Consider the following 72,089-nt stretch of genomic DNA (forward strand, 5'->3'; position numbering starts at 1 on the left):
AACGTCTCCATTGGAGACTTTGTTGTTACTGTGTTTGGCATATCGAATACTCTCGGTAGCTTGCCGGGCTCTCCGAGAGGGGCAGAGGAATCGAACTCGGGTTGGCCATGTTGGCCGCTTGTAAGGCGAACACCCTACCACTGTGCTATCGCTCCAGCCCTAAGAGTTTTTTAAAAATTAAAATAGAACTGTGACCAGGGATGCCACTCTTTTACATCCATCTAAAGTACACAAAGATATTTACTCAAAAAACTACTTGCACATCTATTTTTATTTCAGTGTTATTTTCAACAATGGAAACGTGCTCAATCACAGATGAATGAATAAATAGCCCCAAACTGTGTTTTATACGGATTTGTACACATCTATGAGAAAAAAAAGGAAATCTTACTGTTTGCTGCAATATAGATGGAGTTGGATGAAGTCATATTAAGAGGGTCAGGAGGTAAAAGATAAGCACTGACTGACCTTGCACATATGTGTAATACAAAAATATAAAGCAAAGAATAGTTCCCAGTGGAAACTTATCCTGCATATAGCCAACAGTTCACTAAACTCAAGCTGTAATGGGAGGGAGAAGAGGAAACCTTGGGAGGTTGTGGGAGGTAATTGACATGCAGATGGTAGGGGTGCTGTCTAATCATTACAAGAATAGAGTCAAGAAAATCGAGGAATTTCACCCATGTTGAATAGGTTGTTACTTTGTGCTCAGGAGTTGTATTTTCCCCCTCAAGTCAGGATTACACCCCACCACATACAAAGCAGATCAGTTAAAGGCAGGAGAAGGTTCTTAGCTGTTATTCTGGTTTGGATATTTTAACTATTTTGCCGGTCTCTCATTGAGTGCATACTGTTTAGGAGTGTCATTTCTTCCTGATGTACATACATATCCCTTGGTTATTATGAAATAAATTTTTCTGTCTCTTCTAACCGTTCAACCTGAAATAAATGTCATCAGATACTAGTATGGCTACGCTGGCCTTTATGAAGGAGTTATTTACTTGAAGACTTGTTTTCCAGCATTTGACTTTGAGTCTGTGTTTACTGTGATTACTCAAATGTATTTCTTCTGAGGTCAGGAGTTGCCGCTCATGAGCGGCTCTCCAGCACGGCCATGGCTCCAGAAGCACAAGGACTTAATGCAGAGCCCGGCAGCTTGTGGCAGAAAAGTGAATAGACTATGCATTAATCCAAGCCACTATGCCTACCCGGAGGAAAAAGGGTGTTGGTCCCTTCCACCTTCTTCCCTCTGGAAAGAAAGATGGCAGCTTCCTCGGAGCTTTTTGTAAAGCCAGGTATGAGCCGGTTGTGACGGGGTGACTGAAACCTCATGGGAAGGGGGGCATAACTGGCTCATCCTTCACGCCCTACCGAGGTCAGGAGTTGCCCCCCACGAGTGACTTTCCGGCACGGCCATGGCTCAGAGCACAGAAACGAATCTCACAATTATCTGACTCTCAGCAGAAGTACTTCCAGGCTAATAAGTAAAATACCAGAAATCCGGCCGCACATCATTTGATTCTTGTAACAAGCTGTAGAAAACAAATTATTTCACAATGCCTTTTCAGCATGTTGGATTTGGAGGTGTAAACTCTAAATAGTAATGGTGCATCTTTTGTTGAAACAATTAATCTAATCAAAGTAGATAGAGTGTTAACTAGAGTTCATCTGCCTCACAGGCATTGGGAGGGTAGGGGGGAATCTATTGGGGTTCTTGGTGGTGAAAAATAAGTATTGGTGAAGGGAAATATGTTTGATAATTGCATGACCGAGACTTAAACCTGAAAGCTTTGTAACTTTTCCCACAGTGATTCAATAAATAAATTTAAAAAATGTATTTCTTATAGGCAGCAGAACGTTGGATTTAATTAATTTGTAAATTCATTTTGCCATACTATGTCTCTTAATTGGTTTGTTTAGATCATTGACTTTGAAAGATATGACTGTGAGGAGGGTGCCATCTTTCTTTAGAAGTTTGATGTGTTTATGAGGTTTGTCTTGCCTTACAGTAGCCCCTTAAGCAACTGCTAATATACTTAAAGGAGGACATTTGTAGCAACACTATAGTAGATGGAGATTTCAACATCACTTTGTTACCTCTTGATAGATCAATGAAACTAAAACTCAGCAAGGAAATACTGGCTTTGAAGGAAAAAATGAAAGAGAGGGGGCTAATAGTTATACAGGGCTTTTCAACCCCCAAAATCCAAATACACATTCTTCTCCAATCCACATGGGGTATTTGCTCCAAGATAGATTACATAATGCAAAACATGCCTCCATAAAATCAAAAAGTTGTATCAACTATCTTTTCAGATCATGAGGCACTGAAAATAGAAGTTGATCACACAGAAATTGAGAGTCAAATCAAACACTGGCAATTACAGCTCATTCAGTGGCTCTCTAAACTCATCAGTGGCTTATAGAGGAAGGAAGGAAGGAAGGAAGGAAGGAAGGAAGGAAGGAAGGAAGGAAGGGAGGGAGGGAGGGAGGGAGGGAGGGAGGGAGGGAGGGAGGGAGGGAGGGAGGGAGGGAGGGAGGGAGGGAGGAAGGGAGGAAAGGAGGGAGGAAGGAAGGAATGGAGGGAGGGAGGAGGGAAGGGAGGAAAGGAGGGAGGAATCTTAATAACCTTTCTCTTGCCCTCTTGATTGCAGCTTAAAGAATTTGATCAAAACCAGAGCTGCTTTAGCATCATATGAGTGAACATTTTTCCTAAGAATAAAATGTGCTCCTCTATAATGGAATAAGAGCTACATTCTAAAATAAGAAGACGATGTCACTTGGGGTATATTTTACTGCAAAGCACTTACCAGGAGTCAATGCTCCAACGAGAGAACAGAACTGAGCAGACCGTGATATGTCATCACCGGATTCTCTTCAAGGATTAATGACTCCAAAGAACAAGCTGCCTCTCTGAGTCTTCCTGTAATGTTACACCCAAGACACACTCCTTCCACCATTCCAATCCCTGTTGTACCCTGAGAAACATAGAGTGATTTTTCACAAGTCTCAGAGGAGCAGGGCACTTGATAATCCAGTACGTGTTTGAAACCTTTTCTCTTGGTTCAGGCCAAGTCAGAGCATAAATGCTCTGACTTGCCAAAACAGAAGCTTAATGACCCAGGTCGGATAAGGCTGCTAGGTTTGGGATTTGTTTAGCAACATCTCCTATCACAAGGGAAAGCGACAGTGTCCGGAGAAAGATATTGTCTGATTCTGATACCAATTTGGCTTAGATGACTGAAACGCTGAAGGATTTTGTAACTCCTCCACTCTGTATAAAAGGGAATATCATCATGAGAATTCAGGATGGTGCCTCTGTCCTTCACATATCAGAGCTGAGGAGTCAGGAGAAGCACGGTGAAACTTGCCTTCCTTTGCACCCAGCAGGTATCAAGTGCGCCAGCAAATTCATCTTTAAGGTACAATATGTTGAGTTTGTGTTGTCAGTATTGAAATCAACTCACATCTAGGGCTGGACATTGATATACACAATTTATGTGTTTCCTTATCTGTCCACTTAAATACACTTTGAGAACCCTACCCCACAGTTAGTAGGGGAAAATGTACAGAGGTTTATATTTATTTTTTCTTTTTTGATTTCTCTGACATGTCAATTTTTAAATCATGAAAGTGTGAAAATTTGAGAAACCACACCGACCCAATGAGCAAGTCTTTTTATTTATTTATTTATTTATTTATTTATTTTTAATTTTTTCTGTTTTCATGTATAGCCACAGAGTGGTGCAGCACTCAGGAATTAGTTCTGGCTGGCTCAAGGACCATATAGGATGCCAGGAATTGAACTTGGGTGGGTAGCATATAAGAAAAATAACCTATCTTCTGAATAATATCTCTAACCCTATCTTTTAAAAAATTAAATAACATAAATAAATATCTTCATGTGAATTGGTCGTCAAGAAAATACTTATTTTTTATTTTTTTTAATTGAATCACCAGAAATACAGTTACAGAGTTATTTGTGGTTAAGAAAATACTTATTATAGGTGCCAAAACAGTGGAGTATTCCTAAAAAAAAAAAAAAGAAAGAAAAAAACAAAAACAAGATTAGTCTGTACTTCGATTTTTGTTTATTTGTTTTTCTCAAGACTTAGGAAATAATATCGTACTTTTTTTTTCTTTTTTGCTTAGTTGGTTATTATCTATTTTATAAGATAGATTTTTTGTTGTTGTTGTTGATCTTTGTGAGTACTCTATACATTTTGGATATATTTATCTAATGTATTTACCAAAATTATTTTCTTCCACTCAGTTAGCTGTCTTTTATTTTTAGCCCGTCTTTTATTTTAAAGAAGCTCTTTAATTTTTAATTATTCTTTATGTATTTTATTGAACCACTGTGACATAGAGCATTAAAAAACTATTTATGATTGAGTTTCAGTCATACAATGTTCCAACACGCATTCCTCCACCAGTGTAACTTCCCAAAACCAATGTCCCAGTTTCTCTCTCCCCCACAACTCCCACTCAGGCCTGCCTCTATGCTCTATGGCAGGTACCTTCTCTCTCTCTCTCTCTCTCTCTCTCTCTCTCTCTCTCTCTCTCTCTGCCCTCTCCCTCTCTCCCTCTCTCTCTCCTATCAAATGCAAGAGGAATTGAAAGTCTGAAGTTTTGCCTCTGCTTCAACAATTCTTCCCCAAATTCAGAGAAGAATCTCTTGTTTTGTTTTCTTTTGACATTCAATGTTTGAATAAATATTACACACTCATATTTACACACTCAAATACACACACAGACATACACACCCCACAAAAAGTTTGTGGGGGGTGCGAAGAAATAGACTCATTTATCAAAGATAAATTTATGGTGCTTTAATAAAATTTAAAAATTTAATAATAATTTTTCTTCATCAAAAAAATTACACTTTTGTTTAAGGAATGTTTAATGATTTTTTTTCCCATCACATGTGTAAAAAGCCACCAAATGCTCTTATTTATTTGTCCAGAAGCTGAGGAGGAGAAAGCTAGAATATATTAGGTTTGGAAACCATGTGTAGAGGTGTTCGTGGCTCCTGGCTATGTCAGAAAGATTAAACCCAGGACTCCAGTGTCCAATTATGCACTCAAACCCTTTGAGCTGTCTCCCTGACCCGCTACCCCGTAATAAATTTACAGACATGAATTTGATGTTGATAGAGTTCCTTATTAGTCAGGAGGCACCTGAATACCACCAATGAATGTGCCAACTGTATCGGTCAGGAGGAGCTTCAATAGCACCAGTTAATGTGCTAACTGCGTTTTCTCTCCTTGACACCCTGCCTCTCACTCCAAGTCTTTAATTATTTGTGTTTTTAGACACACAGATAACACAGCAACTGCTTGAGCTCGCCCTCTCTCTCTATCTATATACCAATCTCTCTCTCTGTCTCCTCTCTCTCCCTCTCTCTCTCTGTTTCTGAAGAACTATAGAACTATGTTCCATTAATTACCACAATGAATCAGCTTGTTTAGAAAGCACATCCTGTAGGATAACAATCCCATTGTTTTATTTTCACTCAACAGAGAAATAGATATAACTAAGAAATTTAGGTGCAGATTTTTTATTTTCTAAAAGAAAAAAGTTTCTTATGTGACATAAGCTATAATAAAATTTAAAATAATTAAATTTTGGAAATGCAATATTAAAGCTTACTATATAAATAAAATAAGTAAAATTTTAAAGCCAAATTTATATAATTTGCTAAGGAGGGTAGGGAGGAAACCTTTGATTATTGGTAAATGGATGCTGATACTGGTGGTGGATTTGGAGTAAAGTACTGAATGCCCAAAATTCTCTTATTAAAAGCCTTTTTTTTAAAAAAAAAAAAAGCTTTTTTAAAAAATCATGGTGCCGAAATCTTAAAAAAAAAAAGAGTTTCTGTAAACACAGCTGTTTTGGGAACTCATATCCTGGCCACTCTTTATTTTTAAAAAGTTTATTTTCTAATAATGGTGCATCCTTTGTTGAAACAATGAATCTAATCAAAGTAGATAGAGTGTTGACTAGAATTCATCTGCCTCACAGGCATTGGGAGGATTGGGAGGGGGGTTTATTGGGGTTCTTCGTGGTGAAAAATAAGTATTGGTAAAGGGAAATGTGTTTGATATTTGCATGACTGAGACTTAAACCTGAAAGCTTTATAACTTTTCCCACAGTGATTCAATAAATTAATTAATTAATTAATTAATTAAAAAGTTTATTTTTGGGGCTGGATAGATAGCACAGCAGGTAGGGCGTTTGCCTTGCACGCAGCTGACCGGGGTTCGATTCCCAGCATCCCATATGGTCCCCTGAGCACTGTCAAGAGTAATTCCTGAGTGCAGAGCCAGGAGTAAACCCTGTGCATTGCCGGGTGTGACCCAAAAAGAAAAAAAAAGTTTATTTTCTATTGATATTGAGGTAACATAGAGGATTAAAATAGTGATTGTTTATGCTTTTGGTATACAAAGATACTTCACTTATACCATAACAAAAATGCCAAAGATCCTTCCCATGGTCCTTATGTTCAAGGTTTGTTTAATCCAATACTGTTCATTCTGTTGTAAAAGGCAAGATTTCATTTTTTCTTTTCTCTTCTTCTCTTATACCTGAGTAGTGTACACAAGCAATAAATTCTTTATCAATTTTATATATTCCATTGTATATGTAAGCTAAAGATTTTTTTTTTTTTGCTTTTTGGGTCACACCCAGCGATGCACAGGGGTTACTCCTGGCTCTGCACTCAGGAGTTACTCCTGGTGCTCAGGAGACCATATGGGATGCTGGGAATCGAACCCTGGTCGGCCACGTGCAAGGCAAACACTCTACCCGCTGTGCTATCTATCTCTCTAGCCCTTTTACAGATTCTTTATGCATTCATGTTACTGGAAATTTGGAATGTTTCTACATCTTGACTATTATCAATTATGATGCAAGGAAGATAGATGTGCATATATTTTTTGAAGTTAATTTTTTGTTCCTTGGATAGATGATAAAGAGTGGAACTGCTGGTTCATATGAGTGGTTTATTTTTAACTTTTTATTTTAATATTTTTATGTAGATGGTACAATTTACAATTTTGATCATGCTAGATTTTCAGTTATACGATGTTCCAACACCAATCTTATCAAGAGTGTCAACTTCTTTTCAGAAGTGTCAATCAATTCCTCCCAAGATCCCTCCCCCCACCCAGACAGCCTCCTTAACAGTCACATTTTTTTGGTCAGTCAATAGTATTTATTTTTAAGATTAATAACTGTATCTTGCCTACAATTTCTTCCATGTACCTTATGGATTCAGGTCTGATATTGAGATCTTTAATCCACTTTGATCTGACTTTTGTGCCTGGCAATAGACAGAGGTCAGAGTTCATTTTTATTTTTTCAGGTAGCTAGCTGTCCAGTTTTCCCAGCACCAATTTTTGTAGAGGCTTTCCTTGTTCCATTTCACATTTCTTGCTCCTTTATCAAAGATTAAATGATCATATATTTGAGAGTCTATGACAGAATATTCTACTTTGTTCCATTGGTCGGCAGGTCTGTTTTGAGAGCAATACCATGCTGTTTTAATCACTACTGCTTTGTAGTACAGTTTGAAATTGGGGAAAGTGATGACACCCATCTTCTTTTTTTCCCAAGGATTGCTTTAGCTATTAGTGGGGATTTTTTTTCCATATAAATTTCAGGAGTGTTTTGTCTATTTCTTAGAAAAATGTCATGAGTATCCTGATAATGACCACATTAAATCTGTAGAACCATCCATGACATTGAAGCTAAAATCATCTTTACGGATAAAACATCACTGACCAAGCAAGTGGAAACAAATATAAACAAATGGGACTATAATATATATAATATACATATATAATATATATATAAATAAGAAGCTTCTGCACCTCAAAAAAAACAGTGACCAAAATACAAAGAGATCCCATGGAATGGGAAAGAAAATTTACTCAATACCCATCTGATAAGGGGTTAATATCCAGGATATACAAGACACTAGCAGAATTGTATAAGAAAAAACTCCAACCCAATCAAAAAATGGGAAGAAAAAATGAACAGAAGCTTCCTCAAAAAAAGAAATACAATAGCCAGAAGGCACATGATTTTTTCATCTCTAATCATCAGGGAGATGCAAATCAGAACAACAATGAGATATCATCTCACACCACAGAGACTGGCACACATCAAAAAGTATAAGAACAAGTGCTGGTGCTGATGTGGGGAGAAAGGGACTCTCTTTCATTGTTGGAGAAATGCTGGCTATTCCAGCCTTTTTGGAAAACAACATGGGCATTCCTTAAAAAACTAGAAATTGATCTTCCATATGACCCAGAAATACCACTTCTGACAATATATACTGAAATTCCATTGTGCATAAAAGCACAGTAAAAATGACATCTGCACCCGTATGTTCATTACAGCACTGTTCACAACAGCCAGTATCTGGAAACAACCTGAGTGCCTGAGAACAGAAGACTGGTTAAATAAAGTTTGGTACATCTACACAATGGAGTACTATGCAGCTGTTTGGAAAGATGAAGTCATGAAATTTGCTTATAAGTGTATGGTCATGAAGAGTATCATGCTAAGTGAAATGAGTCAGAAAATGAGGAACAGACATAGAATGACTGCACTCATTTACAGAATATAAAATAATATGAGACTGACACCCAAGGACAGTAGATACAAGTGCCAGGAATATTGCTCCATATTTGGAAGCCTGCCTTGTGAGCTGGGTAGAAGGCAGCTGGAATAGGGAAGGGATCATTCAGTCAATGATGGTTGGAGGGCTTGTTTGGGATGGGAGATGTGTCTGAAAACAGATAAAGGACCAAACATGATAGCCTCTCAGTATCTGTATTGCAAACCATAATGCCCAAAAGTAGAGAGAGAGAGCATGGGGGAAATTTTCTGCCATAGAGGCAAGAGGAGGATTGGGAAAGGAGGAGTACTGGGGACATTGGTGGTGGAAAGTGTGCACTGGTGGAGGGATGGGTGTTCGATCATTGTATGACTGAAATTCAAACAAAAAAGCTTTGTAACTGTATCTCACAGTGATTCAATAAAAAAATAATAATTGTATCTTGGTAAGAGTGTTAATTGTACTATGGTTTAGATATATGTATATAAACCACCTGACTATGCCATCCATATGTTCCAAGTCCCTGACCCTTACCCCTACTGCCTTGTTTCTGTTTCTTCTTATCCCCTGCATTTACAGCTTTCCTTCACTGTAATCTTTCCTCAATGTGATCTAAGGTACCTTTTTCTTACCATGTTACTTGGTACATCACAGATAAGTGTTCTCATTTAGTATTCAACCTACTTCTGACTTCCTTCACTTAACATGATATTCTCCAGTCTCATCCATGTTGCAGGGAACTATGTGAGGTTATCATTCATTGCAGTTTCAAGGTACTTCATTGGGTATATGTACCACACTTGCATTATCCACTCATCTGTCATTGGAAATCTTGGTTGATTTCATATCTTAGCTTTTATAGGAACAAAATGCTGCAGTGAACAATGGTTTGCATATGTCCTTTGGAATGAATGCTTTGTGTCCTGAGGTAGATACTGAAAAGTGGAATTGCTATATCCTTACTATTTTGAGAAATCTCCATATTTTTCCATTGGGGTTAAACCAGACAACATTCCTACCAGAAGTGTACGAGAGCTCCTTTTCACCACATCCCCAGCCATACAGATTGTTTCCAGTCTTTTTATATGTTCTATTCTCACTGTTATTTGATATCTCTTTGTCTTAATCTGGATTTCCTAATTGCAGTTTACACCTGTTTTCTACAGAAAATAATCAGACAGCAGTTCCAATAGCACTGAATGAGAGTTCCTTTTTCACTGCATTCCTGCCAACACTTGTTTCTGTTCTTTTAGGTAGAGGTCCTTCTTACCTGTGTCAGATGATATATCATTGTCATTTTTACTTACATTTCCATGGTAATGATGCCCTATTTCTGTTAACTGTCATTTTGTCTCTTTAAAAGTAGATAGTTCCTCTTCCATATGTTCAAAGGGCAATTTCATTTGTTGTTTTTGTTTTTGTAATTGAGTTGTGAATGTTTTATATGCCTTTGATTCTAGCCCCTTTTCATACGCATGGTGTGCAAAAATTCGATTCTATTAAGTACTGTGACATTTCATTTTAGCTTTAGATTCTTGTGCAGGGGCAGAAAAACTTTTAATTAGATGTAGTCCCATGTGCTTATTTTTGTTTTCTTTGGCAATGGAGTTTGAGATACATCTAGAAGTTAATATCATGGAAAGATATGCCTATATTTTCCTTAGTGTATTTTATTAGTACTAAAATAAAAACTGAAATATTTGATCCACTTTGAATTAACTCTTGTTTATGGTGTGAGATACAGATTCAATTTATTTTTTTCCATATAGCTAACCAATATTTTCTAGCACCCATTTGTTAAAGATTTTCTTGCACAATTTAATGATCTTCACTATTATGTCACAAATTATCTTTCCATATATCTGGAAGTTTTCTTCTGGGCTTTCAGTTCTCTCCCATTGCTATGAAAGCTTATTTTTATTCCAGTAGCATACTGTTTGATTATAATAGCTTTATAGTAAAGTCGGGAATGCACTGTATTCTAGCTTCTTTTTTCTTAAGCCAGAATTATATTGGCTATTCAAGGATATTCCATACAAAGTTTGGTGGCATTTGTTCCATTTTCTTGAAAAAGAGGCACTGAAATTTTGATAAGTATTGCATTGTTTCTGTACATGGCCTATTTTTTTTGTTCTGGTTTGGGTTTTTATGGGAAATACACCAGAAGAGCTTGGACCAGTAACACTCAAGCTCCTGGGTCACTTCTGGCAGTGGTCTGGGGATCACGGCTATGCTAGAGATGGAAACCGCGCCTTCTGTATGCAAAGCATACATTAAATTTACTCTTCAACCCGTTCAAAAGAGTTATAGGGCCCATCTTATGTTCAGGATGTTCATCTTATGTTGTTCATTATGTTCATCTTATGTTCATTGTCATCACTTACTAATGTCTATTTCCTTGTGTGATATGAATGAGATCTTCCATTATTTGTCTTTTTTCTGATTTTTCATTTAACATTATCACTTTCAGTTGCATCCAAGTTTCACAAAACTGAAAATTTCATCTTTTCTTCAACTGAAGAGTATTTCATTACATGTTTGTGCTTATGTATAATCTTGCAACTTTATGCATTCATCTGTCATTGTACATTTGTGTTATTTCTACATCTTGGCTATTATACTTATCACTTGCACGTATCTTTTTGAATTAATGCTTTTGTATTCTTGGGATAGATGCTGAGAAGTGGAATCACAGGGTCATAAGTAAGTTTTATTTTTACTTTTGGGCAAATCTTAATACTGTTTTCCATAGAAGCTTCATCAGCTAACACTTCTATCATCAGTGAATGTGGGTTTTGTTTCATCAAATCCGTCACTGTTTTCCTATCAGCTTATTTCACTGTCACTTTTGGCTTGCATTTCCATGAGGGTAAATAACAATCAGTGCTTTTCCACATGCTTTTTGACTGTGTTTATTCTCCAAGAAAGACAGACACATCTTTTTTAATGGGAGTAGGATTTAAAACTTGTCAGGTAAATTAACACCTTTATTTCATCATTTAAGGTTGAGGGGGAAATTTCAATGTATCAGATGAGTGGGTATTGTCAGCATGAGGGACTTTGTCCAGGGCAAGGAAATCTATGGTGATTTGTGTGAAGCACTCAACATTAAGCAGTGTCTCTGTTCTTCAGTAGTATCTAACTGATTAAAGTATCTGACTAATAAGTTAGTAGTATCTAATCACTAATCAGTTAGTAGTATCTAACTGATTAGTAAGTAACTAATAAGCAATACTAACTGATTAGTTACTATCAAGCAGTTAAGTAGTATCTAACTGATTAGATTAGTATGGGTTGAAGTACTGAGAGAACAGAGACTATGGTCATAACTATGATTATGGTCATAACTTTGAGGTTAAGACATGGGATTCCACTGTGCTTCACTGGAGTCAGGAGAAGCCAAGAACTGACCTTCTCTGTTCATGAGAGCATATATTTAATGGCCTAAATACCTACAGCTCAGGTAACAAGACACCAACTGAATAACCTGAAAGAAATATACAACTATTAGCTGTCATCTGAATCATCTGAATCATCAGAGGAAGTAAGAACCTGTTTGCTTTGTTTTTGTGCTGCTTCATTTTAACTGAACACTTTTTCAGCACATGTTTTTCTTGAATTCATGACTCAGAGTATGCTCCATGGGTAACTCACAGGCTTTTTTCAAAAACTCAAAAACTGGAAACCAAAAAGCCAAATCCAACCAATAGATATGTTCTGATGGCCATTAGAAAGATGTCTTAATTATCAATATTTTGATAATAGAAAATATTTTACACATTTTGAACTCTGTGATTCAGCTTCTCTTGTAAAACCCAAATACCTGGCAACACTGAGATGACATCTCTCTGGCAACAGCTGAAGCTGAAAGAAGCTGAGAGAAAATTTCTTCTTTAAGTAGGTCATACTTAAAGAATTTGTCATGGAACTTCTTACACAAATGCCTTAAATAACCAGATACCTTTATCAAGATCATGAAACTAACATTGATAAAATAAAATCAGCTGAATATTTGATTTACATCCTTAATTTTTCCACAAAAATTCAATTTCCTGTTCCATCATCCAAACTGAGATACCGTAACTGGTATGAGACTAGACAGAAGATAGATTATGAAAGAGAGGGATAGAGATAGGAAGGGAGGGAGATTCTTAGTCTCCAGCAATCCATGACATTTTAACAATCTTTTCTTGGTTTCTGTGACTTTGACACTTTTTTTTTGCTTTTTTTTTTTGTTTTTTTTTGTTTTTTTTTTTTGCTTTTTGGGTCACACCCGGCGATGCTCAGAGGTTACTCCTGGCTCATGCACTCAGGAATTGCTCCTGGCGGTGCTCAGGGGACCATATGGGGTGCTGGGAATCGAACCTGTGTCGGCCATGTTGGCTGCGTGCAAGGCAAACGCCCTACCCGCTGTGCTATCGCTCCAGCCCCAGACTTTGACACTTTTAATTAAAGCTATCAAGTGCTTGTAGAATGCGCTTCTAAATAAACTTAAACTTCTGGTGTTAGTAGAAGTATACTACAGAGAAATGTGCCCCCTTTCGTCAGTTATCATATAAAAGAAAGCAGGAGGGGGCCAGATAGTACAACAGGTACAGCGCTTGCCTTACTATTACCCAGGTTTCATCCCTGACCTCCATATGATCAGCTAAGCCCTATCAGGAGTGATCCCAGAGTGCAGAACCAGGATTAAGCCCTGAGCACAGATGAATGTGGCCCCCAAAGGAACAAGTAAATAAGCAAAAGATGAAGCATATCAACGTGCCTTATTATTGGGGCTGTAGAGATAGTATAAAGAGTAAGGTACTTATCTTGCACATGACTGATCCAGGTTTCAACCTCAGGACCACACTGTGCCAAGAATGATGTACTTGTAGGCGTGACCTGAAAGTCACAAAGCCTTAGTACTTGTAGGTGTGACCTCAAAAACAGCAGGAAAAATACATGACTAGTTATTAAGTAACTTTACACAACTGATAAGAACCTTGATTACAACATTTATATGTTGATTTCTCAAGATCAGAACAATATTAGAGATGGTAGGGTGTTTGCCTTGCATAGCCAACTCAGGCCTGATGGCCTGCAACCCATATGGTACCCCATGCAGAGCTAGGAGTAAACCTTGAGCACAGTTAGGCTTGTCTGCCTCCGGCCCCCCCCCATAAAAATTAAAGTTGCAGTCATTAATGTAATCAATTACTAGTGAATTCTGCCTGCATTAATCATTGCTATAGGATTAGCAACAATTAAAGTTATCACATACCTTGTAAACTGGTCTCCTAAATAAATAACTTCTAGTGTTAGTAGAAATGACTAGTCATGGTGATTTGTCAAATTTTGACTCAAAGTAATAACTACTCATTTCAGAAGAATTCAGGGTCCTAACAAAAATTTACTCTGCTGTTCAAATTGCTGCCAGTTTTATCTGGAGCTCTTCCAGGTTGATTCCTTTGACTTTTTGCAGCAATCCCTCTCATTTTTAAGTTCTTTATTAATTTTAGTTTTATAAAATGCATATTACAGGTAGAAATTATCATTTTGGACAGAAGAGAGAGACACAGAGAGAGAGAGAAAGAGAGAGAGAGAGAGAGAGAGAGAGAGAGAGAAGAAAAGCTCCTGCCATAGGAGAGGAAGATGGGGTGGGGGGAACCGGAGAGAAACTAGGAACATTAATGGTGGGAAACCTACATTGGGAAAAGGACAAGGGACAGATGTTGGAACATTATATAACTGAAATGAAATCATGAACAACCTTGTAACTAAGTAGCTCATTGTGATTCAATTTTTAGAAAATTTTAAATTTTAAAAAATGCATAGGGAAAGAAAGATGGCGGCCGCACGGGAGCCTTGTGGAAAGCGGGTTTGAGCCGGGCTCGGGGGAGCGGCGGGGACCTCATGGGAAGGGGGGCTCTGTGGGCCGTCCCCCACGCCCCACCGAGGTCGCCGGCTGCCCCCCCACGAGCGGCTCTCCGGCACGGCCACGGCCCCGGAGGCACAAGGACTTAGCACAGAGAACCAGCCGCTTGGAGCAGAAAAGCAAATGGACTTGTGTTGATCCGCGCCACCAAGCCTGCCCGGAGGGGGAAGGGCGTTGACCAGCCCGCCCGCTCCTCTCTGGAAAGAAAGATGGCGGCCGCACGGGAGCCTTGTGGAAAGCGGGTTTGAGCCGGGCTCGGGGGAGCGGCGGGGACCTCATGGGAAGGGGGGCTCTGTGGGCCGTCCCCCACGCCCCACCGAGGTCGCCAGCTGCCCCCCACGAGCGGCTCTCCGGCACGGCCACGGCCCCGGAGGCACAAGGACTTAGCACAGAGAACCAGCCGCTTGGAGCAGAAAAGCAAATGGACTTGTGTTGATCCGCGCCACCAAGCCTGCCCGGAGGGGGAAGGGCGTTGACCGGCCCGCCCGCTCCTCTCTGGAAAGAAAGATGGCGGCCGCACGGGAGCCTTGTGGAAAGCGGGTTTGAGCCGGGCTCTGGGGAGCGGCGGGGACCTCATGGGAAGGGGGGCTTTGTGGGCCGTCCCCCACGCCCCACCGAGGTCGCCAGCTGCCCCCCACGAGCGGCTCTCCGGCACGGCCACGGCCCCGGAGGCACAAGGACTTAGCACAGAGAACCAGCCGCTTGGAGCAGAAAAGCAAATGGACTTGTGTTGATCCGCGCCACCAAGCCTGCCCGGAGGGGGACGGGCGTTGACCAGCCCGCCCGCTCCTCTCTGGAAAGAAAGATGGCGGCCGCACGGGAGCCTTGTGGAAAGCGGGTTTGAGCCGGGCTCGGGGGAGCGGCGGGGACCTCATGGGAAGGGGGGCTCTGTGGGCCGTCCCCCACGCCCCACCGAGGTCGCCAGCTGCCCCCCACGAGCGGCTCTCCGGCACGGCCACGGCCCCGGAGGCACAAGGACTTAGCACAGAGAACCAGCCGCTTGGAGCAGAAAAGCAAATGGACTTGTGTTGATCCGCGCCACCAAGCCTGCCCGGAGGGGGAAGGGCGTTGACCAGCCCGCCCGCTCCTCTCTGGAAAGAAAGATGGCGGCCGCACGGGAGCCTTGTGGAAAGCGGGTTTGAGCCGGGCTCGGGGGAGCGGCGGGGACCTCATGGGAAGGGGGGCTCTGTGGGCCGTCCCCCACGCCCCACCGAGGTCGCCAGCTGCCCCCCACGAGCGGCTCTCCGGCACGGCCACGGCCCCAGAGGCACAAGGACTTAGCACAGAGAACCAGCCGCTTGGAGCAGAAAAGCAAACGGACTTGTGTTGATCCGCGCCACCAAGCCTGCCCGGAGGGGGAAGGGCGTTGACCAGCCCGCCCGCTCCTCTCTGGAAAGAAAGATGGCGGCCGCACGGGAGCCTTGTGGAAAGCGGGTTTGAGCCGGGCTCGGGGGAGCGGCGGGGACCTCATGGGAAGGGGGGCTTTGTGGGCTGTCCCCCACGCCCCACCGAGGTCGCCAGCTGCCCCCCACGAGCGGCTCTCCGGCACGGCCACGACTCCAGGGCACAGAAACCAATCTCTTAACTAGCTAACTTTTAATAGAAATTCTTCCAGGGTCAATAAGTAAAATAGCAGAAATTCAAAACCGCACGGCCGCTATTGCGGCCGCGCGACATCATTTTATTCTTAAACCAAGTTGTAGAAAGCAAATCATTTCACAACGCTGTTTCAGCATGTCTGATTGGGGGGGGGGGTCGTAAACTCTAAACAATAATTGTGCATCTTCTATCGAAATAATCTATGTAGTCAAAGTAGATAGAGTATTAACTAGAACTCATCTGCCTCACAAAGAATTGGGAGGGGTGGGAGGTGGGGGTCTATTGGGGTTCGGGGTTAAAAATGAGTATTGGTAAAGGGAAATGTGTTTGGTATCTACATGACTGAGACCTAAACCCGAAAGCTCTGTAACTTTTCCCACAGTGATTCAATAAATAAATAAATTATTAAAAAAATGCATATTACAAAGTATTTTGAAAAGGAAAATTTTTCTAGCATTTATTCAGAGTACAGTGTTCTGCATAACAAGTTAAGGGTGAATGTGAGAAGCAAATAAAAATATATTCTCTTGAAAAGGATACTTTTTATTATTCTTTTCTTGTTTCATTATTTTTTTCATTCATTTTATTTTATTTTTATTAGTGAAACACCATGAGGTACAGTTGTAGACTTACAAATTTTTGTGCTTATGTTTCAGTTATACAATGATTGAGTACCCATCCCTCCACCAGTGCCCATTCCCCACCTCCAATGCTCCCAGCATCCCTCCCACCCCTGTGCCAGGTCATCCCCTTTTGTTCTCTCTCTCCTTTTGGGTGCTGTGGTTTGCAAAAGAGGCATTGAGTTGCTATCATGTTGGGTCTATTGTCTATTTTTAGCATGCATCTCTCATCCTGGGAGGGTCCTCTCAACACCCTTTACTTGGTGCTCCCCTCTCCATCTGAGCTGCCTTCTCCCTCAACATGTGCGGCTGGCCTCCAAGCCATGGAGTGAACCTCCTGGAACTTATCTCGGCTATTCTTGGGTGTTAGCCTCCCAATTTGTTACTTTATATTCCCTAGATGAATGCGATCTTTCTATCCCTCTCTTTCTGACTCATTTCACTTAGCATGATACTTTCCAGGTAGTACCACTTGTATGTAAATTTCATGACTTCAAAATGATACTTTTTTAAATTTAGAAACAGTTTGAGATAGTGAAATGTTGCAAGAACAGAGAATTACAGTTTATCATTAACCCATACACAATTGCTTGCTTTATTATTCACTTTGCATATTTTTTCTGAGCTATTTGAGAATAAAGTGACAAGGCATATGTTTTATCTCTAAAATATTCATTGGGTATTACCAAAGGACACAATATTTCTCTCTATAACTTTAACATAATCATCAACTTCAATAAATCTTATTACTGATATAATTTATGTTAGTGCCCATATGCCAAAAATGGCCATTAATTAAATATTGATAATTTCCAATTTTAATTTTAGAAGAGTAGACTAGATTGGTTTTTATGATATAACTAGTCCTTATACGCATCCTGAGTTTGAACACTGAATTGCCAGACACACTTACTTGTTTGATAAGTATTGGTCACCCCTTTCCTCACTTAGGAATGCCAATTACTTTAAATTATTTCCAAAAGAAATAACAGCAAATAATTATCACAGATATGCTCAATAAAAGAATCTCTTTTCTTTGTTAAATTTTTCCATTTAATTTTCAGCTAAGAAAACTGCCTAGGTATTGTTACATTTCACTCATACCAGCTAGGGTTTTCTTTTGCCTGTTCCTTTTATAACATGAGCAAAATAAGAAGATTTTGAAGAATATTAATATGAGCAGAAACTGTGCAGAGGGGTCCAAAAGTTAAATTCAAGTAGCCTGACTTAATTTTGACTTAAAAATAAAATTTTCTGGAAAGGTGCTAAACTTAAGGAAAATCACTTTAACATAGTGTTCCAGTTTCCATCTGCGAAGAAGATAAGGAGAAAAGTCATTTTACTACATTCAGTGAGACCCACAATTCTAGAAGGGAACAGAAATTCATGGAAGATATCTCAAGCTCACCATCAGTTGTAGTGATCTGAGCAACTAGTCCTAGTAATAACTTTCAGGTAATACTGTAGAAGCAGAATCTCTGAATGATGGGGAAGGATGGGTGATGGAACATTGTATGACCAAAACCCAACCATGAACAGCTTTGTAACTGTGTATCTCATGGTAATTCAATTCTTTTTAAAAAGTTCTCTATGTTCGGGGATCACTCCTGGCCGGCTCAGGGGACCACATGAGCTACCAGGAATTGAATCTTGGTCAGCCATGTGCACAGGGTCAAGGGAAAGTAAAAAGTATACTTTTGGTATACTTTTTATACCGAAAGTATAAAACATTTACCTGAAAAGTCTACTCCCCTCCAGTCTTCATGTGTCATAAAATAAGATAGCTGATATAAATTTAAAAGAGTTTAGTGTGCAGATAAAGCAATAAAGGAAGACCTCAAAGAGAGAAGAGCAGCAGTGCTAGCAGATGCGGCAGAAGCCGGGAAAAGCATTCTCAACAACCCGCATGTCCTTCGCCAATTACAAGACCAAGATGACTGCACTTCAACATCCTGATGGATCTATCACATCTTCCATAACGGCAGTGGAGAAGATTATCTAGGACTTCTACTCAGATCTCTTCGAGAGCCATGTCCACGTGCCCACATACCAAATTCTGCAGGATGGATATGTCGTTCCCAACGTTCTCCCTTCAGAAATCCAACACGCCATTTTGTCAGTAAAGAAGTAAATAACACCCAACCCAGACAAGGTCAGACGAGAACACCTGAGGAATCTGCCATCAGTACTCATCAATACATTAGTAGCTTCACATGCTACCTCTCTGAATGCAAGATTCTGTCCCAATGGAAAACCAGCAGGACTGTTCTACTATACAAGAAGGGAGACATCCATGTCATTGGCAACTATCATCTGATCTGCCTGTTGTCTGTCGTCTACAAGCTGTTCACTTGAGTCATCCTGAATAGGATTGGCAGAACACTAGATGTAGAACAACCATGTGAGCAAGCCAGGTTCCAAAAGAATTCAGCACGATCGACCATATCCACACAGTAACCAAGCTCATTGAGGTTTCTCGGGAGTTCAAGATGCTGCTCTGTCTAACGTTCATTGATTGAAAGAAGGCCTCTAATTCTGTTGAGACTGAAGCAGTCATCGAAGCCCTCGCCAAACAAGGTGTTCAAACTCAATATATCAGTATCCTCTGTGAACTGTATTACGGATTCACCACCAGGACGTCACCATTCTACAAGGAAATGATCATCGACGTCAAGAGAGGGGTTCAGCAGGGTGATACCAATTCACTGAAACTCTTCAGTGCCACCCTTGAGAACATCATGCAATAACTGGATTGTGAAGAAATGGGAGTCAAGATGTAGTGGGGAGTGAAGGTGTAGTGGGGTCGGCCACTACACCACTCCACTTCGCTGATATCATTGTTCTAATAACACCAAACATTAGTCAAGTGGCACAAATGCTGGCTAACTCCAACAATGAGTGTGGAAAGGTCGGACTACAGCTGAATCTCACGAAGACAATGTTCATGAGAAACAGACTCATTCTGATCTTCCATTCTTTTTCAATGGAACAAACATCTCCAAATGCAGCAGTTATGTGTACCTAGGTCAAGAACTCAACATGACGAATGACCTGGAACCTGAGTTGCACAGGAGAAAGAGAGCAGCTTGAAATGCCTTCAAGAGCGTCGAAGAAATAGCTAAGAGGACAAAGAACCTCCGGCTCCGGGCACAACTCTTTGATTCCACCATTCTTCCTGCATTAACATATGCCTCAGAGACCTGGGTCCTACCAAAGCAGGACAAGAACGCTATTCAGGTCTCCCAAAGAGGAATCAAAAGAGCTATGCTTGGAATATCATGCTTCACTCAACTGAGAGAAAGAATCCAGAGTTCCAACCTCCATCGACGATCAAGAATCAGGGACACTGTCTCATTTGCCAAGGCATCGAAAATCAGATGGGCTGGACATGGAATGCAATTTGGAGATGACCACTGGACTAGAGCTGTTACCAACTGGATTCCACAGCACATCAAGAGATCACATGGCCGCCCACCTACGAGATGGTCAGACTTCTTCATCAAGACCATGAACGATCGGTCTGAGGCTCTTCATTTCCCTGGAGTGAGCAGACGCCGTTGGGCTACACTAGCACGCAACAAAAACAAATGGAGCTGTTACTGGTGCCCACTCAAGCAAATCCATGAGTAATGGGATGTCAAGTGATCAAGTGTGAAGATATAAATGGGTTTTATGAGGGAAAAAATGATCACAAAAGAACAAAAAAGAATACACTTGAATTTGAAAAGTTCTTCAAGGGGCTGGAGCGATAGTATAGCAGGTAGGACATTTGCCTTGCATGTTATGACCTAGATCCCCTGGGCACCACCACGAGTAATTTCTGAGTGCAGAGCCAGGAGTGACCACTGAACATTGCCAGGTGTGACCCAAAAAGACATACACACACACAGTTCTTCAAATGAAAATATAGAAGTTTGTGCTCAAAGATCTTTTTTTATTAAATTTTTTTATGTAGGAGTACTGCTATTTATTCAGCCACTGATTAGCTGATTAAACTGGGCATGAACTCCACCTTACTTTTTTTTTCATAATTTTATTTATTTATTTTTCTTCTTATATTTATTTATTGAATCACTGTGTTTTTTATTAAATTTTTATTTTTTTAATGGATCACTGTGAGGTATAGTTACAGACTTACAAACTTTCATGCTTATGTTTCAGGCATACAATGATCAAGTACCCATCCCTCCACTAGTGCCCATTCTCCACCACCAATGTTCCCAATTTTCCTGCCATTCCCCCTCCATCCCATTTCTTTTTGTTGTTTTTGTTGCTGTTGTTTTGTTTTTCTTCTTTGGGTCTTGCTGGGAATCATGCTTGGTCGACTGTGTGCAAAGCAAATGCCCTACCCGCTGTGCTATTGCTCCAGCCCCCTCAAAGTTCTTTGAAATTAATGTAGGAAGGCTCATCATTAAGAACATTTCAAGCAGAACTGATAGGTTTATATGTCATTGTGTTCCTTCCCGTTTCTTACTTTTGTGACTAAAAGTACCTTTAATCTGTTCCATAGGAGGGAGATCACAGCTATTTTCCCATTTTTTTCTATCCCCACTGATAAAACTGATACAACCTGTGCAGCCAAATCGAACTTTGGCCAGAGAGAGGGAATGAGAGCTGAAGACGGGGTAGGGAGAACTGTATGAAACACACAGTGAGTTTATTATAATCCAAGCTGGTTCATATAGTCTTATTTTAGCAATGGTCAGCAGGTTTAAAAATCTGTGTAAACAACATTAATTAGGCTGTGCAAGCAACTTTATTTTTGCAAGAATTACTTAATTTCTGTTCCTCGTCTCAGTTCTGAGAAGAACCGTCTCAGCTAACAGCAAAGCCTGGCAAGCTATCTGTGACATTTCAATATGCCAAACACAGTAACAACAAAGTCTCACAATGGAGACGTTACTGGGCCTGCTCGAGCAAATTGATGAAGAACAGGAGGACAGTGCTATAGTACTACAGTCTCAGGTCTGAGAAACAGAACTGGAGATGTGGCCTTGGGCCCAGCCGAGGCGAATATGGGTCGGCCTTCCCTCCAGCCTCCTCAAGGCCAGCCGCCAGAGCACAGTGGCCCTTCGACCTCTTTCCCAGGTTGGCCGCCAGTGCATGGTGGCCTTCAGCCACCTGTCCAGGTCGGTGTCAGGGCGTGGCTCACCCCCAGGCCAAGTTTCTCCACACCCAGTCCCCGTTTCCAGGGACAGAGGCAGGGAGTGCCTGAGCCCCTCCCCAACATAAAACAATTTGGAAAAGAAAGTCGTTAGTGCCTTTTGCTAGAACCCCAGCCCTCAGAGCAACGCTATAAACATAGGGTACCTAGCAGATTTTCTGCCTAACTCTACTGTCAAAACACAGATTACCTGTCAGTAACCTAAGGGAAAACTGGACACCTCTTTATGTCTATAGTTTCAAAAATATTTTTTTCAAAAGTACTTTCAATTCTGTTTCTATTGTTTTATTTTATTTTATTTTATTTATTTATTTATTGGAGAGGACATATCCGTTGTTTCTCAGGTCTTACTACTGCCTCTTACTACTCAGGGATGACATCTAATGGGGATTGGAGGACCAGATGGAGTGCCAGGGAGAAAATCTGGGTACCTCCCCTCAAATTGCCCCTCCCCTGCCGTGTTTACTGTCATAGTGAGCTCAGTTCTGCAGACCAGTTCTCAGATTCTGTTGCTTTGGTCATTTGTTATTTCCCTATTGTAGAATAACGTTGGTTTGCCCTTCCTCCCTGGCTGCTGGGAGCTTGTGTTTGCTGATTGCCCCTCAACCTGTCCATTACCTTGTCTCCTGATGAGACTTGTAAATATTGTCTTTGTCTTGTCCTTAATGTCCTTTGCATGGTTAACTATTTCATAGCAATTGCTTTTTGTATGGATACAGGAAGACAATTGAAAAGACAAGTCTGTGGCTTGGGAGTTGATTGACTCCAGATAATATACCTCCTGGACATCTGCTCTCTCAGCTTAAACCTCAGTCACCCTTACTTCTTAGATCCCCAAAAGCAGGGTCCCAATAAGGGACTAGATGGAGACCCTGGCATCAAAATAGACCTGTCCAAAGTGCCCTAATTCTTAACTATAAATTAAGAGTTCAGTCATGGACAAATTCTGTCATACTCCAAAAGTAATAACTAGATTTGGACCCTGCTGGAGTTAGGAATGATTGATCTGGCCTGAGCACTATAGTCTGAGTCTGTGGTAAGATGTCCCCAGGAGAGTCAACCTACAAGTCTAAAAGTGTCTATTAAAATCATACAGAATGGTAAATATTAGGAGAATTAAAGATGCTAATTAAGTTGCAGGTCTAAGGAAAGGAGGAATACACCTAAAAGCTGTTTTGCCCTTGTGGGCTGCAGGTGGCTGAGAAGTCTGAAAAAAAACATTTTTGATCACCTTCTTGTGGGAAGGTGTGGTTGAGGAGGCATGAAGGGAGAATAAAAAGAGTGTCTGTAGTGAGAAAGCATTGGAGAAATGAATTGTTGGATCATTGGATGGATGGATTGATTGAAAGAGAGGGGATTGAAGGAGAGATGGTTATAGTGACAGCACAGAGACAGCAGAGAGAGAGAGACTTCTTGTCACTGTGTTTGCTATATTGAATACGCTAGGATAGCTTGCCAGGCTTTGCCCTGCGGGAGAGATACTCTCAGTAGCTTGCTGGGCTCTCTGAGAAGGGTGGAGGACTCGAACCTGGCTCAGCCGGGCCAGCTGCACGCAAGGAAAACACCCTACCACTGTGCTATCGCTCCAGCCCTGTGGAATATCTGTCACTGTCACTGTCCTCCCGTTGTTCATCAATTTGCTTGAGCGAGCCCAGTAACATCTCCATTGGAGACTTTGTTGTTACTGTGTTTGGCGTATCAGATACATCACGGGTAGCTTGCCAGGCTCTGCCATGCAGGCAAGATAACTCTCGGTAGCTTGCCGGGCTCTCCGAGAGGGGCGGAGGAATCGAACTCGGGTCTTCCATTTGGCTGCGTGCAAGGCAAATGCCCTATCGCTGTGCTATCATAATATGTGACCGACACCCAAGGACAATAGAGACAAGGGCCAGGAAGTTTGCTCCATGGTTGGAAGCCTGCCTCATGCATGAGCTGGGGTAGAAGGCAGCTGGGATAGAAAAGGAATCACTAAGTCAGTGAAGGTTGAAGGGATAGATCGGGATAAGATATGTGTGCTGAAAGCAGATAAAGGACCAAACATGATAGCCTCTCAGTATCTGTATTGCAAACCATAATGCCAAAAAGTAGAAAGAGAGAAAGAGGGAAATTTTCTGCCATAGAGATAGGGGTTGGGATTGGGGGGAGGGATACTGGGGACATTGGTGGTAGAAAATGTACAGTGGTGGAAGGATGGGTGTTCGATCGTTGTATGACTGAAATTCAATCATGAAGGCTTTGTAACTATATCTCACAGTGATCCAATAAAAATCCATGCATTTTCAATGGTTGGGAGTTTGCCATAGAGTATGTGGGGGATGAAGAGCTGTTAGGATGGAGAAGTAAGCAACATGAAAATAATAGTTGGAAATGATCATTTTGGACAGGAACTGAGTGTTGAACGTTGGTAAAGGGATATACTTGATAACCTTTAATTAACTATATTACACACCATAAGACCCAAAAAAAAGGAAAAGGAGAGAGAGAGAGAGAGAGAGAGAGAGAGAGAGAAGAAAGATAAAAGTCCCTGCCATAGAGACAGGTGAGGGCAGGGAGAGGGAAACTGGGACCATTGCTGGTGGGAAATGTACACTGGTGAAGAGATGGGTGTTGGAACATTATATAACTGAAACCCAATCATTAATAACTTTATAGCTGTGTATATCACTGTGATTCAATAAAAATATATAAAGATAAAATAAAAATAAATTAAATGCATTTACTATTTATAGAAGTTCTTATAGTTCCCATGAACTATAAACATGATGGTGTTTAAATTTCCCAATCGTTTCCAGCAAAACATGCAGTTACACTATAAAACAACAACTGAGATCTATTTTTATTGAAATGACACCTACAGACTTCAGTGAGACATGCTTCTGGAAAACATGGGCCTCACTGAGAATGTGATTATAACACTTGACAATATCATAAATGATGTAAAGATATAACTCTTTTACTATCAGTTTAACTGTAGGTAATCCAACCCTAAGCCTTAGATAAGAAAAGACTTTTTAATCCCTGTGATCTAAAGTGTTTTAGACCTTTCTTTCCTAATGATTAGGATCAGAGATAAATAAGCTCCAAATGTATGCTAAGTCAATAAACAGCAAAGTATGTAACGCAGTGTATAATTCATGCCTCTTAAACCACCTTCCTTACAGGCAAAGTGGTGTTGTACTATCATCCAGGGCACTCGGCAAACAGCAGGACCTCAGGAAGCTGCTCCTCCTTCTCACTGTGAACTCCAAGCTGTTTGCATCATCACAAATGTGTCTCATATTTCACAGCCACAGAAATTCTCAGATAACTCTTAGATAGGTCTGGAAGGGAAATAAAATTCAATTTTTGAGTCTTTATAGAATACTGAAAGTTGCTTGAAGTTCCAGAAAACCAAGCGCCTTTCTACTTCAGGATGTGCCCCCTGTGGATCTTTCACCTCCCTGGTCCAAGTGTAAGAACCTAACATCACAAGTACAGAAAACACATAAAATATAGCATATTATTCTGTGGTTATAGTGCACGATTATCCCATTTTTAAATTCAATATTCTATATCTATATTATAAAATATAATTTATTGCATATAATCACATTCTGTATAGTAAATATAAAATATTAGATATTTACTCCATGAAGTCTGTTCTAAACTCCTGTCTAACGTCCAGGTTACATAGGATGAGTAAAAATTTTTTTTTTTTCCCCCTTTATTTTATTTTATTTTTTTTAAAGTTGTAGATTTACAATTTTTTGTGCTTTGGTTTCAATTATACAATGATCAGATACCCATCCCTCCACCAGTGCCCATTTTCCACCACCATGGATAATATCCCTCCCACCCCCATCCCCCCATCCCCCCGTCTCTGTGGCAGGGCAATCCCCTGTGTTCTCTCTCTCCTTTCGGGTGTTGTGGTCTGCAAAAGAGGCATTGAGTGGCAAACATGTTCAGTCCATAGTCTACTTTCGACATGCATCTCCCCTCCTGGGAGGATCCTCCAAACATCCTTTATTTGGTGCTCCCTTCTCTATCTGAATAGCCCTTTCCTCTAGGATACCCGGCTGGCCTCTAAGTTATGGAGTAATCCTCCTGGTGCTGATCTCAGCTATTCTTGGGTATTAATCTCATACTTTGTTACTTTATATCCCCCAGATGAATGCAATCTTTCTATGTCTATCCCTCTCTTTCTGACTCATTTCGCTTAGCATGATACTTTCCATATTGTACCACTTGTATGTAAATTTCATGACTTCATCTTTTCTAAGAGCTACATAGTACTCCATTGTGTAGATGTACCAAAGTTTCTTTAACCAGTCATCTGTTCTTGGGCATTCAGGTTTCTTCCAGTTTCTGGCTATTGTAAAGAGGGCTGCAATGAACAAACAAGTGCAGATGTCACTTCGACTATACATTTTTGCCTCTCTGGGATATATTCCCAGGAGTGGTATTGCTGGGTCAAATGGGAGCTCAATTTCTAATTTTTTGAGAATCGTCCATACTGTTTTCCAGAAGGGCTGAACCAGTGGACATTCCCACCAACAGTGAAGGAGTGTCCCTTTCTCGCCACATCCACGCCAGCATCGGTTGCTTTTGTTCTTTTGAATTTGGGCCAGTCTCTGAGGTGTGAGATGGTATCTCATTGTGGTTTTGATCTGCATCTCCCTGATGATTAATGATGTAGAGCATTTTCTCATGTGCTTTTTTGCCATTCGGATTTCTTCTTTGAGAAAGTTTCTGTTCATTTCATTGCCCCATTTTTGGATGGGGTTGGATGTTTTCTTCTTGTGGAGTTTAACCAGTATTTTGTATATCCTGGATATCAACCCCTTGTCAGATGTGTATTCGGTGAATATCCTTTCCCATTCTGTAGACTGTCTTTGTATTTTGGTCACTGTTTCTTTGGAGGTGCAGAAGCTTCTTAGTTTAAGATAGTCCCATTTATCTATCTCTGTTTTCACTTGCTCGGCCAGTGGCGTGGCATCTTTGAAGATACCATTAGCTTCAATGTCATGGAGGGTTTTGCCAACTTTATCTTCAATGCACCTTATGGTTTCTGGTCTGATGTTGAGGTCTTTAATCCATTTTGATCTTACTTTTGTACATGGTGTTAGGCAGAGTTCTGAGCCTATTTTTTTGCATGTAGCCGTCCAGTGATGCCAACACAATTTATTAAAGAGGCTTTCCTTACTCCACTTCACATTACTTGCACCTTTATCAAAGATTAGATGAGCATATGATTGAGGAGAGATGTCAGTGTATTCAATCCTGTTCCATTGGTCTGCAGTTCTGCCTTTGTTCCAGTACCATGCTGTTTTAATTATTACTGCTTTGTAGTACAATTTGAAGTTCGGGAGGTTGATTCCTCCCATTTTCTTTTTCCCAAGAATTGCTTTAGCTATTCGTGGGGGCTTATTGTTCCATATAAATTTCAAGAGTGTTTGCTCCATTTCTTTGAAGAATGTCATGGGTATCCTTATAGGGATTGCATTGAATTTATACAATGCTTTCGGTAGTATTGCCATTTTGACAATGTTAAGTCTCCCGACCCATGAGCAGGGGATATCTTTCCATTTCCTCATGTCCTCTTTTATTTCCTGAAGTAGCGTTTTGTAGTTTTCTTTGTACAGGTCCTTTACTTCCTTAGTTAAGCTGATTCCTAGGTACTTGATTTTCTGGGGCACAATTGTGAATGGGATTGTTTTTTTCATGTTGCTTTCTTCTCTCTCACTGTTTGCGTATAGGAAAGCCATGGACTTTTGGGTATTGATTTTATAACCTGCAACTTTACTATACGAGTCTATTGTTTCTAAGAGTTTTTTGGTGGAAGTTATTGGGTTCTCTAAGTAGAGTATCATATCATCTGCGAATAGTGAGAGCTTTATTTCTTCCTTTCCTACCTGAATGCCCTTAATATCTTTTTCCTGCCTAATCGCTATTGCAAGTACTTCCAGTACTATATTGAACAGCAGTGGAGAGAGTGGGCATCCCTGTCTCGTCCCTGATCTTAGAGGGAAGGCTCTCAGTTTTTCCCCATTGAGGATGATGCTTGCTGTAGGCTTGTGGTAGATGGCTTTAATTATGTTGAGGAAGGTCCCCTCTATACCCATTTTGGCTAAGGTTTTCATCATAAAGGGGTGCTGGATCTTATCAAATACTTTCTCTGCATCTATTGATATGATCATATGCTTTTTATCTTTTCTTTTGTTGATATGGTGGATTATGTTGATTGATTTCCGAATGTTGAACCATCCTTGCATCCCTGGGATGAATCCTACTTGGTCATGGTGTATGATCTTTTTGATGAGTAGTTGGATTCTATTTGCTAGTAGTTTGTTGAGGATCTTTGCATCTGTGTTCATCAGGGATATCGGCCTGTAATTCTCTTTCTTTGTGGTATCTCTGTCTGCTTTTGGTATCAGTGTGATATTTGCTTCGTAGAAACTGTTTGGAAGTGTTTTTGATATTTCAATTTCGTGGAAAAGCTTAAAGAGTATTGGGAGTAAGTCCTCTTTAAAGATTTGGAAGAATTCACTAGTGAATCCATCCGGGCCAGGACTTTTGTGCTTGGGGAGACTTTTTATTACCATTTCAATTTCCTTGATGGTGATAGGTCTGTTCAGGTATTCCAGGTCTTCTTGGTTCAGCCTTGGGAGTCTGTAGGAGTCTAGGAATTTATCCATTTCCTCGAGGTTTTGATGTTCCGTGGCATAAAGCTTCTCAAAGTACTCCCTGAGGATCCTCTGAATTTCTGTGGTTTCTGTTGTAATGACCCCCTTTTCATTTCTGATTCGGTTTATTAGGGTTTTCTCTCTCCCTTTCTTTGTGAGTTTTGCTAGAGGCTTATCGATCTTGTTAATTTTCTCAAAGAACCAGCTCTTGGTTTCATTGATCTTTCGTATTGTTTTTTGGGTTTCCATCTCGTTAATCTCTGCTCTGAGTTTTATTATTTCCTTTCTCCTGTTCGGGTTGTGCTCCTTTTTTTGGTCCTTCTCCAAGCTCTTAAGCTGTGAGGTTAGGTTACTTATGTGTGCTCGCTCCTCCTTCCTGAGGAATGCTTGTAGAGCTATAAACTTTCCTCTTAACACAGCCTTTGCTGTGTCCCATAAGTTTTGGTAACTCGTGTTCTCATTTTCATTCGTTTCTAGGAATCTTTTGATTTCCTCTTTGATTTCCTGTCTAATCCACTTGTTGTTCAATAGTGCACTGTTTAATTTCCAGGTGTTTGATTTAGTTTTCTGTTTTTGTGTGTGATTTACTTAAAATTTTTTAACTGATTTTTATTAAAAACACTGAATTACAAAGTTGTTCATTATATATATAGTTTTTTCAAATATTTAGTGTTCCAACACCACCAGGGTGAAAGTCCCTCCACCAATACCCTCAGTTTCCCTCCCAATCCCAACCTCCCCCCTTAGACACATAACAAATTTACTTCCTATTGTTTATTCCAAGAAAATTTTAAGAAATGGTAAATAGAATCATCACAAAATATATCAGTAAGAGCCAATTTGTGATTAGTCTATGATTTTGACCAATGTAAATAAGAAAATTAAAATCATTTAATGTTAAAAAATGCCTATTCTCATATGTTTTTAACTCTAAAATATAAAGTATATTATATTAAATTTAATTTTATATTTGTACCTCATTATGATCATAATCATAGCATTAATAAAACTTTAAAAGCAATATCATGTTAATATATTTTTGAGTTTACATGAAATAGGTAAGGCCTAAATCTGCAAATTTTCCCCCTACACTTTGTATAAACACTGTGGTTTACAAAATTGTTCATGATAATTTGTTACCTCTCATATTATGAACTCAACAAATGCTGTGTTTCATTACAAACTATTGACAAATTCTAGATTGATCTTCATCTGAATAATAAGTGTAGAATCATCCATCTGATAGGGTTGTGATGAGAATGAAAAGCAATAGGTTGTGTAAGATACCTCTCATATTATGAACTCAACAAATGCTGTCACTATTCTGATAATATTTGCTAAAATATCTGTTTTTCATGTATTGTGGTAAGAGGTTTTAAGATGGTATCTCATTTGTTTGTTATATTTATGGATTGAGCTAGTGGTACCAGGGGATTATTCCTGGAGCAGTGCTCAGGATTCACTCCCAGTGGTGGCTTGGGAACCAAAAGTGCTAGGGATTTATTTTGGAATTTCCACATTTCCATATGTGTTCCAGGTCTTTCACCCTTTAAATTATTTTCTCTATTTTTACACACATAGGTGCATGTATGCTCACACACAGAGACACAAAACTGTGAAGTAACTGCTAAATGATACTTTTGTTTGCTTGATAGAGCCATACCTCCCTGTGCTCAGGGCTTACACCTGGCTCTGACACCATATGCGGTGTCAGGAATCAAACCTGGATCAGTCATTTCTGAGGCAAGCACCTGAATCACCATAGTAAAAAGGGTAAATTTTTAAGGAGAGTTTAAATTAGCCCTCATACAAATATAAAATAAGCATGTGTCAATTACTTTAACTTATTAATAACAAAGTTAACAGTATAGTATAACTGATTCTAAGGAGAATTTAACTCACACATGCCACACACATACATATGCAATGAGGAAATGAAATTATGAGCAGAGAAAAACTTATTGATATCCATAAAGATAGCAATTGCATCTCACTGGATAAAAATTATGTGGATCCTATGTTAATTTCTATTTTGAACTGCAATAATTTTTCTATAACTTTATTATTTAAAATATTTCAAAGGCAAAATAATAAATAAAATATTTCAGAGACAATGAAGGAGACAACTCTTGTAGCATCTGATCATTTGAATGGATTAGTAGACATCTTTTTATTGTAATGTATTTTAGACTTTTCCACAATATTTTTTTATATAACCACTATTGTCATAATTCGGGGGACTCCCAAGCATTGCTGGGGAACCTGAGGATCTCTCAGTAGCAACAGTCTACCATTATTATACACATATTTTTAGTTGGGGAGAGAGATTCATGGTGGCTGTATGGTTGTATACAGTAATGGAGTATAAATGACAGTATCATATTTTAAGTTCATCTTTCATTTCTCCAAACACAGAGAAACTGTTTGCAGGATTGTAATTTCATTGTTATCATTATTTTTTATTGCTTATTATTTTAGGGAATGAACAATCAATACATCCGGCGGGAAATCTTTTGCTGTGAAACTTGTCATGAGCTCAAAAGCTTCTGGGAAAAAGAAATTAGCAAACAGACTTGCTACTGGGAACTGGAGCAAAAGCGTCAGGGGAGAAGTGCCCTGAGAAAGTACGTGGATCACTCTTCTACTATTATCTTTATTTATTCATGTTAGGCTCCATGGTTTACAGCACTGTTTAAAACAGGATCTCTTTACATAAATCGTTCTAGCACCACAACCTCCCCTGAAATGTTCCCTTCTGGCTGCTGGGATAGAGAGGGGATCAGTAAGTCAGTGACAGTTGGAGGGATTGCTTGGGATGGGAGATGTGTGCTGAAAATAGATAAACGACCAAAAGTGATGGCCTCTCAGTATCTGTATTGCAAACCATAATGCCCGTAAGTAGAGAGAGAGTAAGAGGGAAATTATCTGCCATAGAGGCAGGGGGAAGGGTAGGATGGGGGCCGGGGGAGAGATACTGAGGACATTGGTGGTGGAAAATGTACACTGGTGGAGGGATGGCTGTTCCATCATTGTATGACTGAAACTCCAACATGAAAGCTTGGTAACTGTAGCTCGTGGTGATTCAATAATAATATAATAATATAATATAATAATAAAATAATAATGATAAATAAATAATTCAAGAAAAAAAATTTTAAAGTGTACCCTTCCCTTCACCATTGCCCAGTGTTCCCCCACCCTATCCCCTATTTACTCACCCTCCCCACAACCTTCCTACTGAAAACCAGCTCTCAGTTTCTGTTGCCTTTTGGCTTGTCACTGTTACTGTCCTCTCATTGTTCATCGATTTGCTCGAGCGGGTCCAGTAACATTGTGAGACTTGTTACTGTGTTTGACATATCGAATTCGTCACTGGTAGCTTGCCAGGCTTTGCCATGCGGGCTAGATACTCTCGGTAGCTTGCTAGGCTCTCCAAGAGGGGCGGAGGAACCGAACTCGGGTCAGCCTTGTGCAAGGCAAACGCCCTACCTGCTGTGCTATTGCTCTAGCCCTTGATATCACCTACTGTTTCTTTTTGTCCCACATGTGAAGGAGGTCATGCTGTGTCTGTCCCTCTCCTTCTATCTAATTTCACTCCAAATCCATTCATGTAGCAACAAATTCAACAAATTGCATGATTTCATTTTTTAACAGCCAAATAGTATTTTATTGTATACTTGAGTTTATTTATCCAAGTTCTTAGACATTTGGGTTTTTTTTTTTCAGAATTTGGTTATTGTGAATAGTGCTGCAAAGAACACAGGAGCGCAAATGTTATTTTTGGAATACACATTTGGGGTCTTGTCGTAGATATTAAGAAGTTGAATTTCTGAGTTACATGAAACCTCAATTCATCATCTTTGAGGAGTGTCCGTTTTTTTTCCAAAAACGTGGCCCAATCTGTATTAGCATGAACAGAGAATGAGTATCTTTTTCCCCTGCACTAGCTATTTAATTGTTTGTGAGGGATGTCAGTCTCACCAGTGTAAGATGATTCTCACTGCTGTTTTTGTTTCTATTTCCCTAATGATAAGTGATGCAGAGTTTTGTTGTTTTTTTTTTTTTTCATATATCTTTTGGCCGTCTGTGTATCTTTTGAGGAAGTTTTGTTCATTTCTTCTCCATATTTTTAATTAAGTTAGATGTTTTATTTTCCTGTATAGTTTTATCAGTGCTTTTATATATCTAAGATATTAACTCTTTCTCAGATGACTGGTGAGTAAATACTCTTCCCTAAATCTGTGTGGTGTCTATTAATTCTGGACATCTTTCTTTTGCAGTGCAGAAGCTTCTTAGTTTGATGTAGTCCCATTTGTTTATCTTTCTTCCCATTAGCTTGGCTAATGGCATTGAAACATTGAAGAAGCTTCTAGAGTCAATGTGATAAAGTGTTCTGCTTATGCTTTCCTCAATATAATTTATGGATTCAGGTCTAATGTCAAGGTCTTTGATTCATTCTGATTTGATTTTTGTGCCTGGTGTTAGAAAGTTCGGTGTTTTACATGTTACCAACCAGTTTTCTCATCACCATTTTTTAAAGAGGATTTACTTTCTCTGCTTCATATTTTTTACCCTTCATCAAAGACTGTCCATAAATATGAGGACCTGTCTCTGGACTCTCAATTCTATTCAATTGATAGTCTGTCCTTATTTCAGAATCACATAGTATGTGGACAAGATTGTCATTTTACTGGCAACATTAATACTTTCAATCTTTCAACAGGGAATGAGTCAATTTCATCATGTTCTCTTTCATTTCTTTTGGTATTGTTTTATGATTTTCTCTGTAAAAGTATTTCACCTCTTTTGTTAAGCTGATTCCTACTTACTTGAGGTATACCTAGGTTTGTCAAGTACATTTTGAGGCATAATTGTGAATAGGGTTTTTAAAAATTTATTTCTCTACTATTTCATTATTTACATATAATAAAGCCATGGATTCTCACGTGTTGATTTTGTAGTTTGCCACAATACTGTACACATCTATTACTTCTAGGAGCTTTTATATAGAATCCTTCAGGCTTTTTTTTAAAGTATAGTATCTGGTCATCTTCCAATAGTGAAAATTTAACCTCTTTTTTCTAATTTAGATGCTGTCTCTTGACAGATTGTTAGGTCTAGGGTTTTCAATACTCTACTGAGTAGTATCAGTGAGAGTGGAAAACCATGACTTTTGCCTGATATTAGAAGTAAAGTTTTCAGTGTTTCACCATTGAGTATGATGTTTTCTGTGGACTTAAGGTAAATGATTTTAATTTTGTTTAGAAAAATTTCTTAAACCCCAGTTTTGTTGAGAGTTTCTTATGCGCCCTACCACTGTGAAATGATAACCTTTCAGGGTAGAACATTCTTGCAGGTTCTCTTCATTCAGTATATTGTGTATGTCATTCCAGTCCCATGTTGATTTTATAGTATTCTTACAGAAATCTGCTATGTATCTTATATTTTTCCCCTGTATGAGGTGTTGTTTCTCTATTGCTGCTTTAAGCATCTGTCTCCATTTTTGGCTCTTGTCATTTTGATGACAGCGTGCCTGTGTTTTTTTCTGCTTGTGGTTGTTTTTTACTTGCGCTCTGGGCCTCTTGGACCCAATCTCCTTTTTCATATTGTAAAAATTCTCACTTATTATTTCTTCACTGAACATTCTTTCCTTCTCTCTCCTTCTAGAGTTCCTATCATTTTAAGGATGCCTTCCTATGTTTGCTACAATATATTTTATGTTCTCTTTTTTTGTCTCATTTCTATTATCTCTTCTTTGTTGATGGAGCTGTGCATTGTATCTTTGAAGTCATTGATTTGATTTTCAGCTTCATTCATTTTGCTACCAGGCAAGTAGCAGGAAGATAATACAGTGAATAGGGTACTTGGCTTGACATGCAGCCAACCTGGATTCGACCCCTCACATACCATATGGCCCCAAGCCCCACTAGAAGGGATCCCTGAGCAGAAAGCCAGGAGTAAGCACTGAGCACTGCAGGGAGTAACAAAAAAAAAGCCAGAAACAAACAGAATCCTTTCAAGCAGATTAAAAGGAACTGTTTAATTGGGAATCTTCTTGGACTTTTGCCAACCTTTGTTAGCATGAGTAAGTCCCTTCTTTTTTCATTGTTCCTGGTGCTCCATTGTTTGAGGGGAGGAATTCTTGTCACTTATTACTCCTGAACTTTTCATACCTCATATGGTTCAACTTAATAACTAGCATCCAGCTGTGGGGCTCCATCCCTTACATGATAGGCCAGGCCTAGGGTTACCTACTGTACTTCTAAGGTCCTGTTCTGGAGTTTCCCTGGGTCCCAGCACACTAGGATGCATGAATGACTCTGGTCTGGCATCCTCAATAGGGCCCACCTGGCTCTCTCTTCTCTCTCTCTCTCTCTCTCTCTCTCTGTCCTCTAGCTGCATGCAACATTTTGTTGCTGTCAAGACCTCTCCATTTTCTACCAAAACTTTTGTTGAGAGAATAAATGTTGTAGGGCTAAAGAGCAAGCACATGTGCCAAAGGAGGGAAGAGGAGAAATAAGTGTTTGCCTTGAACACACTTGTTGGCACATGCCTGAATTCCACTGATTGACAGAAATGTAGCCAGAGTTGCAGGGAATTCTTTGAGTCTGGTAACTGATAAAACTGAGAGAGACCCAATAGAGAAGATTAATTAATGTGTTGACTTCAAACTGGAGTCCTCCTTACTCTCTCTGAGTCTGCTACTATGATACTACAAAGGCATAGTATAAATTGGGCTATAATAAGTACAGTTGTGCAAATGTTCTTTCAAATTAATTTTTTTATATTCTTTGGATAGATATCAAGGAATGGAACCACTGAGTCATTAGAGAATTCCAATTTTTCCCCATTTGCATTGGGGTACCATGATTATAATACAATTAATGTTAAGGGTTTTTGCACTTTTAGTAATTAATTCTTGCTTTATTTATTTTAAATATTATATGTCTAATTATATGTCTAATATGGTGTCTGTATTTTTACAACAATAGGAATCTTTATTATGATCTTTTACTTATTAATGCAGATACTTAAGTATTATCCAAAATAATATTTTCTTTTTTAAAGTTCTTAATTTATTTTAATGTAGAAAAGAGCCATAACCGTTGATATAATTCTAGAATAATTATTAAATAATAAAGCTCCAACATAAAAATCCATAAGTATAAAAAAACTAGGTGAAAATTGTTATTTCTAATTTGGGGCTTATTAAGTCCTTGTCTATGAATTCATTAAGCTGTTTGTTGCTAATTGAGTCATCTGCGTTATTGTTTTTGTTGAGTTTAGTCTGCTTCTATGTTACTTTACCATCTAATTTGGTATGCTCCTACTAGAATTTCAGAATTGAGGATTTAGGAGGTGTCTAGAAATTTCAGTGGTAATGGCCAATGAGTTGACATGGCAGCGTCTGTGAGAGGTGACCAAAATCATATTTTATAACATAAAGTCAACATTTCCCAAGTGATAAAACATACCTTTGTACTTATATGACCTGTTTTGATTTTTCCCAAAAATTTTGTCAGTGTTTTTCTTTTCACTCATACAAAATTGTGTATGATTTATTTCATGTCAATTATGTATCAGCATAGAATTTTTGATGTTATTAATTCTTTCATTTATGTTCCCATAAAAAAGTAAGTTTTGAAAAAGTTTTATCAATTTATCTTTATTTTACAATTTTGTGGATTTTCAGGAATCTCTGTATAGATGTTACTACCTACACTATATACATATGTATGTATATATATATATATATATATATATACACATACATATATATATCAAGATCTCTCTCTTGTGTAAAATAAAAATAAACATAGTAAGGGAAAAACAAGTGATTAAAATCATCTAAACTTTTTTGTTCATATTAACTCAGCTTTCATGGGGAAACAATGGCTGGGAAAAGTCCTTGGGACACTGGTGAAAGTCTCTGGAGGTGGATTTGGAGCTAGTGTGATGAATGCATAGAGAGTATAATTAACACTATTGTAAATCATATTAATAAAATGGTTAAATAATATTATATTATAAACTAAAACATATCTGCTGCTATTGTAATTTGACTATGTATCTGCTTTGAGTTTATCATGAAGTTTACATCGAATGATTTAAGCTTCTTTCCTCTTTTTCCTTGACAGGAACATTTTTAAGTTAGGATCTCTTATTTTCAATGTTGTTGACTCTGTGGTTCGGATAATGAGCTGTACCACTCCTTTGCACCACCCATGTACTCAGATTCCCTTGACCTCTGCTTTCCATTGCTGCCCTTCCTAGCCATCTCTTTCTTCCCCTCAACTATTTCTTCCCTTTTCGGCCCTCTCCTTCCTATACTCTAGGGCCACGTGTAATACAAACACTCCCCTTTCAAATATTACACTCTTTTTTCCAATTTTTCTATATGCCATATATAAATGACATCACCCTATGTTTATCTTTCTTCTTGCTTGCTTTTTTTAGCATGATATCTTCCAGTTCCATTCACATTTCAGTGAATTAAATAATTTTTATTTAATACATATATATCTTAGCTATTGTACTAAGTGCTGCATAAATAATGAAGTGCATATGTCTTTTTGAATGAACTTTTTGTGTCCTGGGGGTAGATACAAAAGTAAAATTACTGGGACATATGGCAGCTTCATTATTATTTTACTGAGAAGTTTCTATATTGTTTTTTATAAAAGCTAAATCAGGCAACATTCACACCAGCAGTTGATGACAGTTCCTTTTCCACCACACCACTGCCAACATAGATGTTTATCAGTATTTTTGATATGTGCCATTTTCACTGGTATGAGATGGTATCTCATTTTCATCCTGACTAGGATGAGCTTTTTAAGGACTTAGAAGAGTTCATAATAAAGTTTGTATTGAATCATAAAAGACCTCAAAGTCAAAAAAACCGTACTGAAAACTAAGAAACTGAGTGGCATCTTATTACCTAGCTTGAATTATGCTATAAAGCCATAGTGATCAAAACTGTGTGGTATAAGAAGAAAAGACTCTCTGACCAATAGATTAGAGTGAAAAAGGACAAATCCCCACATATACGGTCAGCTAATTTTTGACAAAGGACTTACAAGTACAAAATGGAGTAGACAGCCCTTCAATAAATGGTGCTGGCATAACTGGATAACCATGTGTAAAAAATGAAAGCTAGATCTATATGTGACTTTATACGAAAGTCAATACAAAGTGGATCAAACACTTTGAGATAAGACCAGAATCTATAAGATACATGAGGGAAATATAAGCAGAATGCCCCAAGATGCCTCAGAGGTATCTTCAATAGTGCAATTCCACTGGCAAAGACAACAGAAGCAAAAACAAACAAATGGTACTTACATCAAATTAAAGAGTTTCTTCATGGCAAAAAAAAAAAAAGAGCTAGAGAAAACTGACCCAGGGAACTGCAAGACGACTCCTCTCAGTCAGGGTGCCCCGCCCCCATCCCCCACCCCCCCATGCCCAAGCACCCAGGCCAGAGGTTTTCCCCAGCAAGGAAGTACTGGCTTTGAAGGAAGAAATGGAAGAGAGAGGTTAATAGATGCATACAGGGCTTTTCATCCCCCCAAAAAAAATTACACATTCTTTTCCAGTGCACATGGAACACTCTCCAAGATACACCATGTCCTGGGCCACAAAACATACCTCAATAGGATCAGAAAGATAGAAATTGTATCAACTCTATTTTCGACCATGATGCACTGAAGATAGAAGTTAATCACACACAAATGCTGAGAATCAAATCAAACACCTGAAAATTAAACAACTCAATGTTGAACAATAAGTGGATCAGGGAGGAAATCAGGGAAGAAATCAAAAGACACCTGGAAACAAATGAGAATGAAGACACAAGCTACCAGAACCTGTGGGACACAGCTAAAGCAGTGTTAAGGGGGAAATTTATAGCTGCAAGCATTTCTCAGGAAGGAAGAAAGGGCCCACATAAATAAATTGATCTCATAGCTCAAGATCTTAGAAAAGGACCAACAAAAGGAGCCCCAACGAAGCAGGAGGAAGGAAATAATAAAACTTAGAGCAGAACTTAATGACATGGAAACCCAAAAAACATTCCAAAATATCAATGAAACCAAGAGGTTGTTCTTTGAGAAAATAAATAAGATTGATAAACGACTAGCAAGACTACAAAGGAAGAGAGAGAGAGATAACCCTAATAAACCAAATCAGAAATGAGAAGGGGGGCATCACAACAGAAACTAAAGAAATTCAAAAGATCCTCAGAGATTGCTTTGAAAGTCTGTATGCCACGAGACAAGAAAACCAAGAAGAAATGGTAAAATTCCTGAATTCCCATAACCTCCCAAGGTTGAGCCAACAAGATTTGGAATACCTGAACAGATCTATTACTATCAAGGAAATTGAAACAGTAACCAAAATCTTCCCAAAAACAAAATCCCAGGTCCAGATAGTTTCACTAGCGAATTCTTCCAAACATTTAAAGAGGAACTATTTGTGGAGCATGGTGACAGACACTGGTGCAGATAAAACTTGACCTTGCAGAGCAGACCAGAAGCAAAGCCTCACGAGAGAGAGTATCTGAGCAAAGTTGGCAAGAGCAGGGTGTCAGTCAGCACCTGGTGTTTGGCCTTGAGCCTCACTCAACCTCCTAGTCACATGAGCCCTAGGCACAGAAACTGTCATGTATGCTTAGCAAGTCATCCTAACTGCAGCATCTAGCCTTGATTGGGATTGGACCAGGGCAAAGCATACTTAAAGAGGTTATAAGCCAATAATGTTAAACTTTCTGTGATTGGACCATCCTCTTAAGCCATGAGCCCCTATAAAATATGTGTGTATTTGGCAAAGAGGTGAACAGCCATCAGCTGCTCCTGGAGGGTGCTTCTTCGTGCACCTGTTATCCTTTGCCCCACATCTGCCCTGACCCAGTGCGCAACATGTCTGGGCACTATTGAGGGGAAAACTGTTCCCCAACACCAATTGCCAGTCCTTTTTCAGCTTTTCCAGGAAATCGAAGAAAAACAAACACTCCCAAAGAGTTTCTATGAGGTACATATCACCCTAATACCAAAAACAGAGACACCACAGAAAAAAGAAAATTACAGGCTGATATCCTGGATAAAGACAGATATGAAGATCCTCAACCAAAATATTAGCAAGTAGAATTCAAAAACTCATCAAAAAGATCATACACCATGACCAAGTGAGATTCATTCCAGGGATACAAAGATGGTTTAACATTCGCAAGTCAATCAACATAATCCACCATATCAATAAAAGAAAAGATAAAAACCATATGATCATATCAATAGATACAGAGAAAGCATTTGAAAAGATCCAGCACCCTTTTATGATGAAAAATCTCACCAAAATGGAAATTGAAAGAACTTTCCTCAATATAGTCAAAACCATCTACCACAAGTCTATGGCAAGCATTATCTCTCTATTCTCATATGGTATGATACTACATTTAGAAACCCAAAAGCCTCTACCAAGAAGCTCCTAGAAATAATACACTTGTATAGTAAAGTTGCAGGCTATAAAATCAAATACCCAAAAGTCCATGGTTTTCCTATATGCAAATAATGAGAGAGAAGAAAATGACATGAAAAAAATCATGTCTCAGAAAATCAAGTACCTCAGAATCAGCTTAACCAAGAAGGTAAAGAACCTGTACAAAGAAAAAAGCAAAATGTTATTTCAAGAAATGAAAAAGAGGACACTAAAATGGAAACAAATCCCATGCTCATGGATTATGAGAACTATCATTGTCAAAATGGCAATACTCACCAAAGCATTGTACAGATTCAATGCAATCCCTATACGGGTACCCACAACATTCTTCAAAGAAATTCATCAAACACTCCCGAAATTCATATGGAAAAACAAGTGCCCACGAATAGGTAAAGCAATTCTTGGGCAAATAAAGATGGGAGGCATCACCTTTCCCAACTTCAAATTGTACTACAAAGTAGTAGTAATTTAAACAACACGGTATTGGAACAAAGACAGATCCACAGACCAGTGGAATAGGATTTAATATCCTTACAACACACCCTCAAATATATGATCATCTAATCTTTGATAAGGGAGTAAGAAATGTGAAGCGGAGCAAGAAAAGTCTCTTTAGCAAATGGTGTTGCAAAACTGAACATGCAAATAAAGGACTCAGATCTCCACATAACATCATGCACAAAAGTCATATCAAAATGGATTAAAAACCTCAACATCAGACCAGAATCCATAAGATACACTGAAGAAAATGTCAGCAAAACTCTCCAAGATATTGAAGCTAAAGATATCTTCCAAGACGAAATGCCCCTGACCAAGCAAATGGAAACAAAGATAAAGAAATGGGACTATCTTAAACTAAGAAGTGTCTGTACATCAAAAGAAACAGTGACAAGAATGCAAAGTCTACAGAATGGGAAAAGATATTCACCCAATACCCTTCTGATAAGGGGTTAATATCAAAGATATACAAGGTACTGGTTGAACCCTACAAGAAGAAAACATCCAACCCCATCAGAAAATGGGGTGATGAAATGAATAGAAACTTTTTCAAAGAAGAAATCTGAATGGCTAATTGGCACATGAGAAAATGTTCTTCATCACTAATCATTAGGAAGATGCAGATCAAAACAACAATGAGATATCATCTCACACCACAGAGACTGGCCCACATCCAAAAGAACAAAAGCAACCAGTGTTGGTGTGGATGTGGGGAAAAAGGGACTCTCCTTCACTGCTGGTGGGAATGCCGACTGGTTTAGCCCTTTTGGAAAACAGTATAGGCATTTCTCAAAAAATTTGAAATTGAGCTCCCATTTGACCCAGCAATACTACTTCTAGGAATATATTCCGGAGATGAAAAAAAAGTACGGTAGAAACAACATCTGCATTTGTATGTTTATTGCAGCACTATTTACAATAGCCAGAACCTTGAAACACCCCAAGTGCTGAGTACAGATGACTGGTTAAAGAAACTTTGGTACATCTACACAATGGAATACTATGTAGCGGTTAGAAAATATGAAATCATGAAATTTTCATATAAGTGAATCAACATGGATATTATCATGCTAAGTGAAATGAGTCACAAAGAGAGGACAGACATAGAATACTGCACTCATTTGTGGAATATAAAGAAACAAAATGAGAGACTAACATCCAAGGGTAATAGCGATAAGGGACAGAAGGATTGGAAGGCAGCCACACATGCTGGGGGAAAAGGCAGCTGGGATAGAGAAGGGACCACTAAGTGAATGATGCCCGGATGGCTCGCTTGGGATGGGAGATGTGTGTTGAAAGTAGACTATAGACCAAATATGTTGGCTAATTACTACCTGCACTGCAAACCATAACACCAAAATGAGAGAGAGAGAGAGAGAGAGAGAGAGAGAGAGAGAGAGAGAGAGAGGGAGAGAGAGAGAGAAAGGGAGTGTGCCTGCCACAGAGGCAGGTGAGGGGGACGGGGTGGGTGTGGTACAAGGGATACTGGGAACATTGGTGGTGGAAAATATATACTGGTGGAAGGGTGGATACTCGATCATTTTATGACTGAAATGTAATCATGAAAGTTCGTAAGTCTGTAACTGGACATCATGGTGATTCATTAAAAAATTTTTAATTTTTAGAAAAAAACATGGGCTAAATCTAAAAGACAACTAACTGAATGGGAGAAAATATTTGTGGTCAACACATTAGATAAATATCTCCAAGGGATATATAGAGTATTCACAAAGATCAACAGGAATAAGAAAAAATAATAATAACCCATAAAAGTGGAAAGAAGAAGCGAACAGGGACTTTCTCTAAATAAGACCAATGGATGGCCAACAGTCACATGAAAAAAATGCTCATCATATGATTTTTAAAATTTTATTTATAACTCTGTGATTTCTAAAGCACCCCTGCCACCCTTTAGACTGGAAGGTTTCAGCTATTGTTTCTTTCATCAATGATTTGCCCTTTCCACTTTTGGAATTTCTGTGATATAGAAATTTTTCTTAGTACTGTTACAAGAGAGTACTGATATCTTGTGTTCTCTTCATGATTTTTACTTCTTTTTCTGTTTCTTGTTCCTTATTAATGATGTCCAGCACCATGTAATTTGAGTTACAGCTAATTCTATTCTACTGCCAATTCCAGGTAGTGATTTTGGGTTTTGTTTTATATTGTTTATTTTGAACTACGCTAATATTCCCTTTAGCTTACTTATTTCTGTTTGAGAAGCTTTAATTTTTAATACTCTCAAACTTTCCCTGAGTTTATTTATGTTCTCTTCCACTGATTTCTTAGTTCCATTTAACATTGATGGCATTGTTGCTTTTAAGTTTTCCTCCTTGGAAAGTTATGAATAAGTAAATATACTTGAGAACCTTCCTGGACTTTTGCCCCCATCTATAAATATTGCTCAATTTCTCCTCTTTTCATTGTGCCAGGTGCTCTCTTAGGATTAAAAGGATGCAAGTATAAGCTGACCTACGTCTCACTTTTGAAAATTGAGCAGTGCCTGCAACTCTTAGGTTGTGTAGACCTGCATGGCCCTTGGAAATTTGTGGTTGCAGGCGTTCTGTAGTTACTATTACACAGAGTTATAGCTTCCCTGAGCCACAGCTGGAAGTGTTTGCCTGAGGAGCAGTCGAGGATTGTCCTGGGTATCCAAATACAGATTTTCAGCAAGTTGATCCTTGTAGCTTGTAGGAGTCTGCATTTGCCATTATCTGGCCGCAATTGTAGAGCCAAAGTTCATCATATTTGGGTAGCAACCATAACAAAGTGCTGTCATTGGTTAGGTCTGTGGCACCAAATTCATGTGGTCCCTTCCTATTGCCAGATGGATTAATTCATGTATATCCTAATATTTCTGCATATTACATCTATGAAGGATTTAACTATGCACCACCTAATCATGCATATTGCTTTACTCCCTAGGCTCAGAGAAGAATGGAAACAGAGACTAGAGAAAAGATTAATGATGTTGGACAACCCTGATGAGAAGGAAAAGCAGACAGACACCATGGCATCCTCCTTGAATAAAAAACTAACACCAAAGTTAAAGTGATTCACTAAGCAAGGATTCACTATGCAAGGATACTATTTGCTTTCCACTTATAAAAGGATTTAAATCTCAACCCCCTTACCCCCCAAGCCTCAAAGCAGTCCAAATCCACTTCCATCCTCTCTGCCCAGAGATTGGTATGATTGAAAGCGGGATATGCAGCTCAGGTTGCTTAATATGAAAAGTTTTTGGAATTAACACTCTGATGGTTTCAAAGATCCATGCAGTGAATTAATTTCCACATTATCTTCTTATGCTTAAAACTAAATGTTTTATGATTATTAAAACAGCTAATGACATTGATGAGTATCTGGTTTTTATGGGTCATCTGGAAAGAGATTTGTGTATTCTTTTCTTCCTGTCCTCCCTTTCTGTGAAAGTATACAAAATAAATCAGTTACTATTTTTTAAAATAATTTACTAACAATGTGGTTTGTAAATAAACTGAACTAGTTTTTTCTTCCCATTAATTGGGTTTTTGTTTTTTTCATAAGCATATTTAAGTAGAAACATGTAGTAAAAGCAAGATACTGATTAATAAAGTTGGCTATTGCTCCTTCATTGGTGTGTGTTTTGTGTGAACTCTCCTTTATGGCCATTTTGGGTAGTTCTCTGATGCTACAGAAAATGTCAATTTCTGTTACCCCTACAGAAATTTCTGGAATTTAAAATTACCTTCACTGTTGTTTCTTCTCAGACCCATACCATGATTGCAAGCAGTAGGATTCCTATAGAGAGTAATTTCTCTGAAGGTCAGGAGTGCAGAGGGACCTAAAAACCACGAAACACAGGAACCACCAAGGAACAGACAAAACATTCCAAGGGTGAGGCGGGGGATTATCTGAGATTATGCCTGGGAGGGCACCCATGCCCCACAATACCAAACACCACCACTAAAAAATTCAAAGGGTTTTTCACAGCTAAGAAAAACATCTGATGGCAAAAGGGTTTAAGATGTGATTCCCTATCATCACAGTTATGAGGTTTAATGTACAGTGCTCAGGTCTCCACTGCAGACCAACATCCAACATCCAATTTTCATGAAATAAAAAAGGAACTCCAGTTCACAAAACCTGCACAAAGTTTGGGGGAGAGAAGCTAATGATGAATTCTGGCACAGGGAACTTTGGGGCTATATTTCAAATTGTCTTCTGCGATTCCCTCTGAGAAACTGACTTTTACTCTGACATCCATAGAAACTCATAAAATCATCTGGAAAATAGGAAGGGATAAATGCTCTCAGAAGAAGGTAACTATATGAATGAATATCCAAAGAAGATCAGGAGGTCTCTAGGGTAGGGATTGGGTAAAAGTAAAGGCCGTCCCGTTGATCATCGATTTGCTCGAGCGGGCCCAGTAACGTCTCCATTGGAGACTTTGCTGTTACTGTGTCTGGCATATCAAATGCTCTCGGTAGCTTGCCGGGCTCTCCGAGGGGGCGGAGGAATCGAACTCGGCCATGTTGGCTGCGTGCAAGGCAAACGCCCTACCCACTGTGCTATGGGTGAAGATGAAAAACTAGAACCATGACACAAAATATAAGAAAATCCTGTCCACACAAAAGAGAGCAAAGTCTTCTAAAATCCTGGCCCCAGATCCTATATTTATCTGCCAAGGAATAGAATAATGCTGCCAGAGGAAACAGACCAATTACATTTGGAACTTTTTAAAATTTCATAATATGTATATGTATATAATTGTATGAAAATACATAAATATGATCCTATATCAATATATGCTGATATATGATTTTATTCATTTCATTAATTGTTTTTGCAAAAAAAGCACAGTAGAAATGACATCTGCACCTGTATGTTCATTGCAGCACTGTTCACAATAGCCAGAATCTGGAAAATACTGCCCGATAATAGACAGCTGGTTAAAGAAACTTTGGTACATCTACACAATGGAATACTATGCAGCTGTTAGGAAAGATGAAGTCATGAAATATTCTTGTAAGTGGAAGGTCATAGATAGTATATGCTAAGTGAAATGAGTCAGAAAGAGATGGACAGATGTAGAATGATGGCACTTATTTGTGAATATAAAATATTATAATACGAGACTAATGCCCAAGGACAGTAGAGACAAGGCTAGGAAGATTACTCCACAGTTAGAAGCCTGCTGGGGGAGAAGGCAGCAGGGATAGAGAAGGGATCACTAAATCAATGATGATTGGGGAAATTGTTCGGAATGGGAGATGTGTGATGAAAGTAGACAAAGGACCAAACATGATGGCCTCTTATTATCTGTAATCTATATTGTGTTGGAGTACAAGGAGCTTAGGTTTGTTGGGTTACACCCATCACAGTGCTCCCGAGTCATTCCCATTACTATGTCTGTAGCTACTTCTTTGTGCTCTCTTCCCCAACCAATTTGTAAGGTCTCATCCTTCTAAGACACTGAACTTGTATTGTAAGTTAATATTGCCTTTCTCCTCTCATTATGTCTTGAATAGTTTACTTTAATGCAATGTCCTTTTTGTATAGATACAGGAAGACAATTAATATTATGCTTTGTAACTTAGGATTTAATTGGCTTTGAATATTATTCACTCCCGGGCATCTGCTTTCTCAACTTAAGCCTCAGTTGCCCTCACTTCCAGCACCCCAAAAGCAGGGCCCCAATGTGGAACTGGATGGAACCAGGGCAACCCAGTAAGTTATGTGCTACGCTGGCATCGAGATGGACCAGGCCAAGGTGCCATGATTCTTAACTTTAGGTTAAGAGTTTGATCATAGGCAAATGCTGTCATGATCCAAAAGTAATGACGAGACTAGGACCCTGCTAAGAATAGGAAAGATATCTGGCCTGAGCACTGCAGTCTGAGATCAAGATGGCCCTAGGAGAGCAATTCTCTAAGCCTAAAGTATTTCTTACTGTGTCCATACAAAATTATTTATATTATGTATGCTTATATGTTGGTCAGACAAGGAGAGGAGAAACACACCCAGGGAAATCTGTTCCAGGGTGAGTTGATCTGCTAAATGAGAATCTGTCCTAGAAGCAGCCTTCCCATGTATCCTGACTAGCTTGGATGAGACTGAACATTTCTCCCCTTCAAACTGCCTTCAGTAAATAATTTCTGTATAATGCAAGAAACAGTTTCCCTTTTCTCTCAGTAATCTCAGGTGCTAGCCAGGCCTGATCTTTGGGGTGTAGATTCCTCGCTCCAGGCAGGCTAATCTTTGGGATGCAAAGCTCAGGTACTTGTCTTTGGGATGTAGATTCCAAGCTCTAGCAGATTGGTCTTGGGGATGTAACTCCAAGTGCTTGTAGCTTGTGAAAGTGCTTGTGAAAGGTTTCAGTCTTGGTTTTGTATCTTCTTTCTGGAGGCCAAGATTAGTGGCCTGCAGATGTATAGAAACAATGTATGTTTTGCTGCCTCAATGTTCTTTCTGTAACTCCTTTTGATGACATCACTGTATTGTGCCCTTTAGAGGTACCATGATCTATATAAGGGAGATTTCAGGGCTCTCTGGGGGACACGTGCTTTAGAGAACCTGGGAAGATGTGCTGAGAGAATCTAAGAGACAGGTCTGAGAGAACGGGGACATAAGCTGAGAGAACGGGGAGCAAGTGCTTGAGAGATCCTGGGGACTCCATGACATACATCTCTTCCATGTAATAAATTGCTACTAAGACCAACCAGCCTGGCCCTCGTTTCCTTCCTTTGCCTGCCCATCGCCATCGACCTCCCTGGAGTGGGGAAACAGCCTGAGACTACTGAACGCAGGTGGTGAGAGAGATAGGCCACTGCCGTCCTTTTGCCTGTCCTTTTGTGTGTGTTTACACAATATTGCAAACCATAATGCCCATAAGTAGAGAGACGGAGACAGAGAGTAAGAGGACAGTTGTCTGCCAGAGAAGCAAGGGGAGGGGTGAGACCTGGGGGTTAGGGATACTGGGACATTGGTGATGGAAAATGTACACTGGTGGAGGGATGGGTATTTGATCATTGTAAAAATGAAACTCAAACATGAAAGCTTTGTAACTGTAGTTCATGGTCACTTAATCACTTAATCACTTAACTTCCCGTTATTCGTCGATTTGCTCGAGTGGGTGCCAGTAACGTCTCCATTTGTCCCTGTCGCGTGCTAGTGTAGCCCAATGGAATCTGTTCGCTCTGGGAACATGAAGAGACTGACCATCTGGTAGGTGGGCGGCCACGCGGTCTTTTGACATCCCGTGGAATCCAGTCAGTAACAGCTCTAGTCCAGCGGTCGTCTTTAAATCTCATTACGTGACCAGCCCATCTGATTTTTGACACCTTGGCAAATGAGACAGAGTCCCTGATTTTTTATCGTGGATGGATGTCGGAACTCCAGATTCTTTCTCTCTTTTGAGTGAAATGTGATATTCCAAGCATAGCTCTTTCAGTTCTTCTGAATAGCATTCTCATCCTGTTTGCTTAGGGTCCCGGTCTCTGAGGCATATGTTAATGCAGGAAGAACAGTGGAATCAAAGAGATGTGCCCGGAGCCGGAGGTTCTTCGTCCTCTTAGCTATTTCTTCGAGGTTCTTGAAGGCGTTCCAAGCCGCTCTCTTCCTCCTGCGCAGCTCGGGTGCCAGGTCATTTGTCATGTTGACCTCTCGACCTAGGTACACATAGCTGTTGCATTTGGAGATGGTCGTTCCATTGAGAGCGAATGGGGCGTCAGGAACAAGGCTGTTTCTCATAAACATTGTCTTCGTAAGATTCAGCTGTAGTCCTACCTTTCCACACTCACGGTCAAAGTCGGCCAGCATTTGCACCACTTGACCATGAGTGTAGTTCATGGTGATTGAATTAAATTTTTTTTAAAAATTTGGGGCTGGAGTGATAGCACAGCGGGTAGGGCATTTGCCTTGCACACGGCAACCCCGGGTATGATCCCCAGCTTCCCATATGGTCCCGGAGCACTGCCAGGAGTAATTCCTGAGTGCAGAGCCAGGAGTAACCCCTGTGCATCGCCAGTTGTGACCCAAAAAGCCAAAAAAAAAAAAAAATTAACTCTCTTGGTAGCTGAGCAAAACAACCAGAAACGGTAAGGAAAAAGCACTCTACAATCAAGGCAATGTATCTGTAAAAACTCATACTAATTTAATCAGCTTTATTCGGAAAATATTCCCCTTGGGTTACTCTCTTTTTTTGAAGGGGAATAACATACGAAAAAGGCAATGTGGGATAAGTGATGAAATAGAGGGATCAAAGAATGGAAAATTTGCCTTTACTCAATGTGAGAATATTACCTTTAAACTCACTGATTTAAATTTTAAATGAGTTAGCACTTTTCCTTTAACAAATCGTTTGTGAAAGACAAACTGGAAAATAAAAAGGCAAAATCTTGAATCACAGCTACTTGGAGGTAAAGGCAGCAGCTAAATTTAAAGCATAGTTTTACTTGTGTTTCACCCTATCTTTTACCTCTTTTTGGTTTTTGCACAAATGACTCAACATAGCAGTACCCATGAAGAAGTAGTTAAAGTAGAGGGTGTCTCTTCAAAAAGCAATTTGAATCAGTGTTTGTATATACAGAATGTATATACAAAATGTATTCAATTATGTATAAAATGTATGCAATTTATACATTTATAAAAAATGTATAAATTTGTATTAATTTGGAGATAATTGGAATCAGCAAACTGAATCACCAAAAATTGACAACTGTCAAATCGTAAAAGCTAGTTTCTAAATGTAAGACTAAGGCAGAATGTGCCCCAAGGGCATATCAGGGGCCATAGAATAAAGCCCTGCTTCCTAATGTTAACCCACTCCATTTACTTCAAGAAGACACAGGGTACAGAGTCTTCTAGGGATAACTCAAGAGTTAAATAGCCATGGTCAGCAAAGGTTTCTAAAGGCAAGAATTGCTGTGGGCCTCCCCTGCTAGTTCTAACCGGAAATCAATTTGAGGAACGTGTTTTAGTGCTGAAGTAGAAGACGGCAGGTCCTTCCAGAGAATACGCTATTCCCAGAGAGAAGAGATGCACAATATGTAGAAAAGAAGGGTATTCAATACACTTTATTCTTAAGCATTTTGTGTAGCAGATAGAAAAGTTCACAATGGGGATTGGACATTTTAACTCTTCCTCTTGTGAAAGACAGTTTAAAAAAAAAAGAAAGAAAGAGTATACATTTTCCTTTAAAATATTGGTTTTGGAGGCTGGAGCAATAGCACAGTGGGTAGGGCGTTTGCCTTGCACGTGGCTGACCAGAGTTCAATCCCCAGCATCTCGTATGGTCTCCCAAGCCTGGCCACGAGTAATTCCTGAGTGCAGAGCCAGGAGTAACCCCTGTGCATCGCTGCGTGTGACCCAAAAAGCAAAAAATAATAATAATTTAGGCAAAGAAATTTATAATACTGCTAATGATAAAGTTTTAAGCTTAAAATGTTCCAACACCAGGATGTTAGCATCCAAAGTCTCAAGGTCCTCTTATACTCTCCTACCTTCCACGTTGGCACATTCAGTTCTATAGGTCAAGTTTCAGAGTCAAGTACCATTGGCCAGCTGTAAATTCCTTATTATTGTTCTTTATAAAATAGTCCATACACTGAATCCACAAATACCAGCTGTGAAAATACGATTTTCAGACTTCTTGAGAAAATTTGACTTTCTGATTACTTTAAAAAGTTTTAAGTTCTTTCAATAACATAACAATAACTGAAGATTATACTAAACACATTTATAATTTTTTCCCAATACCTTTGTGCTTCTAGAGACAGAGGATGTGGAAGAAATTGGAGAAAAAACTCATTGTAGGGCATGCATAAGGTATATTATCCAGCAGGGGCCCCAGAGACATCAGGGCAGAAAAGATAAAACTTGACCTTCCTGTGACTACTGGCTTTGCTACATGCATACAATACTATAACACAATTCATATGCAGTCACCTGGAGTTCCAGCAGACTCCAAAGGTCTCCAAATCTTCCTTCAATCTGATGACCTTTTTCAGATGCCAGCCACAATTCTAAAGAGACCCTGGTTGCACCCTTGACCAAATTGCAACAAGTCCAGAAAGTTCCCTTGACCCCTCCTTAGTTTCAACAATTTACTAAATGACTCAGAAAACTCAAAGAAGCATTAGTCTTATAAATATATTTATTATAAATAATCCAAATATGGCAGCTAAATGATGAGGCATATGGACAAGATCTAAGATAGTTTTTACGCATGTTCTGTCTCCTCTCTGTAAAATTCACTGAATCATCGTCCCAGTAGATTAATGTGTTTATCTACCAGGAAGTTCCACCAAACCTTAATATCTGGAGATTTTCTTTTTATGTAGCCATGTTTGGTAGAATTATTGACCACTTGATTGACTTCCATGCCCAGCTCCACTGCCCTCACCAGAGGTCAGACTAGCAAAGCCAATAGTCAGGTGACTTGTCTTTCTGCTGACCAGCCTTCACATAAACCCAGTAAGAGTAGACAGTCTTCAAGTTCAAGACCTTAAGGAAAAACTTTCAATTTTCTCTTACTCAGTGTAGTGTTAGCTGTGGTTTTGTCACATATGTATTACACTGAGGTATAATAAGTCTATTTCCAACTATTTCAGTGTTTTTTTCATTACTGGATCTTATTTTTAAAAATTTTCGTTAAATTTTCCTTTTCCTGTGGTGGGGGGTGTTGTGTGGGGGGAAGTGTTTTTGTTCTTTAGGTCATACCTAATCGTGCTCAGGGACTACTCCTGATTTTCTTAGGGAACCAAACAGTCCAGAGATCAAGTCCAGGCCTCCTACCTACAAAGATGTGTTCAGCCTACTGAGTTCTCCGGACTTCATCAAAGTCTCTTTCAACATTTGCTTATCGATATGATCATGAGATTTAATCTTTCTCCTTGGTGATGTGCTGTATTAGATTGTCTTAAACCTCAGGCTAGTTTTGAATCTTGGCTTCATTTTGAAAACCAATAATGAGGTTATTTTATCAAACAAAAGAGTTATTAATTCATATTTTAATTTTCCTGAAAATAAAAAATATCTGATAATGTTTAAAATAACAGGTTTTCCTTCAACCCTATATATCAAGATTTGAATCCATTGGTTTAGATTCAGTATAATTTAGAAGCAGTATAATTTCTGAAAATCAAGTTTAATTTTCATAAACCTAATCCTGTCATACTACACATTCAAGATTGATACTGAAGTGTGAGGATGACTTTCTTTGCAATTTGAAAAGTGTCTGTACCACACAAAAGATTTATGAAAAGCTTGTAACCCTGACGGTAGAATGTCCTGTTACAGTCAGTCAGAGAGTATATAGGATTTTATGGGATCAAGGACCAAAGTCTTCAGCTACATTAAGAAATCTGATGCTTACATGACACATTAAAAGTTTTATTCATAACAGCAGTTTTATTCATAACAGCAGTTTTATTCATAATCAACATCATCCTAATTTTATAAATGAGGGGAAAATACTCAGAGGTCAAGTAGCTTGTCCAAGAGCACTCAGTCAGATTTGAGATGAAGATTCTTCATCTTCCGACTCCAGCTTTCTTCACATGTCAACTGCATTATAGAGGCAACTACTGTTATAAAGGTGTGTCCATTGCCAACAGGATTTCAACCTCCATCCAGAGGGCATTGATTGTAGGGAATGAATCAAACACAAGTGAACTGTCCAAGCTGGGCAACCATCAGTGGTCTCACAGGAAGGCTATAAGTTTAATACAATTTCACTCCCCCAAAGGGCCCTCAACATGTGACTTGACAGACATTAAGGATAGTTAGTAAACACATCAACATACAATGGGTACAAAAAGAGCAAAGGCTGGACCATTTCACATAGCCAATCAGCAAGCATATAAAAGACCCTAAACTTTTTATATTATTCTTTCCTGGGCACATTTTTGCTCAGACTTTTATCTATTCTATTCTTTCCTGGGTGCACATTTACAAACCCTTTGTATTCAAAGATCTAAACTGTTTACCACGTGAAATATCTAATGGGGGATGTGGTGGTTAGGGGAATATTTTCCACAAAGGTACACTTGAAATGGTACACGTAATGATCTTATGGTCACTTGACTCCACTGGGCAATGCCAATAAAGGAATAGAATATCTTTCGTTGTGACTGAAAACTTAGCACTTGCTGCATACTGTGTGACTATTTAGTAAGTGCATGTTAACTCACTGGCTTACCAAAAGTCAAAGAATTTATCACATAAGATATAGATTGTCTGGTAAACCACAAAACCCTAAAAACCCCAGGACCATAAGCCACCCCACAAATTCCAGTGCAGAATGTTTTCGCAGATACAATCTTTTCTCTGGTTTTTGTTCCAATTTTCCACTGTTACACTTAATCTTGAAGAGAAAGCTGGTGCCCTCTGTTTCCAAGAATAGCTTCTGGTAGACTGTGTCATCTGGATTTTCTCTAAATCCTGTCTGTCCCCACATCTTTATGAGATCACTATGAACAGCACACTAATCTTTTGGACCAAAGTCAAAAGCAAAATGCATAATATTGCCACTGCAGGATTAAATAATGCTTACGGAATGCCATGAACTCTTGGCAGGCTGAGGAGGTGATGAAGGAGGAAAGGGCATTGGCCAGGTCATGGACTGAATTCTTCCTGCATATCTCCTCTCATCATCACCACCTACATCCATTTTTCCTGCACTGAGCCAGTTCCAATGACAAAATACTGTACCTCAGTCTGTAGTTTCTGTGAACACCCACAATTGTTTTCCTTTACTGTATTTACAAATCTGTCTGTCATCACTTCTGCTGCATTTCCCCCAGTGTTGCAGTCCTGTAAGCCTCACTTCCCTTTATTGACTCCAACCAGAGCAGAGAGTCACACTGCGTCCACACACCCTTAGTTATATCTAACCCAGCTTTGATTTTCTAAACTTGCTTGTTTAAAAGTGGGTAGGGTGTTTGCCTTGCATGCGGCCGACCCGGGTTCAATTCCTCCATCCCTCTCAGAGAGCCCTGCAAGCTACCGAGAGTATCCCGACCGCATAGCAGAGCCTGGCAAACTCCCCATAATGTATCCAATATGCCAAAAATGGTAACAACAAGTCTCACAATGGAAACATTACTGGTGCCCACTCGAGCAAATTGATGAACAACGGGAAGACAGAGCTACAGTGCTACAGTGCTTTGTTTAAAAACTAAATCTTCCCTGACTTCTATTGTTCTATTTTTAATTCCTTCACTCTATACCTACTGAAAATTGTTCAGAGAAAAATGATCTACTTTATTGTCATAATCTTGTAGATCATTAATCATAATCATCAAAATGATGAGATAATAAGATGTCGTGTGGCATACCCATTATGCCAAATACCAGTAACAATGAGGGGTCTCATTCTCCTGACCCTGAAAGAGGTTTGAATATGGCACATTTCAAAAAATCTCAGGTCTAGGACGAAGGAGACGTTACTGGGGCCTGCTCGAGGCAATCGACAAACAACAGGATGGTCATGATCGGTCGTGATCAAAATGATTATCACTATCATCAATACTGTCATGGCTTATAAAGTTTCCTCAGGCAATTGGCAATGGCAACCATACCAAAAGGCAACTGGCTGATGAGATAACACACTCACAGAATCAAAAAGCACTTTTCCCCTGTTCGGACTTATGGCCCACCTGGCATAGGGAGCTACATTCATTCCATGCTTTCGCACATCGAACCTCCTACAGATAATAAGGGAAGGCCAAGCTCACAAGTTTCACTGGTCTCTGTTCCCTTTTCCCCACCCAAGACAACTTAAAAGTCCTCTTAGTCTTTACCAGTGTGCTACTTTACCCCAGATTCATAAGAGATTCGTAGAGTTCCATCTGTGAACAAGTTACTGAGGGAGCACACCTCAATAAACTCCTATTTCCTTCAACTTTCTTTACTTGTCTCTCTGTCTGTGCCAGCTGAGGTCAGCGATCTACCATGTTTTAACATTTTATTTTCACTCTGCTTTTCACTTACAATATAATTTCTCTTGACAAGAAGAAATTATCTCTATTTTTTTTGTTCTGTTTTGTTTTAGGGGCACGTGTGGTAACGCTCTGGAGTTACTCCTGAATTATACCTGGCGGTTCTGGCGACCATAAGGGATGCCGGAGATCCAACACAAGTTGTCAGTGTGTAAGGCAAGCACCCTACCCACAGTGTTATCTCCCAGGCACTTCGGTATTTTTTTGTAAATAATGTTTAATATTTACTTCATTTATTATTAACTTTTCCAACAAGATTAAACATTAGTGGCCAGAGAAATAGTATAGAGGTAGGACACATGCTTTGCCTTAGGGCCAACCTGGGTTCAAACATCAATATCCAATATAGTCCCCTTGATGTAGGCAAGTCGACAGGGAAAGGCCCCCATGGAAATGAATTTCTGAGAAGTAATAAATCAAATAGTAATAGAACAAATAAATCAAATAGGACTGAAGTTGCAAGAATTAAGAATTATTCTAGACCTTATAAGATCTTGCTGGCACTGGTAACAGACCCAGAGAAGGCTGGAACCCTTCTAGAGCAGCTCCGGCAGGAACAAAGGCCATGAAAGGAATTTCAAATAAGGCTATTGAAGACTCCCAACTCAACCCCCTTGGATACCACCATAGCAATGAACTTTTACCTAGCTAGAAAGCCTCAGATGAGGGCAGCTTAGAGAAAACCTATAAAAGCCACCTTGAACAAAGAAAACACATGCTGGCTGAGCCCACGTGCTGCTTGTGCCTGTGTGGCTGAGCATGTCTCACCTGCCTCTCCCCTCTTGAGATGTATACTTTCGTGTTTTCATATCTAATGCTAGGATGTGTATAGGGGCTCTCTGTGTGGCTTTGGAGAAGCCCACATCCTCACTTATTACTCTCTTTATTTCTCTCCCTCTCTTTCCTTCCCCTTCGTAAGCCTCCAAATAAAATCTGTTCTATTTCACTGCTCCTTTACCCCTAAAATTCCTTCTTTGAGAAAGACAAAGATCCTGTAAACTCCGGGAAAGGCCTAGGAGTGACTTTTCACACTTTAGCAGTCCTAATAGTCCCAGCCTGTCCCAAGTGGCAACGGAGGTTCAGGAGAGACTGATTGTTTCTGCCTCTCTGCCTCACATAAGCCACCCATGGGGATCCACCGACTTTACCCTGACTCTTTCAGGAGTGATTCCTGAGTGTAGATCAGGAGTAAGCCTTGAGGACTGTCGGGTGTGGTCAAAAGAACCTAAAAAGAAAAAAGGAAAAAAAGGAATAGATACTAATATCAGTATTTTATCATCCACCTCCTCTTATCTCCCTTTACCTCCCACTCTTGTTTTGTGTTCAGCATTAGTGTGAACTGACAAGAACAGAACTGAGGATGGAGAAACACTGCTCAAAATAAACAGGGGCTTATCTGCCTGGTAAGTAGACTCTTTTTTTATCCTTCATCTTATTTTGGAGAGGACTGATGCTCTGGAGAAAACATCAATGGTTACAGAGAAATGCTAGTGTTTTTTTTTTTCCCTAGTGTTATTTTAAGAGGAACTTCTTACTTGCCTATTATTTGGTGCTTCACTTTTATAGTTTAAACTTACTTTTCTCTTTAAACTATTCATGACCATTTAATTAACAAGCTTACCATTGAACTTATGAGCCAGAGGTAAACAATGGGGAGATAGCATTGAGTTCAACAGCATACTGAGTTACAAGTACCTGTGAAAAGACTAATCTGAAAAATAATCCCCAGGGTTTCCCAAGGCATAATTGTCGGCAATTCAAATTTTCCTAGTACTCTGAATATTTGAGAGGACCTTGGGCCATATCAGTTATTCTCAGGGCTTACTCTAACTCTATTCTTAGAGTTCACTCCTGGTGGCACTCAGGTGACTATATGCAGTGTGCGTGGGGTGCAGGGTGCAAGAGGATCATTGGTGGGAGTACATGTAACCAGGTCAGTCACATACAAAGCACGTGGCTTACCCCTTATATTAATTCTCAGCTCCAGTATTCTGAGTGTTATGCGAAATGGAGAGTTGTTAAGTGAATGATTAATCAATGGATGTAATAATTTATATTTTATTTTAATTTAATTTTGATTGAATCATAGTGAGATACAGTTACAAAGTTTTCGTGCAAAGTTTTCGTGATCAGATTTCAGTCATACAATGTTCCAACATTCATCCCTCCACCGGTGCACATTTCCCATCACCAATATCCCCTGTATCTCCCTCCTGCCACCACCCCTCACCCCAGCCAACTTTTATGTCAGGCACTTTTCTTTTCTCTCTCCTTATCTCCCTCTCTCTCTCCCTCCCTCTCTCCCTCCCTCTCTCTCTCCCTCTCTCTCTCTCTCTCTCTCTCTCTTTCTGTCTCTCTGTCTCTGTCTCTATCTGTCTCTCTCTCTCTTCTCTCTCTCCCTCTCCCTCTATCACTCTCCCTCTTTCTCCTTTTGGGCATTATGGTTTGCAATACTGATACTGATATTGCAAATTATGGTTTACATTATAGTTTACAGATACTGAGAGGTCTTTGTGTTTGGTCTTTTACCCACTTTCAATACATATCTCCCATCCAGAGCTACCCTTCTAGCCATCATTGTCATAATGTTCCTACTCTATCAGAACTGCCCTCTCCCCCTGCCCCTGAGCCAGGCTTCTGACTGTGGACCATTTGTCCCAGTCCTTGTTACTACTATCCTTCAGTTTTAGACTCATACTATTACATTTTTAATAACCCACACATGAGTGCAGTCTTTCTATGTTGGTCCTTTTCCTTCTGACTGTTTCACCCAACATGATACTCCTCATGTCCATCCATATATAATCAAATTTTGTGACTTCATTTTATCTAACAGCTGTATAGTATTCCACATAATTTCTTCAACCAGTCGTCTGTTCTCAAGTACTCAGGTTGTTTTCAGATTCTGGCTATTGTAAGTAGCACTGCAATGTACATACAAGTGCAGATGTCATTTCTTCTGGGTTTTTTTTCACCCCAGGGATATGTTCCTGGAAGTGGAATTGCTGAGTCATGTGGAAATGCAATATCTAGTTTTTTAAGAAATGCTATTATTGTTTTCCAAAACGGTTGGATCAGGTAGCATTCCCACCAACAGTGAATGAGAGTCCCTTTCTCCCCACGTCCATACCAGCACCGGTTATTCTTATTCTTTTTGATATGTTCCAGTCTCTGTGGTGTAAGATGATAGCTCATTGTTGTTTTTATTTATATCTCCCTGATAATTAGCAACATATACCATTTTTATATGTTTTTGGTCATTTATATTTCTTCTTTGAGGAAGTTTCTGTTCATTTCTTCTCCACAATCTTTGATGGGGTTGGAGGTTTTTTCTTATAAAGTTCTGCTCTTATCCCAGATGTAGTTGCTAGTGAATTCTTTCAACCCTTTAAAGAGGATGTACTCCCCATTCTGTTCAAGGTTTTCCGGAAAATTGAAGAAGCAGAAACACTTCCAAATATGAGGCAAATATCACCCTGATTTCAAAAACATACAGAGGCATTACAGAAAAAGAGAAAGAAAATTACAGGCCAATATCCCTGATGAAAGACAGATGCAAAGATACTAAACAAAATACTCGTAAAAAAAATCCAATGACTCATCAAAAAGATAATACACCATGACTAAGGAGGATTCCTCTCGGGGATACAAGAATGATTTAACACTCACAAGTCAATCAACATAATATGCCATATCAATAAAAGAAAAGATAAAAACCATATAAAGCATCAGTAGATACATAGAAAGCACTTGATAAAATCCAGCATCCATTTGTGATTTAAAAAAACTCTCAACAAAAAGAATTTTCCTCAGTACAGTCAAAGCCCACAGCCATCATTATTCTTAATAGGGAGAAACTAAAAGCCATCCCAATAAGCACTAAGATTGGGGATAAATCAAGGATGCCTACTCTCACCACTTCTATTCAATATAGTACTGGAAGTTCTTGCCATAGCAGTTAGGCAAGAAAACTATATCAAGGGCGTCCAGATAGGAAAGGAAGAAGTCAAGCTATCACTCTTTGCAGATGATCATGAAAACATACTTAGAAAATCCTCAAGACTCTACAAAAAAAGCTCCTAGAAACGATAGGTTTGTATAGTAAAGTGGCAGGTTACAAAATCAATATCAAAAAGCCCATGGCTCTCCTCTATATAAATAATGAAAGAGAAAAAAAGAGTTATTTTTTAAAATTCTGTTCACAATTGTGCCTCAGAAAATCAAGTACCTTGAAATCAGCTTAACTAAAGAGGTGAAGAACCTGTACAAAGAAAACCACAAAACACTACTTCAGAGAATAAAAGAGGACACTAGAAAATGGAGACACATCCCTTGCTCACAGATCAGAAGGATTAACATTGTCAAAATGGCAATACTCCCCATAGCATAGTACAGATTGAATGCAATCCCTATATGGATTTTTAAAGAAATAGACAAAACACTCCTGAAATTCATATGGAACAATAATTTTAAGGGCATTTTCTTTTTGCTTTTTGGGTCACACCCAATGATGCACGTGGGTTTTACTCCTGGTTCTGCACTCAGAAATCACTCCTATCTGTACTTTGGGGGATCATATGGGATGCTGGGAATCTAACCCGGTCGGCTGCATGCAAGGCAAACGTCCTGCCAGCTGTGCTATTGCTCCAGCCCCTTAAGACATTTTTAAAGAAATAGAGAAAACACTCCTGAAATTCATATGTAACAGTAAACCCCCACGAGTAGCTAAAGCAATCCTTGGGAAAAAGAAAATGAGTGCCATCACCTTCCCCAACTTCAAACTGTACTAGAAGGCAGTATTAATTAAAAGAGCATGGTACTGGACTAGAAACAGACCCACAGACCAATGGGACAGAGTTGAATATTCTGTCACAGGCTTTCAAATATATGATCATTTAATCTTTGATAAGGGAGCGAGAAATATGAAGTGGAGCAAGATGAAGAAAGCCTCTTCAACAAGTGGTGCTGGAAAAACTGGACAGCTACCTGCAAAAAAAGCTGGAGCGATAGGTGCTCAGCGGGTAGGGCATTTGCCTTACATGAGGCCAACCTGGGTGCGATTCCTCTGTCCCTCTTGGAGAGCCCTGCAAACTACCTAGAGTATCCCACCTGCAAGCTCCCCGTGATGTATCCGATAAGTCAAAAACAGTAACCACAAGTCTCACAATGGAGACATTACTGGTGCCTGCTCGAGCAAATTGATGAACAATGGGAAGACAGTGCTACCTGCAAAAAAAAAATGAATTCCCACCTCTGTCTAATGCCAGGCACAAAAGTCAAAATGGATTAAAGACCTCAGTATCAGCCCTAAATCCATAAGGTACATGAAATAAAACGTAGTAGAACTCTCCATGACATTGAAACTAAAGGCATCTTTAAAAATGAAACACCACTGACCAAGCAAGTGGAAGCAAATACAAACAAATGGGACCACATTAAGCTTATAAGCTTCTGTACCTCAAAAAAATTGGTGACCAAAGATGACCAGAGACAGCCTACAGAATGGAAAAAATTATTTACCCAATATTCATCAGATAAGGGGTTAATATCCAAGAATTTATGTTTTTAACAAGAACAAACTATAACAAATACTGTAGCTCACATATTTCTCCACAAGACTTTTTGAATATTTCCATGACATGGTTATAAACTTTGCACAAATCAAACACATGAAGGAGAGAATCTATTTTTCGCATTACCTCATAAGTCACATAGCCTAACTTCTGTTCATAAAATTGTCACCAAGGCCAGACCACATTAAGAGGAGTAAAATTAAACTCCAATTTTGAAGGGAAAATTTGGTGAAATTATTTGAAGATATGTTTTAAAACCATCACTGGTTATAGAGAGGTGAAAACTATTTAAAACTCTTTATGCCTTATTTTTGGACCATAGCGATAGCACAGTGGGTAGAGCGTTTGCCTTGCATGCAGTCGACCTGGGTTCAATTTTCTCCTGGGAGAGCCTGGCAAGCTACCGAGAGTACCTCCCCCACATGGAAAAGCCTGGCAAGCCACCTGTGACGTATTCTATATGCCAAAAACAGTAACAACAAGTCTCACAATTTGTTGTGAGACGTTACTGGTGCCCACTCGAGCAAATTGATGAACAATGGAAGGACAGTGCGACAGTGAAGTGCCTTATTTTTATTTCATTAAACATAATGTCAAGTGTGGCTGGAGAGAGTCCAGCAGGCAGGGTTCTTGCCTTGCATGCAGTCAACCTGGGTTCTTCACCCGCACAACACATATACTCTCTCAAACCCCACCAGGAGTGATCCCTCAGTGCAGCGCCAAGAGTAAGTCCTGAGCAGACAGATTTGGCCCAAAAACAAAAAATAAAAATGTGCATCATTGTTGGGTAACAGTTTTCTCCAACGTGCTCAGACACATTGCGCACTGGATCTGGGCAGATGTGGGGCGAAGGATGATGGTCGCTCGGAGAAACCACACCAGGAGACAGTTGATGGCTGCTCACTTTATTGCCAAGTACACACATTTTATAGAGGGTCTCAGCTTAAGAGGATGTTCCAATCACATAAAGTTTATCATTACTGATATTTCCAACTCTGCTTTGCCCCGGCCCAATCCCAAATAATGCTAGATGCTGCAGTTACAAATGACTCGCTAAGAGTAAGTGACGATTTTGGGGGTTGGATGAGACTCAAGGTGGATACCTGGTGCTTGTAAAATGTGCCCAGACACTCCCTACTGGGATGCTATGCAGGGACAGGTCTTATCTGCTATGCAGGGATAGATCTTTTCTGCTCTGACACCTGCTACCATGCTCCACACATCGTGATCATATGGTAATAAATTTTTTGCCTCACACTCCAACTGTAATCACACAGAGGTCAAAATGCTATAGCTGATCTCTTCATGAACTTCTACCAGAGATACTAGACTGACACGGCAAAGTTAGGAACTCTGCAAAAGCACCAAGATGTAAGTCTGACTGCACAGTTCAGAGCATCAAACCACACAAACTTCCAGGTGGAAAGCACATCCCCAAGGGCAGATTATGCTTCAAGGGAGGAGAGCTGAAGATTATAACGTCAGAAAAAAAAAAACATGGAATAATAGAGATCCCAAAACATTTTGAGAGCCCATTTTCTCTGGTCACACAGTTTGTGCCCTGCACATGCAAAATATACTTTTACATGCAATAAATATTACCACTTTCTACTTTTAGGGTCTGAGACTCCTTCATTAGTAAAACAAAGAACTGAGGTATAGCAAGAATATATCCCTGCATCCTTTTTTTGCTGATAGCATTTGGAAAGTCATTTTCTTTTGTTCTTTTCTTCGATAATTTTTTTCATCTGTGCTTTAATGGGGGAAATTTTACATATCTTGTTGAAGGTTTCTTTTGTGAAGTGTGGAGAAGAGATAGTAAGCTGAAGATGGTAATCTACCACCCAGAGAGTCTGTCACCAGAAAAGAGCCTGGCAGGTTTAAGACTGATGGAAGTCTGATTTGAGCACAGACCTTATGTCATGCCAGCTCCACACAGCTCCACAACTGAGCCCCACTTGACTTACACAGCATGGAAATTTATCCCTGCCACCCAGTTTCTCTGGGAGCCATAGATCTCATTCTGGAACAAGGACTTGCTTTTTCCCAAAAAAGGAAAACTGGCCTTAACTTCAACTCAGTTGTAATTAGAGATCATGAGGAAGGAGAGACAGAGTAATGCATTCAGGAGAGAATGTGGCCTTCTTCAGATGGGAAAGAGACAGAGGTAGACATCTCAGGTAGAGATGCAGGTATATCTCGATGGAGAAGGGGCACCATTTGCTTTTGCGAAGTTGTTTTCATAGGTTTTCTCCCTGACTTCCCCTACATGAGGCTCATAGATAGAAGTATGTTGTTAGGGCATTGTCTAGAGAAGTGTTGGACTTTTGGTGCTCCACTTTCAAGTTTATGTCATAGCATTTCATTCCTCTGGAATTTTTCCTCTCTGGAGGAGGTTCAGCCTTCTCTGGGGTGTTGTTGGCACCAGTTAGCGTCTAATCAGCCTATGTTCCTGTGTTTCATGTTTTTAACGACTGTAGGTCTAGTCACAGAATTTCTTTAAGTAACATTTTGATATCTTGGTTTAATTAGTTCCTGAGAGTTCAATACCCCAACCCCACCCATCCACATTCTCCCAGCTTCTGTCTTAAGTGAGAAAAACACATTCTATTTAGATTTCTAATCACTCCAGAAAATTTGAGTTATATTTAATTTCAAGTTGCTTATATAATCCTCTATTATCCACTACTCTAAATATTCTCTATTCACTTACAATATTACCTAAATGTCAAATGTTCTTCTAGTGATTTGTTTCTTATCTCTTATATTTTTCCTAATTGTTTTATATTTAGATTAAAAAAATAGTAATCCAAAGTATCAAAACAGATTTTTTGGAAGTTTTATAGTTAGTTTGCAATTGCTTGTAATAAAACTTTTAAAGAAAGCAGAAGTGGAGCAATGCTTAGTCACAAGTTTTTCTGATTTGGAGGGGATTGTATTATTCCCACATCTGTATGGCCAGTAGGAGAAAATGAGTTTGTCTGCTTCCAAAGAATGAGTTTTCTGAATGAAATATGTATTACTCTACAAATCTTTCTTCTTTTACTAAATTCACTAGTGAAAGTTGCTTTTTTTTCCAGGTAGTTTAGGAAATTCTACCCTGTTATTTGTGTTTCCACACTAATGTGTAATTCAACTCTCAAAACGTTGAAAAATGAAAGAAAAAAGCAATCTTCTAATGATATCACTGAGCAAAGTATCTGTGCCTTGCTTTCCTGGCTCAAAGTTCTAAACATTTTATGTCCTTCTCCATCTGACACAAGAAACAATGATATGGCTGGGGATGTAGCTCAGATACAGAGTATTCTCTCTCTATTAATATCTCTATTCAGACAGAGTATTCACTCTGAATGCATGATGTATGATCCTTTGGTAATTCTGACTCACTTATTCAGGATTAGAATATTCCATGTTTATTTTGTAATAAAATTGAAAACAAACTTTTTAGTTTGGGGGGTTTTCATAATTTGAACAGGAAGGATGGTGTTTCAGGGTTTAGGTCATATGTAGGTCAAGTAGGAGATTCTATCCCTGCAAGAGGAAAAAGATCCACCCTAGAAGAATTGTGAAAAAAGTTAAATTATCTCAAAATCGTTATCACACCTAGATCAGAATACACTCTAGAATTAGAAGATAGTTTGTTGGCTAAACATTAAAGATTCACACTAGAGACATTAAATCAGAGAAATAAGTTTTATTTCCAATGTTCAAACATGTCTCACTGGACTCACTGTTTTGCTCTGAAGCCATTCTCTCTTTCTCCTGCACTTTCTCATCTCTGCTCATGCAGCATTTCTCTCTCTTTCAGCTGACAGGCTTGTCAGTGTAAATGAGCACTCTGTGTGGTGCAGTCCTCTTGCTCATGCAGTGCTCCTTTCCTTTCCTGGGTTTATGTTAATCTGTGTTGGCTTCATTTGCTCCAAAAGCAGCTGAACTTTTTTCCAGAGAGGATGAGAAATCTAAAGCCAGATCCAATTACTTCATGACCAATCCAGCAGAAAGAAGATATCTTCTCTCTCCAAGTCTGGAGATCCGTTCAGAAGAAGAATCGACACAGGCTCACGTCTTAAAGAACCACAGCTGCTGGTGAGCCAGTATTCTCTCACCAGGATCTCTGACTGGGCCACATGTGCCTGCAGTGACTAGGAGTGGAACATCATGACCCGAGCACCTCAGACTGAAGGAAGGACATCAGAAGTGAAGGAAGAGTCCCTAGACCAAGATGGAATTGAAAACTGAGTGCGTTGGTCACCTCAGAATTTAACATAAAACCCTAGGTTAGAGCCAGAGGAGAACTAAGAGCTGGTCCTAGACTATCTTTCAATATCAAACCTCACTTCTTTACAGAAAGCAAAAACTTTATTTCCAGTTAAACAGCATTTTAGAAGTAGGTTAAGGATAGTCAAGGTTTTGCATGCTGTTATTCAGCTCAGCAATCAAAAGACATAGAGTGACTATAACCATACTGACAAGAGGCATCCACTATTTTTTCAATGTAAGAAACTCATATTAAGGCAAACGAAAAGTCAAGTGAAAGGCTAAAGTAAAACACAAGATGATCTCACTTATATGTGGTATATAGAATTTCTGGATGCGGGAATACAATGCTTGAAGTGGGGGGGAACACCTAGAGCACCCTTGGCTCCAGAGTGTAGGGAGAACAGAGAAGAAAAAAACTGGGGGGAGAGCAGAGGAAGGGGGAGCAATAGGAGCAGGGCTCGGCAGAGTCATACATCTGTCCTATAAAGCAGTGGGAGAACTTAATATCCAAACAGAGTCAATAACTAAAAACAAGAGATATGTTGAACTTCAACAATCAAACTGAAAAGTGTCCCTGAAAAGATGGCAAGTTGGGGAGTGGGTGGGGTGGGAGGGAACCCGAAGACACTGGTGGAAGGAAGTTGACCCTGGTGGTGGGATTGCTACTGGTACATTGTACATCTAAAATTCTATGACTCACTTTGTAAATTATGGTTATTTAATAAAATAAAAATATATAAAATATTTTAAAGCTAATAATACGCAAAGAAAGGGGTTATATTAGAACTGGTTGTACTGAAAACCAGCATACATTATACTGGTTTTCCAAGAGCTCTATTTATGCAAGGGTACACTATTCAGTACTTTCAAAAGATGAAGTCACTTTGGATGTCCACTCAGCTTAAGACAGAGACAGGCAGTCCCAGGCTTTATATATAATCCTTTCTCTCCTTCCTGGCTTGAGACCTCTGCCACAGCCACGCTCCACCAGATCCTTGACCAGGACAATCATCTGAACTTTATACCCTCTGCAAGTTTATTATGCTAGAAGTAATGAAGCACTCTATGTCAGACATTGTTCTATTCAAATATCAGCTGGGGGAAAAAAACTCAAGATCCTGAGACAAAATATTGATCAATGCAAGTTTGTTTCAGTGACTGCAGATTATAATCAACTGAACAAATATGGGCGCAAACTCTAAGTGAAATATTTCACTATGAAACGACTTTAAATGAAGTTACTCTTGGGGAGGCATGCCCAGTCATCAGACACAGGGGACTGCAAGACCCCCTCTCAGCGAAGGTGCCCCCCAAGCACCTAGGCCAGAGGGGATCCTGGCAAGATTGAGGACTGTGCCAGAAGTGGAACTTTAATCCTGCACAGGCACCAACTGGGCATTCTCCCCCACGGGTATAGCAGTGGCGGGGGTTTAGCCTCCAGTGCCTCGGCTGCCCTCTCAGCTGCAGTTACTTTCTCCTTTCCCAGCGCTTTAGACTCACATCGCAATCTCCATTACCTCATCCTGAGAAGGACAGCCTGGTGATCCCAAACACATTAGGCCAATAGTTCACTAGCCTATTCCAATCTCGCCAAAAAATCAGTGAACACAAGAATCTGAACAAACCGAACATAAAATAACACATCCCCTGAAGCTTCACTAGAGGCCTCACATAAGTCACAGAGGAGCACCAAAGATGAAGTTAGTATTCTAGGAGGGGAAAAGGGAAACAACCATCAACCGAGCTCATCCAGAATCTTTCCTCGCAGTGAGCTGATAACTGATAGACACTGATAGCACCCTCAAAAAAGCTGGGGTGGTCATACTAGTATCTGACAACATAGATTTCAGACTGAGAAAGATAAGAAGGCCATTTTTTAATAATCAAGAGATACGTACATCAGGAAGAAATCACATTCCTAGACACATATGCACCCAATGAGGGACCAGCAAAATACTCAAAAAAAACTGCTAATAGACTTCAAAGAGGACATTGGTAGCAACATAATAGTAGTGGGAGACTTCAACACGGCCTTACCACCTCTGGACAGATCAACAAGATTAAAACTCAGCAAGGAAGTACTGGCTTTGAAGGAAGAAATGGAAGAGAGACTAATAGATAGGGCTTTCCATGCCCCAAAGAACAAATACACATTCTTTTACAGTGCACATGGAACATTTTCCAAGATAGACAACATTCTGGGCCACAGAACACAGCTCCATAGAATTAGAAAGATAGAAATTGTATCAACTATCTTTTCAGACCACAATGCACTAAATATAGAAGTTAATCACACACAGAACCGGAGAATCAAATCAAACAACTGGAAATTAAACAACTCAGTGTTGAACAACAAGTCGGTCAGAGAGGAAATAAAGGAAGAAATCAAAAGATACCTGGAAACAAATGAGAATGAAGGCATGAGCTAAATGAAGTTATTCTCAAAATCATTCACAAAACTTTCCTCTAACCAGGAAATATTTTCCATCTAAATTCCTGAAATTTTGTTCCTATGGTGAACTAGGTTATTTTACACTAATACTTGAAACTTGGGTGCCTGGAAGATAGCACAAATGGAATTTAAGGTGACTGTGTTAAGTGAAATAAGTCAGGAAGTAAAAGGGGCAGGAGAGATAGTACAGCAGATTGGGTACTTGCCTTGCACGTAGCATGTTGGGTTCCAGTCCTGGCATCCCATATGTTCCCCTAAACTCAACATAAATCATCTCTGAGCACAGTGCCAATAGTAACTTGTGAGCAATGTTTGGTGTGGCCCCAAAACAAAACAAAATGTCAGGAGTTAAAAGACAACTACTGTAGAATTTTAGTTCTATGTAGAATTTTTTTAAAAAAATAGAAAACTCTGGCAAATAAATGAAAATTCATTAAACTCTAAAAATTAAAATAAGAAAAAATAGAACAAAGAAATAAAAGCATGGTCTTGGCAGTAGAAGAGTGGGTGGAGGGACCGGTTGAGCGGTTGTTTTGACTGCAACATGATGCTTGGAACTTTGATGGCAGATGAAGTGAGTGTCATGCATTGAGATGTGAAACTGTGTTCCTCAAATCTTACAGTATTCCAAACCAATAAAACTTTGAAGTTTATACTAAATTTGTGGAGAATTGTTCTGTTTAATGAAATATTTCCTGAAAGAAATACTTTGAAGGCTGCCAACACTTGGACCTGGAACCTGAGCTAAGAGTCCTAGTTCAAAAATACTCTGTGATAAACCTGTTAAGAGTCTTTTTCTGAATTGATCTCCAAACTTTGAGAGAGTGAATATCTTCTTTCTGCTGGGTTGGTCATGACGGAATTGGGTCTAGGTTTAGATTTCTCATCTCCCCTGGGAAAAAGTCCAGCTGCTTTCAGAGCAAATAAAGCCAATGGAGAGTAACATAAAACCAGGAAAGGAATGGAGCACTGCATGAGCAGTGGACTGCACCACACAGAGTGCTCATTATACTGACAAGCCTATCAGCCTGAAAGAGAGAAATGCTAAGCAGAGCAGAGAACCCTTGAGGCCTCAGCGAGCAGCATTGGTAACCTACAGTTTCTATGTTATATTGTTATTTGTAGGCAGGAAGAAAGTAAGATACTATATTGGGATTGTATATCACTGTATCACTGTCATCCCGTTGATCATCAAATTACTCAAGAGTGCACCAGTAATGTCTTTATTCCTCCCAGCCCTGAGATTTTAGCAGCCTCTTCTTACTCATCTTTTCCAATGATTGAAGTCTCTTTCAGGGTCAAGGGAATGAGAACTGTTGTTGTTACTGTATTTGGCATATCAAATACGCAACGGGAAACTTGCCAGGCTCTGCCCATGAGAATGGGATACTCTTGGTAGCTTGCCAGGTTCTCTGAGAGGTATATATTGTCTGAACCCCATCAGATATGGTGTAGTAATTGTGGAAAATGGGTAGGAAGTGTCTTAAAATGTGTCACGAGGCTGCGAAGAAAGCGGCCTGGAGCATGGTGTTAGTTGGGCAGTGGATGTCAGCTGCCGGGGGCTAGGTCCCTTGGGATGGGGAGGGCTCTTACCCTCTCCCCAGCCTAGCGCAGAGTCCGGTGGCATGGTTCTGAGAGCCTACCATCTGGGAGGAGCATCTGTGAGTTCTGGAGGGTGGCCGATGAGGAGATTATCTGGTGCCGGCAGGGTGTGGCTAATAGGTGGATCCCTGAGTCACCAGAGACTGGGGGAAGCAGGCAGAGCATATCTGTTCCCGGGTCCCACCACACTCCAGGCCACTTTCCAGATGCTCAGGCCGAATCTCACGCATGAATGAAGTCCCACGGAACCCAGATAATGTGGAATTTTGTGAACTTGTACTCTTGGGATTGTATATACAAAGTATAAATGTGTGAATTGTATGTAATATATATATAGCAAACACAATACAATAACATTAAGATATTATATATAATATATAATAATGATGGTGACGAATAATGCGGCATAGGCAGAAGAAATCAATACACTCATTTAAAAGTAAAATACCCTCCCATGCTTTGGGGCTGGCTCCTCACATCAAACTACCATGTTCTGCTGACACCTAGTGGATAAATTTCAAAAGGCAGCTACGAATATGAGAAATTGAGATTATATTTCTTGCCTGAATCTACAACTGACTGCTCAGAAATCAACTTTATTTGTCTCTTTGCATATTTAACTCATGCATGGTGGATACGTTTCTACAAACTCTTCCAGGATGGCACTGGTCAAAGTAGCAGAATAAATCAAGTTGATCTTTGTCATTGTTGAATCGACTTTTTCATTCTTTCTCTTCCCACAAAGAAACTTGTCCTCTGACCCCTTATTTCAACCAACCTTTCTCATTCATAAGTTCTGACAGTGGATGGGTGCTGGGATGTGAGGAAGACCATCCACCAGCTGGTGCTGGCTTCCTCTGGACTCTGCTGGCCAAGCAAGCAAGTTCCTAATCAGTTTCTGAGACTCAGTAACAAAGTGAAAATTTTCAGGGGAGATACCGAGGGACTTTGGTTACTTCTGAAGGTCCAGACTGCAAGTGGCAGTGGGAAGGGAAGGTAAATCTTTTCCAATGTTGAATGGCAGCCCAGGGAAGTGCCCACCACACTGCACCATGGAAGGTCACTGAGGGAGAGGAAGCTGCTCCTGGAGCCTGGAGAGCCGCCCAGGCTTTCCCGCTTAGCACTGCCTTGATATGTCTAATAGGTTTTGATATTTTACTTCTGAATTCTGGTTCATTTTCAGGTACCTTTTTAAATTTCCATTAGTTCCATATGACTTAGATGCTATTTAGCAGCCTTTTGTGTGTGTGTGTGTGTGTGTGTGTGTGTGTGTGTGTGTGTCCCCAACTGTAGAGTTATGCCACATCTGCTAACTGTTCATTTCAACCTTCATAGGACTGTGGCCTAAGATGGTTGATAAGATTTCTTTTTTCTGTGATTTTATGCACGTTTGAATTAAGTCCTTGAATGTGCTTTCTGCTTTTGGGGTATGAAAGACTTTGTATATGTCAATTAATCCCAGTTCTTCCAGATTCTCATTTGGAATTCTTATTTACTTACTGATACTCTGTCTCAGTATACTTTAAAGATCACTGTCACTGTCACTATCCTCCCTTGTTCATCGATTTGCTCGAGCGGGCCCAGTAACATCTCCATTGTGAAACTTGTTACTGTGTTTGGCATATTGAATACATCACAGGTAGCTTGCCAGGCTTTGCCATGCGGGCAAGATACTCTTGGTAGCTTGCCGGGCTCTCCGAGGGGGTGGAGGAATCGAACTCGGGTCAGCCATGTTGCCTGCATGCAAGGCAAATGCCTTACCTGCTGTGCTATCGCTCCAGTCCACTTTAAAGATATAATGACATATATCTGCTAATATCACTTAATCACTTAATCACTTAACTTCCCGTTAGTCGTCGATTTGCTCGAGCGGGCGCCAGTAACGTCTCCATTTGTCCCTGTCGCGTGCTAGTGTAGCCCAATGGCATCTCTTCGCTCCGGGAACATGGAGGGCCTCAAACCGATCGTTCATGATCTTGACAAAGAAGTCTGACCATCTGGTAGGTGGGCGGCCACGCGGTCTCTTGACATCCCGTGGAATCCAATCAGTAACAGCTCTAGTCCAACGGTCGTCTTTAAATCTCATTACGTGACCAGCCCATCTGATTTTCGACACCTTGGCATATGAGACAGCGTCCCTGATCCTTGATCGTCGACGGATGTCAGAACTCCGGATTCGTTCTCTCATTTGAGTGAAACGTGATATTCCAAGCATAGCTCTTTCTATTCATCTTTGGGAGACCTGAATGGCGTTCTCATCTTGTTTGCGTAGGGCCCAGGTCTCTGAGGCATATGTTAATGCAGGAAGAACAGTGGAATCAAAGAGATGTGCCCGGAGCCGGAGGTTCTTCGTCCTCTTAGCTATTTCTTCGACGTTCTTGAAGGCGTTCCAAGCCGCTCTCTTCCTCCTGCGCAGCTCGGGTGCCAGGTCATTTGTCATGTTGACCTCTCGACCTAGGTACACATAGCTGTTGCATTCGGAGATGGTCGTTCCATTGAGAGCGAATGGGGCGTCAGGAACAAGGCTGTTTCTCATAAACATTGTCTTCGTAAGATTCAGCTGTAGTCCTACCTTTCCACACTCACGGTCAAAGTCGGCCAGCATTTGTGCCGCTTGGCTGATGTTTGGTGTTATTAAAACAATGTCATCAGCAAAGCGGAGGTGGTGTAGTTGCCAACCATCTATCTTCACTCCCATTCCTTCCCATTCCAGTCGTCGCATGATGTTCTCGAGGGTGGCAGTGAAGAGTTTTGGTGAAATGGTATCACCCTGCCGCACCCCTCTCTTGACATCAACGATCACTTCTTTGTAGAATGGTGAGATCCTGGTAGTGAATCCGCAATACAGCTCACGGAGGATCCTGATGTATTGGGCTTGAATGCCCTGATTGGCTAGGGCTTCAATGACCGCTTCCGTCTCAACAGAATCAAAGGCCTTCTTTAAATCAATGAACGTTAAGCAGAGCGGCATCTTGAACTCCCGAGAAACCTCAATGAGCTTGGTTACCGTGTGGATATGGTCGATGGTGCTGAATCCTTTGCGGAACCCTGCTTGCTCGCATGGTTGTCCTTCATCTAGTGTTCTGCCAATCCTATTCAGGATGACTCGAGTGAACAGCTTGTAGATGACAGACAATAGGCAGATCGGGCGATAGTTGCCAATGTCATGGATGTCTCCCTTCTTGAACAGTAGTACGGTCCTGCTGGTTTTCCATTGGGACGGAACCTTGCATTCAGACAGGTAGCGAGTGAAGAGCCGAGCCAGTGTATTGATGAGTACTGACGGCAGGTTTTTCAGGTGTTCAGGTCTGACCTTGTCTGGGCCGGGTGCTGTTTGCTTCTTTACCAACGAAATGGCATGTCGGATTTCGGAAGGGAGAACGTTAGGAACGACATACCCATCCTGTGGAATTTGGTATGTCGGCAAGTGGACATGGCTATCGAAGAGATTTGAGTAGAAGTCATGGATAATCTTCTCCATTGCCGTTCTGGAGGATGTGATGGATCCATCAGGACGTCGGAGGGCAGTCATCTTGGTCTTATAGTTGGCGAAGGACAGGCGGGCGCTACGAATACTTTTCCCGGCTTCTGCCGCATCTACCAGTACTTCTGCTCTTCTCTCTTTGAGGTCTTCCTTG

The 72,089-nt window shown here is 39.9% G+C and overlaps 1 protein-coding gene across 1 annotated transcript; it reads left to right on the forward strand.

The window, feature by feature from the left end:
• The first annotated feature begins 3,330 nt into the window (after positions 1 to 3,330).
• FAM240B (family with sequence similarity 240 member B) lies at positions 3,331 to 43,637 on the forward strand. The gene is made up of 3 exons (XM_056126475.1): positions 3,331 to 3,422; positions 31,067 to 31,212; positions 43,508 to 43,637. Exons 2-3 carry the CDS (start codon positions 31,070 to 31,072, stop codon positions 43,635 to 43,637), a joined length of 273 nt encoding a protein of 90 aa, XP_055982450.1. The 5' UTR covers positions 3,331 to 3,422; positions 31,067 to 31,069.
• The last annotated feature ends 28,452 nt before the right edge of the window (positions 43,638 to 72,089 follow it).

This window comes from Sorex fumeus, unplaced genomic scaffold (genome assembly GCF_029834395.1).
Source record: "Sorex fumeus unplaced genomic scaffold, SorFum_2.1 ptg000063l, whole genome shotgun sequence".
NCBI classification, from domain to species: Eukaryota; Metazoa; Chordata; class Mammalia; order Eulipotyphla; family Soricidae; genus Sorex; species Sorex fumeus.

Coding starts and splice junctions, on each gene's coding strand:
- FAM240B (XM_056126475.1), top strand. CDS start 31,070: ATGAACAATCAATACATCCGGCGGGAAATCTTTTGCTGTGAAACTTGT. Junction 31,213..43,507: donor GGGAGAAGTGCCCTGAGAAA/GTACGTGGATCA, acceptor TTTACTCCCTAG/GCTCAGAGAAGAATGGAAAC.